Genomic DNA, 69,785 nt, shown 5'->3' on the forward strand with positions numbered 1-69,785 from the left:
CAGAGATCACGTCCCGTGGTCAGGAGACTCCCCTCACAATCTCACCACATCGGTGACAGCTTCCCCTCACATGTCCCACAAACGGTGATCTTGTCAGTAGGACTTGGCCACATCACCCCCTTCCTCTCCTCCTGCCGTCCTCCAGCTTTGTCCCACCATGAGAAGGGTTTCTGGCTTTCGTTGTGTGTACCTGGTGGTCCAAGATGTTCCCCTGCTCTCCCTGGGGGCACTTTACCCCCATACAGAGGCTTCACCATAATGTGTGGCAAAACCTGGAACGTACTGCAAGTAACTCAGCTGTAGCCCCAAAACCATAGGAGAGAACCCCCTCAGAGCCAAGGGCAAGCAAGACCTTCTGCTTGGAGGTGAAGGAGGAGAGAGGAGCATCATACCAATACAGGATGATGCTGGCTGGACAGTTCATGTACAAAGTGGGAGGTGTGTGAAGGGCGTATTGTCCCAGACCAGGAAGATTTGGGGCCAGTTTTGCAGAGTAACGTGGTCTCCTGTTACTTTCCAGCAGCGCCGCTTGACTGCATGGGGAAAGCTCCATCTGTCAATGCAGGAGGGTACCTAGATCATTCCCAGGGATGGAGGATGGCAGAAAGGTGAGAGTGAGAGAGACAAGCCAGGGACCCTCAACAGTTGGAAATCACTGATGTGCAGAAGTGCAACAGCATGAGGGCTTTGCTCAGTGCCTCTAATGACATGTAACCCGGTGCTCAAAGACTTCTCCCAGCTTTCTTCTGGGAGACATTGCCATCAGGCAGAGGCTTTGCTTTAATCTGTCAAAGCATGGAACATAATACTTGTGAGAAATTTGATGCTACAAAGCCATAGACAAAATCAATAAAGGGAAATGTTTTTCACAGTGGAGGTGAAGAAAGGAAAACACACACTGTTATTGTAGGACGATGATGAGCTGATTTTTATAGGCCCAAAACTGTGGGAAAGGGGAATAAAGGGACTTAATCTCATGAAGCGTGACTGAACGACATAGCACGCTAAACTGTCTGTGTGAAGCACTCTGATTCTCTCTTCCAGGGTCCTGAAGGCAACAACAGGACTCATTTGCCCTGATCCCACCCATTCATCCCCTGCCCACGGGACCAGGGGTTCCAGTTAGGGTCAGGCCTGAGCAACCAGGCTTTGCCTGAGCTATGCAGGAGTTGCACCTGTCTGAAGACCTGTCTCCATCCCCCTCCCATGGATGGACCTTAGGCCTATGCTCTAGCCTTGTTTGAAGTCTATCTCTGGCCCCAGCTCCTGCAGCTCCAGGCTGGACCCCCTGGAGACACTGCGGACCTTGTTCATTACTGTGCGTTCCCCACATGAAATCAAAGGACATCCTTGGAGGACATCAGTCTTGGGGATGACAAACATAGTCAATAACTCCCAAGAAGAGGTATTGAAAAGATGGAAAACACATGAAGGAGGGAGAGAAAATAAGCAATGAAAATGCCAGCCCCTGTGATGCTAAAGGACAAGATTGTGCAACAGGAACCACTTGTAGATAAAAGCACATTTGAAGCACTATGTACCCTACAAAATGTAATCTCAGAGGAGACACATGCATGTCAGGGGTGTGATTAGAGGCAGAGGGCAAAGCTCTCATGCTGTTCTGTATCTGAATACTGGTGATTTCTCACGGCAAGTTGAGACAACGCCAGTGCTCTGCCTCATTGGCTGCTGTTGAGGGCCCTCTGTTGGCATCCCAGGTGCAAGGAATGGGTGTATGATGAGGCCTGGAGGGGCAGAGGAAGGGATGGGCATGACCAGGAGTGGTTCTGCACCCGAGGAATGATGGGAAGAAGAAGGAGAATTAAGGCCATGGGACTGTCAAGGACTTCTGAGGAGTTTCTGCTGGTTCATCCCCGTTGTTGATGGTCCCTGGCTCATCTCACTCATTCTCATCTTTCTGCCCCTCTCTTGCCCTGCCAGATCTCTTCCGCACCACCCCCTTGGCGATGCACACTGTAAGGATAGTGAAGGAACAGAAGAGAGCTAGAGGAAGTCTTCCACCACCAGCTTTGCACAGCAAAACCCAGGAGACTCCGGCATGGCAAGCTGAAGCTGGAGGATGGGGGTGTAGAGATCCTGACCAGAAGACCATTATACATCATGGAGTTAGCGAGCCACAAAACACTCAGCCTGAGTAGTCCCAGCTCTGTGCTGTGCCGTGCTGTGCCGTGCTGCACTGTGCCGTGCTGTGCATCTCCCTTGGCCATGGGATAAACCTGGTCGGTTGACGATAAGGGAGGAGCCTGCAGGCAGCTCCCACTGGGTGCTGGTGGTTACACCTTGCCTTTATCTAAGACTGCTGCAATGGTTCACATGTGAACATCCTTCTGTTTGTCAGGAGAATGAGTTGTTTTCTTTTTTAAGAAAATCCTATAAAAGCTCCAGCAACATAGTGGGGTAACCTTTCCATGGACAGGATCTGCCCTGATCAGAGGCCTGTTTGATGCTGCAAGACCTGAGGTTCCCAGCACCTGAAGGGACATCAGATTATTTGTGCTATCCTCTCCGTCCTCATAGTTTTAGATCTAGTAAATGGCATTTAAAATTATACTCTACGGAGTCTGAGTGCCTTTCTTAATGGAATCATAACAGATCAGCACCTCCTGGTAAAAAACTGGGGGGAGGAGAGGAAGAGGGTGATGTGGCCAAGTCCTACTGACAAGATCACTGTTCGTGGGACATGTGAGGGGAAGCTGTCACCGATGTGGTGAGATTGTGAGGGGAGTCTCCTGACCACGGGATGTGATCTCTGGGCAAAGGTCTGCTCCTCAGGCACGAGGGACGAGGCCAAAGCAGAGCGGGGCGGCCACAGCAGCCATCACCAGACCCTTTCTCCTGGTGAGCCTGGAAGCCTCGTGTGCTGGAGCTCCTGCGGCAGCACTGTTCCCAGGAGCACCAAGAGGTAGGAGGCCGGGGACGGGCAGGTGGGAGATGCCTCCTGGCCAGGGACAGGGCTGGAGGGGTGGGAGCCTGTGCTGGGCACAGCAGAGGATGGGGTCCTTCCTGGCGCAGCCCGGGGCTGGTGTGGGGATGTGGGGAAAGATGGCGAGTGCTGGGAGCTCCGATGCCCCTCATTGCCTTCTCCTTCCTCATCTTTCCTAGGAGGTGGTGGGAGAGGGAGAAGGTGAACAGCCAGAGCAGGGTCATTCACCATGGAGAAGACCACCACAACAGACCTCTCTCTGAACTACATGACTTCTGGATATGCAGACTATAGGGAAAATATTGAATATGAATGCTCAAGAGTGCCTTACAAATTGGTGGTCTTTGCAGGTGTCTGTGTAGTGATTTCTCTCTGTGGACTTGTGGGGAATGGGATAGTCATGTGGTTCCTGGGCTTCCACATGAAGCAGAATCCTTTCACTGTCTACATCCTAAATCTAGCTGTTGCTGACTTCTCTCTGCTCCTCCTGTTTTTTCTGCTCACACTGGCATTTTTGAGCTTAACAGCAATGTGTTCTTATTTGCATTATTTTCTTTCTTTCTACACAGATTTTGTATCTGTAGTTGAATTTCTGTGCCACTTCTTTGATCTTAGCAGCCTGGGTCTCCTGACAGCAATCAGCGTGGAGCGGTGTATCTCTGTCCTCTTCCCAATCTGGTATCGCTGCCACCGCCCAAAGCACTTATCAGGTGTCGTGAGTGGGGTGCTCTGGGCTTGCGCTGGATTTTTTGTTTCCTCAATGTATCTTAGCTTTAACTTTGCTAAAAGGTATACGACAGTATTTGGAGGTCTGGCCATTGCAATTTCCATGATTTTGTCATCAATGATGTTGGTTTCCAACTTGTCCCTGTTTATCAAACTCCGATGTGGCTCACAGAGACGACACCTGGGGAAACTCTATGTTGCTGTCCTTCTCAACATGATCTTCTTCTTTGGCCTTGGTATTCCTTTCACTGTAGAGGTTTTCTTCAACCTTCCAAGTTCATCTGAATTGCTTCCTGGCAAAGCATCCTTCCTGCTGGCATTGCTGAATTGCAGCAGCAATCCAGTCATTTACTTTCTGGTGGGGTGCTGCCGGCAGCGCCGGTTCCAAGGCTCCGTGAAAGTCGCCTTCTGCCGAGTGTTCGAAGAGAAAGCGACGAGCGAGGAGAGCCGCGTGCCCGGGGACACTGCGGTGGAGACCACTCTATAAGGCACCGCTGGCGAGGAGGCCTGGAGATGTGGAGCCTTGGATGCAGCCTGAGGGATGGAGGCATGGGGGCTCGTAGCACAGACCCAAGCGGGCTCAGTCCCCATGCCTGGCTGTATTCCCCATTGCAATGACCCTCGTTGCTCTGGTCCCAGTGAATAAACTCTGGCTCTCTTTGCTCAGCAGATGAGTTTCGCCGTGTTTCGGGGGTTCTCTTGCCTGGGGAAAGTCTGACACGTTAGGCTGTGGGAGAGCTTTGGCCATCTCTGTTGTCCAAGCAAGGCATGGGTCTGCCAAAAGGATTGCAAAAATGGGCAAGCCAATGGGTCTTGGTGGGTGATGCAGGGATTAGTGGTGTAGAGAATATGACATAGGGTAAAATTACAATTTGGAGAATAAGAAGAAAGAGAAAGAGAGAAAGAGAGAAAGAAGGAAAGAAGGAAAGAGAGAAAGAGAGAAAGAAAGAAAGAAAGAAAGAAAGAAAGAAAGAAAGAAAGAAAGAAAGCAAGAAACAGAGAAAGAAAGAAGAAACAGAAGGAAAGAGAGAAAGAAAGAAAAGAGAGAAAGAAAGAAAGGGAAAGAAAGAAGGAAAGAAGGAAAGAGAGAAAGAGAGAAAGAAAGAAAGAAAGAAAGAAAGAAAGAAAGAAAGAAAGAAAGAAAAGAATTGGAAAACAAAAGAAATACAGAGAAAAGTGAGCTGTCTCTATGGTGCTGATGGATGAGGTTTGGAGAGACAAGAATCTTGCAGATAAAATCCCATTTGCAGCCCTATGTAACCCACAGATGCAATCTCTAAGGCGACAAACCTGGGGAGTTTCATCACAGGCAGCGGCTGAAGCCCTTATGCTGTTGCATGTCCACACACTGGTGATTTCCCAATGTGGAGGGTCTCCTGGTCCAGCACCAGGTACACACAGAGAAAGCCAGAAGCCCCTCGCATGGTGGGATGACACTGGAAGGCGGTGGGAGGAGAGGAAGAGGGTGATGTGGCCAACTCCTACTGACAAGATTGCCATCCATGGGACTTGTGCCCAGCTCCTGTGGGGCAGAGCAGAGGGGCAAGTGGATGGGGTGGTGATGCGCCTCCTCTGCCTGGGACTGAGGTGGGGAAAGCCACCAAAGCAGCATCCTCCTCGAAGCTGGTGCCTCTCCTCATTCCTGGTATGAGGCGACACTGCACAAGGGGCACAGGCGAGGTAGAGCAGGGGAGGAAGAGCGACCCTGGATGTTGGCCAGGTCTGGACCCTGCATGCCAGCTTCTCCCTTGCTTTGACCTGAGGCCAAGCCTGGAGGCCTCCCGTGCCACGTGGCAGCCCATGGGGAGGCTGCTCCCAGCAGAGATGGATTTTGTTGCAGCTACTCCAGGTACATACAGAGACATCCACTGGTGCAAACGCCATGTGCTGGTGGGATTGGGGAGTGCTCAGGCTGGGGAACGTGGGGGTCAGCAGCAGCTGAAGATGCTGAGCCCCACAGGCAGCCCAGGGGGAAAGAGGGCCCCCATGCCCTGGACCCATCATAATAAACTCTTGCTCCTTTGGTTAGTGAATGAGTCTTTGTGGTCTTTTGGAGGAATCTAAATCTGCTTTTTGGAAGCTCAGTCTAAATCAGAGAAAGAAGGGAAAATGTTCTGATCAGAACATTCAAAGAAATAACAGGGGGTCATAGCCTTTTCTTTTTGGTTTTCATTTTACAGGGCAGCACTTTCTCTGAAGCCATTTCATGTTAGTTAACAAGGTTTGGAGAACTTTTGATAATTGATGACAATATTGTTTTAGCAGAGATTTCACTAGAAACCGTGAAGCCTCCCTACTGTCTTCTCCCCTTACCTCGTTATGCTCTCAGCTCCACTGATTGTGTTTAGGGGATCTCTGTGTTTATAGTGGGGTCACCTGGCACATCTGTGACTCCTGCAGTGCAAGAACCCAAAATCCAGTGACTTAAATCCTACTTTTAGAAGGCTAAAGACAAATCCCTCCCACCCCAAATACTTAATTTTATTTCAAACTGAAGTTTTCTTCAACAATAAAAAAGAAAATCACTGTAACAATGGAAGTATTGCTGTTTCTTATGATAGTCTTGGGACATAACCAAGGGAGGATTTGTAGGTACAGGCAGTATCTCTGGACCTTGCTGGAGCTGACTCTCACATAAATGCAGTTCTCATGAAAGCTTTGCTCTTTCATGGGCCAGAAGCGGCCTGAAGAAGCTCTGAAAAACAGCCAAGGTGTTTACACAAGTGTAAATGTCTGATGCAAGTGGCATAGGTGGAGTGCCTGAGCCCTGGAGCTTTCTAAGCACAGGATGCTGGTACCGTAAAGATGGCACATGAACACCTCCCATGGGTTGCAGATCAGAGGTGCCGGGATGGCTAGAGGTACAGGTGGAATTGGGGAACAGGGATAGTATAAAGTGTTTGCATGACAAAGGATTTGCTTGGACAGGACAGATGAAGAAGAATATCCCCAGAGTGCTAAATCTTCATGCATAGTTGGGTCAGTCACACAGGGGCTGGTCCTGCTCCCTCTGGAATCACTGGAGAAAGAGTTTTTCATCTGCCAAAGAGCAAGCGCAGCTGTGAAATACCAGACTAACAGCTGGAATTATCTGTTCTAAAATAAACTTGGCTTTTCCGTCCTTTTTCAGCCCACGCTGACTTGAAGGCTCTTCCTGTGTCTTAATTAAAAAATTATTTACCTGGTCCAGTCCCTATTTTCTGTCTTCATTTTCCATCTTCATTTTCCCCTTTATTTTCCTTATGATTTGCCTTATACTCAGTGCTGTCTTTGACAGTAATTCAAGTGTTATTTCCTCTACCACACATTGTACAATGAGTATTCCTGGTTTTTCTCAGATCCCTCCTTTTTGTCAGGAACTTCCCATAAAACCTTGATGCATATATTGCTGCTCTAATGCAAAGCACAGCTATAATGGAAACATATGCTAAGGAAGCTCTGGAATAGGTATGACGAACTGAGATAACAAGATGTATTTTAAGATGGAGAAAATCATATTGCCAAATATCCATTAAATTCATCAATTAAAAACAGAGAACAATAAAACCAAAACAATTAAGTAGGTGCTAATAGTCATATAATTACCAGGACAGAAACAATCTATATAAAAAAGGAGTATCTGTCAGCAAAAAAGGATGTTTTCTATACTGTTTATCTTCTGAAGTTTCTTTGAATTAGTCATTTCCTCTACTCAGAGAAGATTAGAAGTCATGAGCATTGCTGAGTGCCCTAAAACTCAGTCCGTTTTCAGAACAAATTGGATTTCATGAGCTCATTCCTCTTTTGGTTTGAGGTGATGCAAAGACAGCCTCTTTGTGAAAGGTCCCAAGAGATCCCAAGGGAACAACTTCCACCCATGGTGCAGCTGGGAAATATTAGACTTCCAAGTGACTGGTTGTAAATCAGAAAACATTCACATGGAAATTGTGGGGAAAATCAGCTGAGGTTGTGGAGTCGATCTGCTTCAACCCCACGTCAGATTCCCTACAGTACCTGGTTCAGGCCCAGGCACTGAGAGGAAGGTTTGTTTTTTTTTTTTTTTTTACTACAAATAACACCTTAGCTTATTGTTTTTAACCAGACAGATCTGGTTCCCCTCCATTCTGTTTCCGTATCTTTGACCAGAAGGCCCCTTGGTCATGGTCAATCTCTGTTTTTCCCACACCCATTGGGATGTGGCAGCTCCAAGATGGGACCTGGATAGGGACACACATTACCAGAAAAGTACAGACCTGGGCATAGGAAAGTTCCTATTTCCTTTTGCCTCTTAAAGGATGGGAGAGAACGAGGAGAAACAGGGAGAGAAACACCAGCAAGGAAAGCTTTCTAATGAGTCCTTTCCTCTGACAGAGGCGGGTTTGAGGTACAGGGGTTGATGTATCATGGCGGACCCTCAGAACATGACAGAAGTCCTCAGTTCTCTTTAAAACTGGTGGAGAAATGTGTCCCTAGTTCCCCTCTGCACAGGAGATCCCTTACCAATTACCGTCACTGGCAAAACAGACTTGACTTGGGGAAAATTAATGTATTGCCAATTGAAATAGATTTGGGTAGTGAGAGACAATTAAAATACGACCTTCCCCCCCCAGCCCCAGCTCAGCTTCACTCCTTCCCTCCAGACTCCTCTACCCCCCAAGAAGCACAGGGGTGCTCGAGGGAGTTACAGTCCGTACATAGCGGTTTCTCTCCCGCTCCTTCCCTCTCCCACTTTTCCCCTGCTCCCGCATGGATCCTGCTCAGGCGACAATTCCTGTCAGGTACCCCCCATCTCCTCTGGCGCAGGGTGCTCCCCAGCTGCAGAGCGCTGCTTCCCCTTCTCTGTCCTCGCTGTTCTTCCCGCCATTTCTCGCTCTTTTTCCCTCCCTCTCTGCCTCTCTGGTGTTTTCTGTCCGTTCTCAAATAATGTTTTCACATCGGTGCCACAGGATCCCGTGAAGGGCTCAGCTGTGGCCTGCAGTGCAGCCGCCATGGAACTGCCTGGAACCAGCTGGAACCGGCTGCAACCGGCTGTGCCCAGCGCAGGGCAGCCCCTCACTCCCCTCACAGAGGACCCTGCAGCCCGCGCTGCCAGCAGCTGGCCACAGACACCCAGGACACACATATACACACATTATTTTTTGTACTTAAGACTTTGGGTTTTCCCTGCTCTGGTCCCTCTCCCGTGGGACACACACACGGGATCTGCCGTCTCCACAGCCACTTCTGCCGCAGCCTGCATTCGCCTGGAAACTCTGACAGGAGAGACTGGAGGAGATGAGAGGCTGAATTTGAGAAACTTCTGAGGTACCGGTCTGGAAGGAAGGGCAGCCAGTTTCTTGAGCTGATTTTCACACATTGTAATTGATATGTTGTTGTTAATTCTTTCACTCCTCCGTTCTTCTCTCCACTTCTCCATCCCGCACCCTCTTTACCTAAGGTCAGCCAGATCCCTGTATGTTCCCTCCCCGTTCATGGCCAAGAACCCAGTTGGGCTGCATCCCTGTTGTTAGGTACCATTGCCATTTTTCTGTTTGGACTGATTTCCATCCTCTCATTCCACTTTTTTTTTTTGTCATCTTTGAAAGGATGAGGTTTCCATCCTCACCCTCCCACCTTGTTGGGTGCTGTTTGCACTTCTGTGCACCTGTGTCCTCCTGCTGGTTAGCGCAATCGGCGGCTTCTCGTCTTGTTTCAAAACTGAAATCCACAGTGCGACAAAGGTATGTGCCACAGCAGTCACCCATCAGCTCTGAGAGGAATTGGCATTTTGGCATCAATAATTCCCCTTTTTGGTCCAGTGTTGAGTCCACCAACCCAAGAGCCTATTGTCTAAAGTTGTGTGGAACAATCTGTTTTAACAATGAAGATGCATTTAAGCCCATCTTCATATCAGTTTTTGTGATGTGTTTATTTTTGCTCCTGATTTTTCTCCCTCTTCCCCTCCTCGTTAGCATCTAAAACATACACAGAGCAATATTAGCGAGGGGAGATCTACATTCTTATTGCTACCTTCCTGCCTGATGTTCTTCAGGGTACGCATCAAACCCATCAAATGTTTAGCTGGTCAACACATGTTGCACACAGACATTTTCTCCTTGCAAACAGCAGCAGCATTTTTTTTTTATCTACTACCCTATAAGGAATAACCCAATAGGGTCAAGGGTTTTGTTTGGAGGACTCACCTCACTGAACAGTGTCATCAAGTTGAGCTCAGAGGAACTATTCTCAGAATATATTTAACCTGAAGTTTGCTTAGTTAGTTCAATAGAACAAAAAATCACCTCTCCCTACCACGACTGCATCACTTCTGCCCTTAGCTTATCTTCTTGACAAAGGTACATTTTCTGTTTGGATACCATAAAAATTTCTGCCTTGTTTTCTAAACCTTCCAAATCCCTGTCCAGTTCATTGCCAGGGGAGATGTAGTAGCACTTTACTAACCTGAATAGAAAAAGCAGAATAATAGTATCTGTACTTTGAAGTTTTGGGTGATTTTGACATTTTAAATAGTATTAGCGTTTTAATTCTAGTCTCAGGTGACATCTGTTCTCTTAGGGAAAAAACAAGGTGAATGGCATATTGAGGATTAAGTCTGACAGGACAGATGCTGTGTAAAGTGTCCAAGAGCCCATGCAACAACCTTGGCCCAGCTGTGACCTTGGCTGAATTAGCTGAATTAACCCCACTCGAATTTCTGCGACTAGTCGGCTTTACTGCAGGGATGCATCACAGTATTTGAGATGTACTCACTCAGGGAGAATCCCCAGTTGCCGGAGCTGGGGGTGAAGGAGGGAGAAAAGGCCCCTTTGTTGCTATGCAAGTGAGTTTTGAAGGTGCATGAAAGGAGTAAAAATGAGGATAAGTGAATTCTGCCATAAAGGTACATTCAGGAAAGAGAATGACCTGGACCAGAACTAATCCTGTCTGGTTCTCCAACACCTTGTGACCACCCCTTTGATCCCCCAAAAGATGTTCTAGATTTCTTCCAGCCAGGGCTTCATGGGACCCCCACAGGCATTTGAAGCCGATGCTAGGAGAGAGGGTCTGAAAAGTCTAATCCGTGCCTGCAGCCAGGTAACAGCTTTTGCTGCCAAGCCTTGCAGAGACTCCTCTACTGTGCAGGACTGTGCAGTGTGTCTTCCTCAGCTGATTCTGAAGCTCCTCTGCACCGCCTGCCCTAGAAGCTGCGTCCCTCCCCTTTTTTACCCACCCCTTTTTTAAGAGAAGGCTTTCAGTGTGTGGCCAAGGTGGTTTTGGTGGGCTCCTTCTCGTGAGCCCCTAGGGACAGTATCCAGGCAGACACCTGGGGAGGAGCACACAAGCACAGCTCCCACATAGATCTCTGGGCCTCCAACACATTGTGGGCATGCTTGCTTCCACGTTTCTTTTTGAACAACTGATTTCTGTCTTTTTTTTAAAGAATAAATGTTGGGAGGTGAAGGGAGATCGCTTTTATGCTTTATTGCCAAAAATAATTGGTTTTGAAATTAGTTTTGGGAAGGTGTTTTTGACAATATGTGAGCTATGCAATGGCTTTAGAAGTGAGAGAGTTGATGGAAAAGGAGCTCAAATGTTGGCTCAAGAGTGATAGCTGAGAGAAAAAAGCAAAGACCAGGCAGAGCCATTTTTAAATGCTGTTTATTAAACTTGGCACTCACAGAGAGCGACAGTAAGCTAGCCACAAAGACAGTACTCATGCTTTACCATGGGGGAGTCTAAATAAACAAAAGTGCATTTGAATTTGGGGTTAACATACGGGGTTAGCAACATGGCTTGGTATAGCCCTAACTTGGGCTCATATATTCACTTTTCCCCCCACACCTGGGATCTAGGGCCCACTGGTTCAAAGGAATCTATGTTCTACCTCTCTTTTTCCTTCTCTCTCCATTTCAAAAGGTGATTGAGCAAAAAAAAGGAGAAATTTAAGAGGACATAGTTATCGTGCCATGGGTATCCCGTTCATCTTTGTCATCTGCTGAATCTTCAAAGGCCCTCTGGAATGCCAGCCTGAGGGTGCACTTGATTCTCCGATCCCTGTAGCTCCCCACAAGGAAGTAAATGATGGGGTTGAGACTGCTGTTCACACAGGACAGCACAAAGCCAATCTCCGGGGAGTAGAGGAATTTGTAGCCCAAGAAGTCAAAGAGGATCAGGACACTCAGAGGCACAGCGAAAATGAGGAAGAAGAGGACGGTGAGCATGATGACGGTGAAGAGCCTGCCTGTTCGGAGGTGTTGGGAGCTGCACTTGACCCGAAGGAAGAGGGTCAGGCTGAAGAGCAGCATGAGGGGCGTGCAGAAGAGGAAGTCCAAGGCTCCGATGCTGATGAGCAGGAGGCGGCAGCTCCTGGCAGAGGGGCGGACGGTACACAAAATGTACCCGAGGGTGTTCAGCAGCAGGGAGAGACCCCAGAGCAGGCCGGAGATGATGGCGGACAAGTGCTTTGGGCGGTGGCTTCGGCACCAGATTGGAGAAAGGACAGAGAGGCACCTCTCAATGCTGACGGTGGTCAGGAGATACAAGCCCGTCCCATACGTGAAAAGGTCCAGGAAGAGGAATATCCCAAACTGCACCCCCACGTTGAACTGCATCAGGTACTGAACGGTCTCAATGGCGATGCAGAGGAGATACCCAAAGTCGGCAGCGGCCAAGTTCAGGATGTAGACGGTGAAGTGGTTTCTCCGGATGCGGAAGCCAAGGTACCATAGGACCATGCCATTTCCCACCATCCCACAGGCAGCGCTGATGAGGCAGAAGCTCTCCATGAACTTGAGGACAGCATATGATGGCTCTGTCTTTCCCACAGCCCCGCTCTGATTAGTCCCATGAGCCTGGCTTGCATTGCTTTGGGAAAAGAGTGTTCTGAGCTCCTCAGTCATGATGAAATCCCCCAAATCAAATACGTCTCTTCTTTCTGTCTCTCTTGGGATCAGAGAAGAGGCAGAGGGCACTTAGTGACTGACACATTGCTTTTATTCTTACAGCTTTGTGGCTTGGCACAGATAGCTTTCAAGGAGCATGCATGGTTACTATCTATGTAGGTAACAGCTATCAAGATGCAAAATGTTGAGAAGAGGGCAAAATCATGCAGGAATTTGGAGAGGTGGAGATTGGCTAAGTGCAGCATCCCTGCAGAAGAAGAAAGAATGAGACCATTCAACACAGTAAAGAAAAAGAAGCAGAAGAAAACATTGCTAATTACAGACAGTGCAGTGAATTACAGACAGAGCAGTAGGAGATGGGAAGGGTGTGACTACGTAGTGACTCTGTGTGCGTGTGTGCCTGTGAGAGAGGACCAGAAGTGGCACAGCAGAGACAAGGAACACCGCAAAACGTGTGGATGGTGAGGCATTCCTGAACCCAGTCCTCAAATCTTACCTTCTGCCCCTGTGCAGCTGAATTGAGCGCTCAGAGAAGCTAGGATCTGGCAGCAGCTCTGGTGTCTTTCTCTTGGTTTGTAATTTATCCCATTGGATCTTCTGGGAAACACTTTCTGTGGAAAAGACAGGAAAGGTGTTTCAGTCTGCAGATTCGGTTTGTGTCTTCTGTCATGTCACGAAGCAGGTGCTGTCAGGAAGGAGCGTTCTCACTGTGCAGAGGGAGAGGATGGGATGAAGTCAGCAGCAGATGAGAATGGGTTTCTTTTACGTTGTGAGGCAACTGCACATTTCTGCTCCACTTCTCTGGTTGCTCCTACAGTAGGTGGGGAGAAAATTACCTGCCAGGGATTCCATTGCCAGCGATGCTCTGGGATATTGCTTGCATCTGTGAAAGGCTCTTTGTGCATTTGTACTGGGGCCAAATGCTGTTATGCTAGGGATGTACAAATGAGTGGTTAGTAGAGATTGTGGGAAGTTCTCAGAGGAACGGTATTCTGTTTTGTTTTGTCTTTCTTGGAAAATCAGACTTGGTTTAGATTGGATTAGTCTGAGGGACAGTATCCCTTTTCCCAATGTTTCCTTCAGAAATCATTTCCTGTGCAATGCCTTATCCCAAATCCTGCCAAGACCCCAAGAAGAAAAATGGCTTGTCCAGCGTGCCTGGGGTGAGGGAGACAGATCAGACAATGAGGCCTTCATCCCTTCATCCCCTGAGTGCTAAGCATCAGTAACCCTTCCTGGACATGATCAGCCCTCACTTTCCACCCCAGCACGCTTCTGAGCCTTTCTTTCCCAGAATGTGTAAAAAGGTGCCTATTTCTTTCTCCTCCGGACAGGCGGAGCCTCTCTAAACTGCACAGGGCTCTTACAGCGCTTGGATGACTCATTACTCACTTCTGACCCCAGAGAAATAAAGTATTTTAAAAGGCTGAACTGAAAGGGACTTTAGAAGGATAGTAAACAGAGCAATTATTTATTCATAGCAATTAAGAGAAATACTGCAGACAGGAAATAACCTTGCTGTGTGCCACTAATAAAACGGAGAGGAAGAAAGGACTTTTAACAATGTGGCTGTGCAAGTTTTGAAATGGGTTGGTGTCGGCTCCAAGGGGACACATGTCCCTCAGTCTTCAGGTGTCACACTGTGAAGAAGCAAGGTTCTTTCTCTGCCTCTGCAGTCAGGAGTTGCCTTTGAGCAGACCCGATCCAAATTTTGTGATGTTGTGATTACCTGACTTTTTGTCACCTCTCTTACTTCAAATTAAACAGAGCTTAGGATTGGATTAAGTCCTTTATCTATGGCTTCTTGCCTATGGACACTTGCTTTGATGTACTGCCTTTTCCTGGCCGGGGTAGGAACGGGTGACTACCTTTCTGACAGTTAAGCTTTTAAAGCACACAACCTGTAGGGCCTAAAGTGGGGTTTCCATGCCGTACCTCAGGTCTCACCAGCAAGGCCTGCCAAAGCCTGTTTGCACTGTTGTACCTCCTCTGCTCTTCTTTGTGCCTGATCCCAAGTTGCTCTGAGGGTTGTAAGACGCCACTTGGCTACAAGCTGGTGCAACACTTAAATAGTGCAAAAGGTAGCTGTGTAGAGGTGCTTGCCCCTCGTTCTGTCCCCAGTTAGCTGACCCTGACTCTCCTCTTTCAAAGAGGACGTAGCCTTCTCTTACTAGCTGCTGCCCCGTCCTTCCTGCGGCACAAAGCCACATTTCCATGAAAGGTGCAAGAGAAGGAATTTGGCAGCTGATGTGGGGGACGGCTGCAAGGGGAAGGCTGCTCCTTTGAGGTGTGTGTGAGGTAGGCTGGGGTGAGGGAGGGAAGCGGGCTGGTTGTTGTAGAAGCTCTTGGAATGGAGAATGGGGTAGCAGCTTGAAGGGGAGGGTGGGGATAACTATGGGGGGACAGAGGCTTGGGAAAGGGAACCAAATCAAGGCACCGGAGAGTCTTTCACTCTCCTGCATGTGGTGAAAGCTGTACTGTTCTGAAGCGTCCACATGCCCATACACATCCCTTCCTCCAGGTCTTAATTGCACCGCAGAAAAATACCAACAGTAACGTGTGTGCCTTCTGCTGAAATCAATGAGAAAATAAAGATTATTTCAGACTCTGGTGTCTAGGGACTCCTCAGAGGAGTGGAGTTAGATTTGTTGTCCTTGGGGAACAAGTGACACCATCCCTCGCAGGCACCGCATGCTGCTGGCACACGGACCGTGTGGAGGAGCACACTCAACACTTACGGCCTGGGCTGCCTGTCTTCTTTCAGCTGCCCCCAGGGAAGCAGAAATGCGGGCTTTTTTCATGGTGCTGGTGGCCCCTGAGGAATGTTCCCTTCTTATGCATGACCACTGATCTTCTGGATGCCGTGGCATCCTTCCAGAGAGATACCGAGTAATTCAGAGGACAAACTTCGTTCAGATGCTGAGGACATTCTCCCTGGCAGGCTGGGCTGACAATCTTGGTGTTAGTTCAGGGTGGAAAAGCCTGCAAATGATCCCCATCTCCTTGCAGATCCTATCACTGATTTCTTTTGGACCCCAGGAGTTACATTGTAAATATCTGGCAGATGCCACCCCTGAGAACGCTTGTCTTTTACCATGGATGATTGAAGGTGTCTACGACGGTGGTTTATATGCAGGTGTCACCTTTTAAATGGCCCAGGCTGGATGTAAAGTGTTCACATTAATGTGATGTGTAAAATGTGTTCACATTAAAAGCCACATGTCTTCATGATAGTTATGTTTAAGGACAAACTGTCAGGATGGAAAGTTTTTCACAGTTTATATTCTGTATGATTTTATCAGTTGATGGCTCCTTCTGAGGACAATAATGTTTTTAAATACAATTTATTTTCCTTTTAAAAAGAAAGCTTTTGACATTTTTACTAATAATGGAAATGTTTCAGTTCTCCCAATGATAAAATCATTATAGATATTAAAAGGAAAACATTTTTAACATGTTTTCTGATAAATGGATGCTCTCTTCCCTTCAGCGGTAGAAGAAAAAACAAACCTTAGTAGAAGGAAAAAAAACCTTACTAAAAATAATTGATGACATAGACCTAATCTGGATCAACTATATGTATATTGCAGAAGAATAGCATTAAAAATTAAAGAATAGTAGAAATGGAACACAAATTTCAGCTTTCAGGAACTGTAAACAGGAAGCAAAAAGCAACTGCAGGCACTAGGGTGCACCACTAGTTTTTTAAGTGGTGCATTTCAAAATCAATAAAAAGACAAATGAACAGAAAAAACATAATAGACAATAGAAGAATGCAGCTTCCCTTTAGGAAAATATTTGCAGATGAAGGCACAAAGAGGAAATCTGTAAGGTTTCTCGAAGAAAATTATGTGTGTTGCCCTTTTCTATCAATTTAGGTTAAAAGAACAAATGGTGTGTAGTCTGATAGTACCACATTTCAAATAATCACATCTTGCATCTCAAGGGATTGGGTCTAGAGGATAATTTGTTGCAAATTGTGGTATTTATTTGCCTTTCTTCCCTTTCTTATTTTTTCCTTATCCTTGAATTTATTTCTGTTGGTAGAGGAGATGTTAGAAGCCATGGGTTCTCATCATCTGTCCTTCTTAAAGGAAGAAATAATAACCCAATGCATGCTGTAGTTAGATGCAGATACGCTGTCCTGGACTGGGGGAAGCTAAAATAATATGCAACTCCAGCCCCGTATTGCTTTGAAACACAAGAAAAGGGAACATGCAACTCAGTGCATAAAGTTGTAAGGCAAATTGGTAGGGATTGGAGCCCTTTTCTACTACATCACAACTCCATGGTATGGAAACCTCCCTAGTTAATAGTAGAAAGGAAATTCTAGGGCATGAATCATTTCACTGTTTGAAATCCTTACATTAGGAAGCCAAGAATCATGCACTCTGTGAGCCGCAGAAGGTTGTGTGTGTTGCTGAGATACAGGTATTTAAAATTAAGTGAGGTAGGTAGACTCTTCTTCCAGGAATTTCATGGCTGCTTTCAACAGGAGGAGGATTGGTTCCCATCTCATCTTCAGAGGCCTGAGTAAAAAGTGACCAGGAATTTATGAACTTGATATTGTTGTGCTCTGAAAGACTGAGATTTATTGAGTGAGCTGCAAATTCTGAGTGGGATTCCTTTGATGAAATGTAGACACCAAGACCTTTCCCCTTATAAAATATAAATCATTTAATGGCAACTGAAAACAAATAGGCAATTTCAATGTGGTCCTAATAAAGATCAGATAAATTCTGTGCTGCAGGTGCTTATATGTTTTCACAGACTGTGGATGGAGCTGAAAATAACTAGCTAAAGGGTAGAGATCTACAAGGAAGATACCGAAGGTCAGGTGAGACAAACCATCCCCAATACCTCAGAGTTCTTCAATTCTGTAAACTATCAACCCTCGGCTCCAGACCAGTGTTACTGTGTTAGGCACAACAGGGTATTAGGAGGACATAGTTATCGTGTCACGGGTATCCCGTTCATCTTTGTCATCTGCTGAATCTTCAAAGGCCCTCTGGAATGCCAGCCTGAGGGTGCACTTGATTCTCCGATCCCTGTAGCTCCCCACAAGGAAGTAAATGATGGGGTTGAGACTGCTGTTCACACAGGACAGCACAAAGCCAATCTCCGGGGAGTAGAGGAATTTGTAGCCCAAGAAGTCAAAGAGGATCAGGACACTCAGAGGCACAGCGAAAATGAGGAAGAAGAGGACGGTGAGCATGATGACGGTGAAGAGCCTGCCTGTTCGGAGGTGTTGGGAGCTGCACTTGACCCGAAGGAAGAGGGTCAGGCTGAAGAGCAGCATGAGGGGCGTGCAGAAGAGGAAGTCCAAGGCTCCGATGCTGATGAGCAGGAGGCGGCAGCTCCTGGCAGAGGGGCGGACGGTACACAAAATGTACCCGAGGGTGTTCAGCAGCAGGGAGAGACCCCAGAGCAGGCCGGAGATGATGGCGGACAAGTGCTTTGGGCGGTGGCTTCGGCACCAGATTGGAGAAAGGACAGAGAGGCACCTCTCAATGCTGATGGTGGTCAGGAGATACAAGCCCGTCCCATACGTGAAAAGGTCCAGGAAGAGGAATATCCCAAACTGCACCCCCACGTTGAACTGCATCAGGTACTGAACGGTCTCAATGGCGATGCAGAGGAGATACCCAAAGTCGGCAGCGGCCAGGTTCAGGATGTAGACGGTGAAGTGGTTTCTCCGGATGCGGAAGCCAAGGTACCATAGGACCATGCCATTTCCCACCATCCCACAGGCAGCGCTGATGAGGCAGAAGCTCTCCATGAACTTGAGGACAGCATACGATGGCTCTGTCTTTCCCACAGCCCCGCTCTGATTAGTCCCATGAGCCTGGCTGGTTGCAGTTGGAAGGAACATTGATGTAGCTGAAGTACTCATTATAAGTGATTTCAGACAGACCTGTAAGCAGAAAGGAGAGAGGTGTTAACTCCAGTGTGACTTTCCCTCATGGTGACCTGGTGGTGTGTCTGGATTTGTTCCAGCTCTTTGTAGCCTTTGATTTAGGGAGGGATTGCTGTGTTTGGACTTAGAGCACCGAGCGTTGTTCAAAGTACTCTATCTAAGTCAAATTCTACATGACATGTACAAAAAGTTAGATTGCAGTGTATTTCTCCCTTTCTAAAATTCATTTCTTTAGGGTCCTGTTTTCAGTCAGTGTTGGGAAACAAATATCTTAAAAAAGCAATAATAGCTCAGATTAATCATGTCTGACAAGTACCTCTTTTTCTTGTCTGAATAAAAAAAGAACCCCGTGTTAACAACTCTGGTATAATTGTCTTTGCTTCATGTGGCTAGGATTAGATGAGACAAATCTTGTGAAAAGTGTGTGAAAGTTCGAGTTGATTGGCATACAAGTTCAATCAGCATGAAAGCTGATCAAGTTTTGTTCTACGCATATGCCTAGAAAACATGGTCGAGAGTACTCAAAATAGCTGCTAGCTTTTTATGTTGACGACTGATTTCTATTTTAATAAAGTGTGGTTTAATGTGGTTGGTTTGTTCTCAAGCCCTATGTACAGACAATAAACAATTCAGTCTGTCAGAGTCAGCCCTTAATAACTTCCTTCGCAGAGAGAAACCGTAAGAACCATATGTTGGAAAAAATGTCTGACCCTCACAGGACATTGGAATTATGGCTCAAATAATTATGTCACCCCATTCCCTGAGGCAGTTCATGCTTTTTCCCCCACGATACTGGGATCTGAATGAGAATCTTGAGAAAAAAAAAGCCAAAAAATAGATTTCATACCTTTTTTTTTGTCTGATGAGGTCAAACAGCGTGACTCTCTTCCTCTCTCCCCACCAGCTATTAATTTTGATGTGGGAAGGTAGAGAAGTGTCTTGAAAGACATCAGGACATAGTTAAAAAGAAGAGAGGAACAAGTCAAAAGGGGGAGAGCTAGGAAGTTGTGAATCATTGAACACTCTAACCAGCATGAATACTCTGTTCTCTCTTTGTAAAATGCTGCAGCATACATGGAGACAGACTTCCATAAACAAGCAAAATGTGACAGATGATTGAATCATTATTGTTTCGTCTCAGCACCCCAGACACACTGTCTTCAGCGCTGCACGGATAGAGGCAAGACAAACGCGTGATGCAGGTAGATTCTTCGCCCAGCTGCTGGCCTGAAGCAGTGGAGACAATCTTGCTCTGTTAGTCCGTGGAAGGCATGTACACCAGCAGTGCTTGGTTGGAAATCCAGCTGGGACTGTTAAACCTGGCTTTCACCATTAAAAATGCAAACATCTCATTTAACGTTGCCTTTAAGGCTGCCATTTGAATTAATGGAGGTTTATGAGCACCTCCAACGGTAATGCATTTTATCCTAAGATGGGTGTCTTAGGTAGGTGTGCAGTCACCTGTCTGTCTTTGCTGACTGCAGATACAGTGCAGAGTGCCAGCTTCAGCGAGAGGATTAGCGTATGGACAGCTGAAGTGAGCTGAGGTGAATTCCACCCTTAACTTCACCAGGGCTTGCTGGATGTGAAACCTTTAGGGTTGACTGGAACCAGGGAACTTCTGGGGCTGCACCATACTCATATGTAGGAAGCTGGATGATTCCATCCTCAGTTGTTACAGGACCTTGAGTGCTTCTAACATGAAGACTTTAGAGACCAGTGGTCTTTGAAGAAAGAATTTTAGTACATACTGAAAGGGACTGCAGAAAGCAAAACCCATCATCTCCCTCAGAATGCACAGAATCTCTGTTGTAGCACAGTTTCACAACAGGAACATCCCTGAGTTCAAACTCACCTTCTCTTTCCTTATCTGGGGAGAGCAGCATACTGCCTGACCAACCTCACTAGCAGGGCTACCTCTTCCCTGATCATCCATAGCAAGCAAATTGAAAAGATCCAGCTTTATGACTGTTCACTTCCTCACTATCTGCTTTTGGCGTGGCAGCAAATTATCAGACCTTGATTCACAGTAGAAAGCAGCTGGAGCAGCCTCTAATTCTGTGAACCAAGTCTGCTATGAGGAGAAAGGAAGACCCGGTGGCTAAGCAGTTTCCTAGCCTTTAGAAGACCCAATGCAGCACTGTCTCTGCCACAAGCTATCTGTGTAACCTGAAGCAAATTTCCAATTGAAGAGGACACGAACATTTGAGTGTCACTTAAGCTCTGTCTAAGCCCACTCCAGCCTTCTGACTTGGTGCCCATTTTAGGAAAGTGGCTATTCTACCTCCCTGCTACAGTCATCTCCAGAAGGCAATTGACCCCATCCTCCAGAACTGCGTCTCTCTCCACCAGGCATCCAGGGAATGGCAGGTGATTAGTTGTCTAACTTAAGCTTGTCAGGCACATTTCCTAATGTTAAATGACATGGCCCTGTGCCATTGGTCATATATGCATAAAGACTGCCAGGTACAGGCATGGCTGTAATGGACGCCCTGTGGATAAATGACAAAACATCAATAATTTTGCCTTCCACTGTAATGGAAGTGAAGGAATCCTTCTCTGACTTCTGTAGACCGTGGAAAAGAATAGCGAAAAAGTCACTCACAGTTCTCATATATTTATTGTATGGACTTGAAAAGACTGATTTCTTCTTGTCTCCAAGACACATTCATGTCTCCAAGGTACATTCAAGATGTAAGCCTACTTCCTTAACGAAACTAATTAATGAAAGCTTGCATCAAACAGCAGCAGACTGAGTCTAGGTGATCTTTTTCTCTCTTGAGATTAAACATTTGCATGCTGATTACCATGTAGTTCCTGTGGCAGATGTCAGACTGAACAACCTTGGGACCACAAAGACATTTTAGACTATGGACACAAAGTTATGATGTTGTGTTTTCTTGGATAATCTTAAGTGATCATTTAAGACCAAAACTGCCAATACTAGGTCTCTGAATAATGCCATCTTATATTACAGAGGTATATTTAGAGAAATTCAATAGCACTTGTTAATGGAAAAGGGTCCCCAGAATGAAGCTCTCCTTCTCCTGAAAATGATCAAGACAATTGCTTACCTATAGCCAATTTCTAACCAGCAGGAGAAGAAAACGTTTGACCTCCTTTCCTCCATTTTTTTTCCTCCTCCCTTCCCCTCACCATCTCTCCAGAAGCACAACAGAAAGCATTAGACAGACTGCAATAGCAAAGATATCGTCTAGGAATTTCTCACCTTTTTGTGGCTTCCCTGGAATTTCAGTGACTGATTTGCAGCAGCTGCCTGGTATGGATCTGCTGGGTAAAATTGTCACCTGAATTCTCTGATATATGGTCCAGATGAAATCCTTGTGCCATACTGTAGTGCTGGGCTAGTCAGACACTCTTTAAAAAGCCATGGTCTTTTCAACGTGACATCCGACAGCCAGCCAATCACTCTCTTGGGCAAATATCTGGTTTGTTGTGTGTGGTCACTTAGATTTGAACCACTTCCCCCTTCCCTCTTTGTAAAGAACCTGCCACTGTCATGGCTCTGGAAATGTTTTTTTACTACTTCTCCCTTCTTCAGCCAGTCTCACAATACAGAGAAAGCAAGAACTGTGTGTACAAAACTATACTTTGCCTCTTGCACTGATGCTTTGTCTCCTACTTGTGTCCCTGAGATTCTCTAGTTTCACAGTCCTTGAAGAGGATGCCTTACTGCCGCTCAGGGTCACATAGATTGAGAAATTGCCAGTGCTCTTCCATAATGCCTACTGTTGATTTCACAACCTCCCTCAGCACAACTTCTCATTCCCCAAGGGCCTATTGTCCCTGCCAAGCTGGCCGTAACACAGTCATCACCACGGAGTGTCCTCTTCTGACCCACAGCCTCTCCCAACACAAGTTACCTCCGTACTTAGTCCCTACTGATTTACCTTTCCTGGAGGAGGGTCCACCCAAACTCCATAGCCCTACCACACCTCAGCGGCTACAATTGCACAGCCTCTGCTTGTGCTGCCTTCAATACACAGTGCCCTCTTCTGATGTCACCACCTCTTTCAACGCAGCTTCACACCCCACAGTACTACCTGCCACTTCATACTGTCTTTCAGAACAGTCCTTCACCACACCTCAGGCACTTCCGATTTCACAAAATCCCTCAAGACAGCCTCCAGCCTCATGCTTTCCATTTCCAGTTTCACAATTTCCCCTCAAACAGTGCCTCAGCCCCATCCTGCCCACCATCAAATTCACCCCTCTTCACCACTTCATGTCTCTATCAAGACAGCCTCTTGCCAGCATTCACTGCCCACCCACACCACCTCACTCATCTTCTCACCCTGCACAGTCCCTCCATGTGCATGAGCTACCACCACCGTGGTGTCCAGATCCACGTGCCAAAGAAAGCAGAGTGAAAACGGAGAAAACACCTTTCTCCTTTCCTGGCAGTAAGCACATCCTCATAGGGAACTATTTTGCAACAGGAGATACCAGCAACTCTTGATTTGGGCTTGTGCGTTAAGTCACTTCTGCTACTCCATTTGGCTAGGGAAACAAAAGGAGATGAGTATGATGCTAGCCAAATTGCTGCCGTGTGTGTCAGTGGGTACAGAAATTTGCAGATTTGGCCCAAATTAGCTTAGCAGGCCAGATACCCGATGGTTCATCTTTAGCTTCGTCTGTCATTTGTTGTTCCTCTTCCTTTCCCAAAGATTGTAAGACTGTTTTTACTTTCTTACCCAATACTCTGTTTGCTATAGTGACTACTGTTAACCCTTATTAACCTGGACAGGACTCCAGGCTACAGTGTAAGATGATATTTCAGTGTAAGATGATATTTAAGTTAGAGGACTATTTTCATCTAGAGCTGTATTTAGCCTCTTCATTAATTTGAGGATTTCCATTTTCACTGCATGGATCGCTGGCATTCTATGTTGGGACATGGTTACATTACCTCGGTTGTTATAGGGCCATTCTAAATTTCAAGAAATGTCAGTAATGGGCAGTGGATGAAACTATTGACACCCATAAGTCAGAAGCTAAAAACACACAGTAGACTCCAGAGCAGTGATGGGTTTGAGTTGAACTGATGCACGAATTGGCATATCCATTTGCTTTATTGTGTTTCATTTCCTAGATTCACCTTTGGCTGCAGAAGTTTTAAGTTAAGAAAGATGAGGCTCTTCGTGCCAGCAAGATTGCATAGAATCATAGGATGGTTTGGGTTGGAAGGGACCTTTAAAGATCATCTAGTGTCCTGTCCCCCTGCCCATGGTCAGGGACATCTTTCACTAGACCAGGTTGCTCAAAGCCCCATCCAACCCGACCTTGAACACTTCCAATGATGGGGCATCCACAGCTTCTCTGGGCGACCTGTTCCAGTGTCACACCACCCTCATCATGAAAAATTTCTTCCTTGTGTCCAATCTAAATCTACTCTTTTTCAGTTTGAAACTGTTGCCCCTTGTCCTGTTGCTACAGGCCTTGTTGAAAAGCCTTTCTCTGCCTTTCTTATGAGCCCCCTTTATATATTGAAAGGCCACAAGAAGGTCTTGAGGAGCCTTCTCTTCTTCAGGCTGAAGTCTCTCAGTCTTTCTTCATATGAGAAGTGTTCCAGCCCTCGGATTGTTTTCATGGCCCTCCTCTGGACCCACTCTAATAGGTCCATGACTGTCTTGTTCTGAGGACCCCAGAGCTGAACGCAGTACTCTAGGTGGGGTCTCACCAGAGCGGAGTAGAGGGGCAGAATCACCTCCCTCGACCTGCTGGTCATGCTTCTTTTTATGAAGCCCAGGATATGATTGGCTTTCTGGGCTGCAAGCGCACATTGCCAGCTTATGTTCAATTTTTCATCCACCAGTATCCCCAAGTCCTTGTCTGCAGGGGTCCTCTCAATCCCTTCGTCCTCTAGTCTGTACTGGTAGTGGGGATTGCCCAACCCAGGTACCTTGTACTTGGCCTTGCTAAACTGCATGAGGTTCTCATGGGCCCACTCCTCAAGCCTGTCAAGGTCCCTCTGGATGGCATCCCTTCCCTCAAGCGTATCAACTGCACCACTGAGCTTGGTGTCATCTGAAAACTTGCTGAGAGTACACTTGATCCCACTGTCTATATCAATGATGAAGATTATATTAAATAGTATTGGTGCCAGTACGGACCCTTGAGGGACACAGCTTGTTGCTGGTTTCTACTTGGACATTGAGCCATTGACTGTAACTCTTTGGACATGGCCTTTGTCTGCCCTCAGTAATTTTGTTCAAAATCTAGAGTCTATTTCAGACCTAATCCCATCCTAAAATCAGGTCTGAGGTAGATCAGGTGAACCAGTTTCTGGAGAGATGTTTTTCTTTCCATAGGAAAGCCTAGAGTGATGAAGACTCAACTCAGCTGACTTCCATAGGCATAAAAGAGCTGACTTCCTCCCTCGGTTTCCCAATTTGTAAAAGAAGGATTTTTTGCACTTGCTGTGCAATTTGCTGACCTTGGCTAAACCATGCAAGTTCTTGCAAAAGGCTCTATCCACTGCATTGCCAGTGATGAAATTTCATGCAAAAATAGGACTTGAAGTGTCATCAAGAGGTAACCCAGGCCATCTTCTACCTCTGTGAAAACTTAACTTAATCGTAACCACTACTGAGAGAAGTGTGCCTAACTGCCCTTTAAAAGACTCCCGTGACAGGTAACTCTTTACCACCCCCAGAGCATGGTGCCTCTCTCCTTACTACTAGAAATCTCTCTGATTTTTTTTTTTTTAACCAAGATTTGTGTTTCATGTGTTTTCTTTTTGGAATGCACAAAGATTTAGAAGTCTTGTTTTATTACTCACCATGCTATAAAGACAAAGCAGTGGATCTAATGGGCCTCTACACTTGGGAAAACCATAAAGCATGGCTTAATGGAGGACTCTGGAAAGGGTTAAATGGACTAGATCACTGCACATGCTTGTCCAGTTTAATATTCAGCTAATCCATTGGCTGTTATTTCTGCTGGAGAAATCCTGAAATGCCTTCATAATATCGTTATCATTGATGGACGGCTATTTCTTTAAAATGTGTTTGCTTAAACTTTTCAGTCAGGACAGAATTAATTTCTCCTCCTTTGCCCCTTCCTTTCATGCCTTCCCTGAGCCTCCACACCTCCCTCCTCCAGCCCCAAGAGCCCTTCAGGTGCAAGATTTCCTCGGAGACAGTTAAAGAGCTCTACTTAAGCAGTGTTCTTCTCAGCCTCCTTTCTGCTGCTGGGTCGTGAATACACAGGCCAGGCCACGCTACCCAGACAGCCCATCAAAGCAGCTCTCACATAGACAGAGAATGCCAAGATAACACTTGTGATACAGAAAAGGAAGAAATTAAATTGGATGGGATTATACAGTAAAAGGCACTTCCTAAGCAAAGGTTGGAAGCTTTCCAGAAGCCGTTCTATGTTCTTTAAAGACTGTGCTCTAACACATTCCCATCAGGGAAGGCAGGTGTTGAGGAGATAAAATCATACAGCCCTTACACAAAAAAATTAGATCTCCAAACACAGAGGAGGTAAGTTTTCCAGGTTCTCTGGATTCTTTTTTTTTCTTTTTTTATTTCATTTCTTCTTTTCTTTGCCTGATTTCCTTTGCTCTTTTGTTTCCCTTCTTCTTGAACAAATGTGAAAATACAAAAAGAATTTTTCACTAAAGTTATCAACTGTCTATGGCTATCTTTGGCTGAAACCATGCACAGAGGTAGTTCTGGAGTCCCAGATTAGGTTATTTTGTTATTTTGTTTCCCATTAACCACCTGACATTTTAGGGAAGAATGCTTGCAATAAGGAGAGGGTGCAATTTCTCATTGTTTTTGAAATGTTAGCAGTCCACATTGTATTTATTTTATTTTGCAATTGATTGCATTATATCATATACCTCTAGTCTCTCCCTGAAAAGATACTTTTAGAGGTAAGACATAACTTGTGGGAATCCTCTACTGAATTAGTCATTCTAGTCATCCTCTCAGAGTCAACAGAAAGAAATAGGCACCTCCAGCATGTAATTCATCACATCTTTAAGCAGACACCTTAGGCTGGTCATGAATTGCCCTGCAAAGGCCGAAAAAAGAGTGCATATGACTGGCTCAGATATTTAAGTAATGTAATGCTATGTAATGTAAGATATGTAAGCTATGTAATGTAAGTTAGTGAGATGGAATGAGGCAGATGAATAAATATCTTGTAAAATGCAGTTTAGTGGTGGTGACAGGAGCCTTTACCAAGAGGGACACACAGCAAAGCTGGCTGTTGTGAATGGGTCGTATCGTTACAATCCTTTCAAAAATATACACCTTGTTTTAGCTTAGGAATTTTCCATCTCCCGCTATTCAGGAATATAGTTTTCCTTGATCATTTATCTCTTGGTCACTCCTTTCTGAACCACCGATTGCCTAAAGATGACACCAAGTCTGGTGGGGTTTGCTTCCAGTTCTGCTCTGGTCTAGATGGAGCCCAGCTGTTTCTCTTCCACTGGCCACTGCACACCCATAAAAACGTACCCATTTTGTCCTTTTGCTTTGTGTAGAAAACTATGTCAGTGCTAAGTGAAAAGAGGAAGGATGGAAAGGATCACAACTTACAGAATCATAGAATCATAGAATCGTTCAGGTTGGAAAGGACCCTTAAGATCATCGAGTCCAACCGTTAACCCAGCATGGCCAAGTCCACCACTAAACCATGTCCTCGAGCACCACGTCTACCCTTCTTTTAAATACCTCCAGGGATGGGGACTCAACCACTTCCCTGGGCAGCCTGTTCCAGTGCCTGACAGATCTTTCGGTGAAGAAGTTTTTCCTACTATCCAACCTAAACCTGCCCTGGTGCAGCTTGAGGCCGTTTCCTCTCATCCTATCACTTGTTACTAGGGAGAAGAGACCGACCCCCACCTCGCTACAGCCTCCTTTCAGGCAGTTGTAGAGAGCAATAAGGTCTCCCCTCAGCCTCCTCGTCTCCAGACTAAACCACCCCAGCTCCCTCAGCCACTCCTCACAAGACTTGTGCTCCAGATCCTTCACCAGTTTTGTTGCCCTTCTTTGGACATGCTCCAGCACCTCGATGTCCTTCTTGGAGTGAGGGGCCCAACACTGAACACAGCACTCGAGGTGCGGCCTCACCAGTGCCCAGTACAGGAGCACTATCACCTCCCTGGTCCTGCTGGCCACACCATTCCTGATACAGGCCAGGATGCCATTGGCCCTCTTCGTCACCTGGGCACACTGCTGGCTCATGTTCAGGCGGCTGTCAACCAACACCCCCAGGTCCTTTTCTGCCAGGACTAGGTAGAAATCAATATCACATTGTTCTTACTGATCTTTGTTTCTTGGAGATATATCAGAAAAGGAATTATCCATGTAAATTTTACCTCCCTTCTTGAATATCTTTTACCTACTGTTAGTACAGCTGTAAGCACAGGAAAAGTCCCTAACTTTCCCAACTTCCTCTCTAGGCTTTACTTTGTGGGTTTGAGAGCAATTTTGGGTTTTCTCCATTTCAGTGTTTCCTGTGGATGCTTGATCAGTTTTTGCCTGCACAAGAGTTTCTGATTTTGCTGTAATTTTAAATAGGTGCTAGATAATTTGTATTAACTGAATCATTCCACAGAGCTGCTCAGATCTCCTGCACAGAGAGGGAGAACTGCTTGTGTTTTCATTGGGCAGGACTTGCAGTGGCGATTTTTAACAGCAGTTGACTGGGAATGTTTTGATACCAGGATGAATCCCATACAACTGATAATTTGTTTCCAAGAGGTGCCTGTTTTTGGTTAAATTCTGTAAAGAGTTTAGTCTAGTGGTTTCCAGGCTTCTTTGACCAAAGAAACTTTGATATCTGGGTGCATAATGGCAAGTTGGTAATGTTAAGGACGAAGTCTTTTTAAGGATGTAGATTATTTATTTACCCGTGACATGTACTGCTCCGGGGGCTATAGCTGGAACAGCCCAAACCAAAGAAACCCCACATGCACACTGGAATGTGACCATGTCTGAAAAGAGAAACTGTAGAGGTGTAGAAATGCCTAGAGATAAGGAGTTCAGCCATAGCACAAAAAAAAAGGGGGGGCGGGTGGCATTATGGAAAGCCCTGAGCTACTTTCAGGGGACAAAGAGGATAATTCTCTGAAGTTAACTTTACCCTGGTGATGTTAATTTACTTAGGCTCCTCCTAGTCAATGGAAAAAGAAAGTTCTGTAAAGGACATTAGTGTAGCTGTTCTGCCTATAGAGACACTTTGACCACCAGCTAGTTTGGCTTCACTAAACAGAAATTAATCCTTGAGAATATCCCCCAGAGTATATCACAGATCAGTATAGAGTAAAATTCATACAATGCTGGGACAGAAGATCTGAAAAGATCCTTTCATTCTTCCTTCCTCTCAAAGCAACATTGCTGAGATTTAGAGCAAGCTAAATGCTAGAGCAAGTCATATGTGAAATTGGCTGCTGTTTTCACCGTGACAGATAACTTCCCCAGAACTCATTGTTCAGCCCATGAAGCTGCAAATTTATGTTTAAAAATGTATATACACAAGAGGTGGTTTTTTCTCTGTGCGTGGTTTCATTTCCCCTCTGAACAACAATTCAAAGATCATTTTTACTTATAGAATAAGTCAGCATTCCAAGGAATATTTCCAGGTGTTCTTAAAGGCACCGTTTTTACAAAGATTGTTTTCATGGACTTGGTCTACACTGAGGGCAAACATGCTATTAAACATCGGTAGTGCTCGAGGTGAACACTCTGTCCTTGTCCTTCGCACACCAGCCATGGATCCGGTCCTTCAAAATCCTGGAGGACCAGGAAGGAGGAACATATCACAAAGTGCACCTCTCTCAGTGCGGTAACAGCCATGGCTGAAGTCTCACGCAAGGAGAATTAAATACCTAGGGGGGGAAGAAGAAAAAACAACAAAACCCCCACTTCATAAACTTAATGCTAATCCTACGTATTTCTCAGTCTGTATGCACTTCTTATAAAGAATTCACTATTAATACTGAAAGAACCTGACGAATCATTTGTCTTTATTTTTCCATGTGCCTAGGCTGTACATTGCATATCACCGCCCAACTGATTAACAAGGATAATGCAAGCAGTGTGAAGGAATTCATTCTTCTGGGTCTCTCAGAGAATCAAAGGGTGCAAAAAATATATTTTGTGATGTTTCTGTTCTTCTATATGCTTATTGTAGCAGGAAATCTGCTCATTGTTATCACTGTAATTAGCAGTCAACGTCTGAACTCTCCCATGTATTTCTTCCTCTGCTACCTGTCCTTTGTAGATGTCTGTTACTCTTCTGTCACAGCTCCCAAAATGATTGCTGACTTCCTTGTTGAAGATAAAACCATCTCCTTTGTGGGTTGCATAGCACAGCTGTTTGGGGTGCATTTCTTTGGCTGCACAGAGATCTTCATCCTCACAGTGATGGCCTACGATCGCTACATTGCCATCTGCAGACCTCTCCACTGCACCACCCTCATGACCAGGGGTGTGTGTGGCCGGATGGTGATCGGCTCGTGGGTGGGAGGCTTCATCCACTCCGTAGTGCAGACTCTTCTAACCACTCAGCTCCCCTTCTGTGGCCCTAACAAAATTGACCACTACTTCTGCGATGTCCACCCCCTACTACAACTGGCCTGTACCGACACCTACGCTGTGGGCATCATTGTCGTTGCCAACAGCGGAATGATAAGTCTGAGCTGTTTCTTCATCCTGGTCATGTCCGACGTTGCCATCCTGGTTTCCTTGAGAAGTCAAACATCCGAAGGGCGGCACAAGGCCCTCTCCACCTGTGGGTCCCACATCACCATGGTGATTCTGTTCTTCGGGCCATGCACATTCATCTACATACGTCCGTCCAGCAATCTGTCGGAGGACAAGAGCGTGGCGGTGTTTTACACTGTCATCACACCCATGCTGAACCCGCTCATCTACACGCTAAGGAATGAGGAGATGAAGAATGCCATGAGAAAACTGTGGAGTAGAAAAGTGGAAAGTTAACTGCCTTTCAAAGAAAAGCTTGCTGTTAGCTCCTGTTGTAATTAGGAAGACACTGAAAGTTCATCTTTCCATTTGAAAGACGTTGTGAACTCTGTGACAAGCAGGCATTCCCTTTCTATTCTCTTGTCCACTAGTGCAGGCCCAGGCCGGGGGCTCCTGAGCACTAACTGAAACACCAGTGTTTAAATAAATACTACCAAAAATACTCAAAATGTTGTCCAGGTAGAGCATCCCGTTAGTCAGGTATAAACTTTCAGACAAACTCCATCTGCTCTGTAATTCATTCAGCTGGGAAAGAGAGCATTATGGTCACCTGCTGCTGGAAATGGTCATACCAAGGCTCCTTTCTGCTTGCAGTAAATGCCTTTTTATGAGAAACACATTGTGGTATCTTGAATCCATGGGTTAACAATTAAAAACCTGATATTAGGTGCTAGTTGGGTTGTTTGCTGATACAGGTAACGGGAGGGGAAGCTTCTCCACTTCCCCTGCCAGTGCAACAAATCCTTTCTGCAGTGTTTGAAGTCAGGTTGGACGGGGCTTTGAGCAACCTGATCTAGTGAAAGACGTCCCTGCCCGTGGCAGGGGGGGTTTGGATTAGATGATCTTCAAAGGCTCCTTCCAACCCAAATTGCTCTATAATTTTATCTACTTCACCTATCACTGATGCCATCCTTCCAACCATCCCCTCTATCCTTCAGCTCTGACTCAGGTTTTTTATGTTAATGTTTAGACTAACACAGAATCATAGATCTAATGAAAGACACCTTGCTGACTGTAAGAAATGAAGGAGTCACCAAAGAAGGCATTTGGAGGCACAATTTCATGTGTCAATGCTAAAAAATAGAATTGTTTAGGAACTATTCCAGTGTGCGAGACAACTCCTAGCCCAACAGAGCGCATTTACACACCCACACAAGGGAAGCGGCATGTTTTCCATGGGAACAGCCGGTACACCTACTATTGCAGGAGGGAAGCGAAGAAACACGAGGACGAAAGACCAAACCAGTTCAGTGCCAGTCAAAGCTGTCACATAAGCTATAGCAGCTCAGGGTCTCCACCTGAGGAGCCAGAATGAGACAAGAGACCCTAGCCCCTACTTTGCCAGCAGAAAACCACCAAATCAGCTGACTCAGGAAGGAAAAGACCTGACTGGTGCCATCCAAAAGTAATTAAAGCACTTTTATTTCTTCATTTACATTCCCTATAAACACCTGTACCTGTGTTACACCTTAATGTGACTTAAGTAGGATTCAAGGTTATAAGGTGTTCCCAGCCCAAGCTAGGGCTTATAACTTCATATATATATATATATATATAAAATAGATTTTGTTTAATGCTTTGGGGGTAGACAACAGTTTTTTTTCTGGAGGTCTCACTTCTGGGTACTGCTGGGCAAATATTCAACCATAGCTTACGGAAGGTGTCACTGAAAACAACATTAGGCTCCTCTACGCTCCGGTAAGAATTCTTATAAGAACTTAATACTTGGGCTAAAGAGTTGCTTCTGTGTTTTGCATTGTCTCAGTAAAAATACCTGGTAAGCAGTGAAGACTAACCACAAACCTTTCTAAATTTTGAAGTAATTTCCTCGTTTACTTCTTGTTTCAAATTTGTACAGCAGCTGTATAAGCAATAATAATCTATAGCACAGTTGTGATATTTTTTTTTGTGCTGTCAGCATGCAATGGTAAGAACAAGTTAATAAGAAATAAGAACACATATGAGAAATATTAGCTTAGGACAGAAAGCAGAATTTATATAAATGTACTGCGTAAGAGACACCTTTACTTCAAGAATGTTTGATTGCAAAGGTAAGGTGAATATAAATCTTGCAAATGGCCAGGTGTAATGTTTATTTGAACCAGAAATGCTTCCTGAAGAAATACATGTCCAATAGTAAATAAAGTCTATTTATCTGGACAGCGTTAAAAAGCCAGCCACCCCACAAACAAGCAAGCAAGCAAACCCATGCACACGTAACAGTCTAGGTGACCACACTCCAGTATCTCTCTCCAGAAACTACCCTAATAGCTGCCCAATTTTTAGCTCCTTGTCCACTGATGATTTCTGACAGAACTTCATATGCCTCTGAGATCTCATTACTCCTGATAGTCTTGTGCTTCTGCTGTGTGCTTCACTTTAAATATTTCTGCTACAATTCCTCCCTCTTGTGAGAGATAATTGTTCTTGTAGATGCTCTTGGAAGTTGTTTTTTGCAGAACGAGAAATGCAGATAAGAGAGTCAGGCTGTTCTTTTCAGAATTGGCAAAGAAATGGACTGCTTTCACAATGTCTAGGCGGCAACTTGCAGCTGAGACATTCTGATGAAACCACCTGAAGGGGTTGGAGGAGGTCATCAAAGGAGAAATAGCAAAGAGACAGGCAAATACGAACTGTGTAAGTTTTCTGATATTGTTCCTTTGTTTTGTTCAAGCATGACTCAAATCCTGCCTTTGAAAATAGGCACTTCTGGTGGGCGACTTTTGTGAGGTCCATTTTATGAATTAGAAAAAAATTACAGATTTTTCAGCCTTTGTTTTAGTTGGTGCCTTATTTGCTTTTTTCCCCCAGTTATATGCTGTTTCCCGAAAGACCTGTTAAAAGGATGTTGTCAGTGTTAGAGAGGACTCAGGAGCTGATGACAGCACTTCTTATGTGTTCAGTCTTACATTGTCCGAGCTGGACATGTCAGGCAACGGTGGTCACGACACACACTCTTTGGTCTTCCCCACAGTGCTTTCCCTTGGCTCATGGAGGGGTGTGGAGATAGGGATGGAGACGCTGAAGAGCCTTTCCTCTGCTGCCCTAGTTGGGGAGTAGCCAGGAGGTGAGGCAGAGAGCTCAGGAGAAAGAACTGAGTGTCCTGTGGTCGTCAAATAGAATTCAGGCCCCAAAGGTCTTGCTGAGATCACAGACAAGGCTATTACACATTGCCACCTCCGTCTTCATGTATAAATTGAACACTAGTGATACCTGTGCACTGCATGGGAATGCCGCAAAGGTGAATTCATGGGTGTTTGTGAGCAAAGGAGGGTCACCAGCAGTGCATTCATTCCCCCGGTGTCACTACAGGTGTATTTATGAGGTGTTCCACACTAAGTTCGGGACCTGGGTGAGGCATACAAACCCCTGCTGATGCACCATTAATGCAAATTAGCTCCAGATTAGTTCATTCATGTACTGTAAGAAAGGCGGTCCAAGAAAACACTGGCCAGATCATTCTGTGACTGAACTTGTTCAGATCTATCACAGTCAGAGAGATAATAAGGAGTGGTTCTGTTGCAATCCTTTAGAGGACTGAAAAGGAAAGTACAATCGGTGCTTGCACAAGGACCTTCCTCAGGCCATGATCAAAGTATTGAGTCTTGAATTACAGCCGCACTGTCTCTTTTGGTCAACTTTTCTTTCCAAATCAACATTATAGGGTAAAAGTGGGTCTTGAGGGGACCTGGTCTTTTTTAAAAGAGGCAAAGGTGAGAACTAGGATTCTTGAGAGTATTATTTCTACCACCCTCCTCAAATAAATAATCTGAGCTTGTTATTATGTACGTCAATAATACATTCTGATTTGGGTATCTGCTGTTATTCCTTGAGGGAAGCATTGACTTTAAATGGAAACTGTCCCAAAAAGACAGCAAATGAAATATGCTTAATATTTAACATACCAGTGGTCAGTAAGTATGTGTGCTGGTAATGCTGTATCTTGGGTATTTGTCTAGGCTTCTCCCAGCATTAGGAGAAACAACCAAGTATTTTGAGAGGTCGTTCTTTCCTACTAACTCCTAAAAGCTTTGGAGAGTAGCATCTTCTTACATTTCTGCACAAAGAAGTGATGGTGGAACCCAGTTTCCAAGAGTAAACAAACCTTTCAGTAGGGCACAGCATTGGCAGCATTTATCTAACATATTTTGATGTGCTAACGTGAGGTGTCTACAACTGAGCAAGCAGCTGAGGAAAGGCAGCAGCCTTTGGGCGGACGGGACTCATTTCATGGTAAAATAGGACCATGAGAGAAGCAGGAGGTTATATTAGGTCTCCGCATGACAGGGAGAGACGGCAGATTGTACTGAAACACCAGCAAATAAATAAACAAACAGAAATACGTAAATATTAAAAATGTTTTCCAGGCTGAGCATCCTATTAGCTAGAGTGTGAGCTTTCAGTCAGACAACCTGCAGCTCCTCTGTAGCCTGTTCAGCTGGGAAATTGTGGCCCAAGGTGTTCGCAAAATTGATCGTTGCCTGCTGCTGGAAGCTGTCATACCACTGGTGTTCCCTTTCTGCTTGGCATAAATGCCTTGTTATGAATACTACACCGTCATATGCTGAATCCATCAGTTAGCTATTAAAAAGCTGGTACTAGGTGCGAGTTTGGTCATTTGTTGATGATGATAACAGGAGGGAAATCTTCTCTCCTTCCCCTGCCAGTGCAATTTCCAGTATTAATAATTACCATTATTGCACCTCAATGTCAGTACCATGATTCAAAAGCTCACCAGGCTAAGAGCTAAAAGCTTTCCTATAATGGTAAGTCTGACTGTTCCCATTTCCATGTATTTGGTACTTTCTGGTGAACGTGCTATCTATCTACTTCAGTTTTGTTCTCCCTCCTCCTCCTGATTCCTCAAACATTCACAATCGAAGCTGTCCAGTGACAGCAAATGTAAAACACACAAATTAATGCCCAGGTCCAAAAAACCCTCCCGTACTATCAACCTAAAATGATGGCAATTCTTGCTTGGATCAATTTCATTTAAAGGAGCCTGGCTCTCTAACACCTTTCCGAGACCTTGAGCTTATCTCATAGGTGACCTTCATAATCTATCAGGGCAGCAATCCAAGCACAGTTAAAGACCACAGACACTGACTGATCCACAGCCCAGTGGAATTGCCAGGATAGTTTTCATAGCTTTAGTTAGACACTGGATGAAGTTTCATGTTTTAGCCAGTACTCTGGAGCTATTACACTAGTATTATCTAAGGGATAGGTATCTCAGTAGAAATAGGAGGATTAAATATTTCTCCATGCTGAAATACAACCAAGTTCCTAGCTGAACACAGAAAACATTCCTCATCTTCTTAATAAGAACGTTATTGTTTGACTGACATTTTCCTCAGTCATTTCCAGCATGGAAATGTAGAAATGCCCTTGGAATCTCATGACTCTGGGCAATGCTCTGCTACTGCAAATTGACTGACTGTAGTCAAGACATGGATTTTCTAAAAACTTCTATTGGCACTAATATTTTGGGAAGGCAAGCAGAGGAACGGGATGTCCTTAAAATAGTTGACAACTCATTCATTTGCCTCAAGGTAATTGGTGACACAGGGAGATGAAATACAGCAAAAAGTTCCTGTTACTCTACAATGGTAGTAAAATTAGAAGTAAAACATCACTACTCAGACAAAGAATTTTTATAATTTCTCCATATTTCCAGACACAATAGGAAGAGAAAGAGGCAGCAATGACTGACAGAAGAGGAAGGTTTACCTTCCCTGCTGTTAGGGCGTTAAAACAGGTGTGTAATCACCAAGATTTGCTTTCTAGATGTCCAGGTTCTTCCTCACTGGAAGAGGCTGCTCCTTTCACCTCCTGAAGATGTAGCAGAAACGGCCATAAAATTCAGTAATCACATTTCTTCTTTTTCTATATTGTATGCTTTCAGAGACCAATTTCCAGTCTTTAAAGTTCATGCCATGTGTTTGGTTTACCTTGGCCAGCTGCTGGACACTCACCCACCACCTCTCTCACTCACCCTCCTTAACAGGCCAGGAGGAGAAAATGAGATAAAAAAGCTTCTGGGTTGAGATAAAGACAGGGGAATCTCTTATCAGTTAACATCATGGGCAGAACAATCAGTTCAAGCTGATTTGAACTTGAGCCATAGCTCTCAGTGGCATATCACTGCTGATATCTTTGGTCTGCCCAGACCTTCCTTTGTCTTGGGGCATGAACATTCGCATTAGTTTATCTTTGTATCTCATTCTGATGAGACACTGATCCAGTCTATCCTTGGGTGACTGCAGTTTCCCACCAATGCTACCTGTCCTAGCTCTGCAGCTTCTCTGATCTCTAGCAACGTTTCCTGGTGCCCGACACTGTCTCAATGTGGGGATTGGTAGGACAACCCTACATTCATGTTTTTATTACTAGAGACTTTCTTTTTTCACACAAAGGGCTTCTGAGTGCTTAGAAGTGCGTGGTATCCTATCCTCTCTTTATCAGCCTTCAGGGCTCCACGCACAGAGGTCATTGAGCAAATTGGCGTGCTGTTGCACACCAAGGGACCCAGCCATCAAAACTGTTTAATAAGGCCCTTGGGTAGCTGCTTGGAATTTGATAATGACACAGTTCTCACAGGTCCAACTCCGCTAGCGGAAAACTCTCTTTTGCCTGAGTTTCATACCCAGTATGTTACAGGAGTATTTATACATTGTGCTGGGATGGGATGACTTTAGGGAGAAGGCAGATGTGGGAAACACAGAGGTAAGTTCAGAAAGCTGTGGAGGTGTTGCCTCATTGGATCTTTCTGTCAAAATGGTAGACGGAAAATGGGACATTGATACCATCACAGTAAAATTTGCCTGTAACCTGCCAAGAAAAGAAAAATCCCTTGAAAACCTGCTGAAACAAATTTCTATGCAACAAGAAACTTAAACAAGAGCAAGGATAAGGCAATTACAAGCAGGAGAAAGAAGAGTGGAACAACGCCCTGACCTGTTGGATGAATAACTTGAAACACATTTGGAGTGAATGATTTAAAATGTTTTCAGACAACAAGTGCTGTGGAGTTCAGACTTGAAAGTTCATGTTGTATCAACATTCAGTAACTGGGTACAGTAGTAACCATTTTTTCCTCTCCTTTGCTTATGTTCTTCGTAACAGCTATGACATATTAAAGTACACGTGTGTGGTTGTGTTTATGTGAAAGGCAGAAAGAAATGCTTGGTAATTCGTTGAAAATATACAGAAAAATTTAATTATTACTGTGACATTTTGGTCATTTGGATCCTTCAAGGCAGCTTCATTTAATATTGATTGCATCGTAGACATCTAGCATGGGGCAGGTATCTGCTCTCCGCTTATACTCGAGGACAGATGTATCTCTTCTATGGTATAAGTCATCTCACTGTAGTGTAATGATCTAAACAAGGTAAACCGAGTCATGCCTTTAAGGCGTTTATTCCTCTTCATTGACTATGTTATGCTCAAACTGTGATGCCTGTTGTGTCGGTCTCTGTCTAGTGCAATATCAGGGATGGCTATCAACAGTTCACCCTCTCTGCAGCTCTGCTGGCTCTGGAAGACTACTGAGCCCTTGGGAGAGGCAGAGAGGAACAAGTGGGATCATTTCTAAACTAGGGCTGTGATTTGCAGATATATATTCTGAATTATGCATGAAGCAAGCCTGTTTGATGGGAAAGAAAAACAGTTTTTGAGAACTACCAGAAAGTGGTAGAGAATAGAGCAGGACCTGAGGGAAGTGCTCAGGTATTAGCAAAAGGCAAGAGGCATATAGGAAAAACAGACACTGCTTTCTTAGTAGTAATCTCCTGCTTGCTGACTTAGAAACTCGTAGGCAGAAATGAGCAGCTGAAGAATTTCCTGGTGTGATTGTAAATGAAAATAAGCATTCCTCTGCTGGTCACATTTTAACCTCCACAAGGTAGTGAGTGTATTTGTCTACTTTAAAAATTACTCTGGGCAACAAAGAGGTAGAGAAACTGTGCAGGGTTTTGCAGCTTCTGCTACGTTAGAAAACACAATTTCTTCAGGAGAGCATGTTCTGTTAACAGCAGGCCTAAGAGAGCACTCAAGCTACTGAACAGCTGCTAGCTCAATGGAAAGGAATATCAGTGAAGAACCTCCCAGACCCGGTTTCTGTGCATGTATTTCTAGTTTCAGAGCGGACAAGCTAACTGGAGAGCCCTTTCGTCAATTTAGAGGAATGCAATTAGGAGTAGAATATGGACCAGCTCGTGGCTGAGCCATATATCGTAGACACGATGCTTGAGCACGGCTAGCATTCTCTTCCATCATGGCACTTTAAAATCCCAGGAGGTAAAAAGACAGCGTAGCATTTTTCCAGCATTTGTGGCTCTTGTCCTGTGAGAGTAGGATGTGATTCCTCCCTGACAGAATGGGAGCACAGACTTTGTCACACCAACTACAAGGCAGAAAAATAGTGGTCGGAGTGAGTTCAGGGGTGAGGGTCAGTGTGGAGGGGCCAGAAACCTGAAAAGGGAGTGCGAAGGCAGGAGAAGGGAGGCAGACAGTGCTCTTTGCAAACACTGCTCACCATAATTTATGATGTGACACTGTGCTTTCTGTAGCAGGCAGACGAACAGCAGTAAATGCATCCTGCTCTCATCATCCATGAACCTTGGAGCTGTAGCACATCCCCTTCTCCTGGTCAGCCGATGACTTCACCCCCACACCTGTGCTTTGGGAGCCTGAGCTGAAGCGATGGCACTCAGAAACTTCTCCCGGGTGACTGAATTCATCCTCCTGGGGCTTTCTGATACAAGGGAGCTGCAAGTCGTCTTCTTCACCTTCTTCTTCCTGGCCTATGCCATGGTTCTGCTGGGCAACCTTCTCATCATCGTGACATTCAGGACTGACCCCAAGCTGTCCTCACCCATGTACTTTCTCCTCTGCAATTTGTCCTTCATAGATATCTGCTTCACTTGTGTCACCTCTCCCAGGATGCTGGTGGACCTGCTCGCCCAGAGGAAGGCCATTGCATTTGAAGACTGTATAGCCCAGCTGTTTTTTCTGCACTTTGTTGGGGCATCAGAGATGTTCCTCCTGACTGTGATGGCTTATGACCGCTACGCTGCCATCTGCAAGCCCCTGCACTACACAGCCATCATGAGCCGGCCGGTGTGTTGGGTCCTGGTGTCTGCCTGTTGGGCAGGGGGCTTCCTCCACTCCATTGTCCAGATGCTGCTCACAGTCCAGCTCCCCTTCTGTGGCCCTAACACAATCGACAGCTATTTCTGTGACGTGCCTACTGTCATTCGGCTTGCCTGCACAGACACCTATGTCACCGAGTGGCTCGTGGTTTCCAACAGCGGCTTAATATCCCTGGTTTGCTTCCTGATGCTGGTCACATCTTACACGTTCATCCTGGTCACCATCAGGGTCCGCTTCACTGAGGAGCACTGGAAGGCGCTCTCTACCTGTGCCTCCCATGTGATGGTCGTCACCCTCTTCTTTGTACCCTGCATCTTCGTCTACCTCCGGCCCTTTTCTAACTTCCCCTTCAACAAGCACATCTGTGTGATCAACACCGTCTTCTCCCCGGTGATGAACCCCCTCATCTATACCCTGAGGAATAACGAGGTGAAGGCGTCCATGTGGAAATTGTGGAAGCGCTGCAGAGTCTTCTGAGACAAGCTGGGTTTGCAGCAAACCTGGAGTTACTTTCCTACAGACCAATGGAAGACTGGGGCATGGGAACAGGGTTGGAATCCAACAGGTAGGGCAATATCTGAAATCCAAAGGATGTTCAGTTCCAGTTAAGGAATTTACCTAACCTTGGTTTCTTCAGAGCCATAGATGTCATTGGTAGTCTTACCTGTTTTGTGTGCTTTAGGTGCCCTTAGTCCACCTATGGATTTTTCACAGCTGCAGGACAGATGAGACATTTTTAAGGTTTTTACTATTCACATAGCTTTGCAATTATCATTGCAGTTTCTGCAACATCCTTCTCTGCACCCTCAAAGAGAAGTCAGGAGGACCAGACTCGAGTACAGAGCGACAGCGTTACGCAGTGAGCTTTGTGATGCAGCAAGGGAATTGGAAGTCTTGCTCAGGCAGAGCTCAGAGGTTTGGGATGAAATTCTAAGGGAAAAGGAATTATGCTGCGGAATATAGTAGCGTCTAAATAACAACCATTTGAGCACTGGATCTGCACGAGCAGGAAACATTGAGCAGCCTCTGAACATTGCTTGGAAAGAGTAAACTACCGTTACACAACAGAACTCGCACGAACATTGTTATTGTTTATTAAGAAACATGGAGAAATTTTTAAGGCGTGGATAATTCTTTTCCCTGAACTACAAATCAGAAAGATCTGAACAACTGTGGCCTTTGTCAGTGTCTTTTTTCCCCCTGTTGTCTTCTCTTTGCTCGTCTGTGTTTGTTTCCATGATGTTCCTCCGTTTCTCATAAAAATGGATGGTCTCTTCCCATCACCACAGCCATTTCTCTGCCATGGCAAGTGATTACAACCTATTCAAAAACGTTTCAGATCCCTTCTTAAGATATTAACTATTGCTACCACAAAAATCTGGTTAGAAAGACGTTCTGGAGCCTGAGTGACTCCTCTTTCCACATCATTGGTGGAAGAAAATAATTTCCTCTACTTCAGTTCCGAAACCATTAGGTGTGTGGGAAAAAAAGCACAGCGACTGGCTTTAGGCGTCGTAGTTTTTAGACTGCTTCTTGGTTTTTGGACTGCTTCTTACAGGCATTTTCTGAATTATCTGAAATAACAGAGACAAAATCAGTTTATATTTAAAACTGGGCTTAAAATTAGAAAACAGCATTTCAGGGCAAATGTGGAACTAGAATATTACAGTCTAGGAATCCCAGAATAGTCTTATTCCAGTTTTGGTAACTCCCAGCACTGTAAAAATAAAAAGCAGCTCCAAAAAAGCTTGCATCAGGTTAACAATGGAACTTTTATGTGTACGTATAGACATCGGGAGATCAAAGGTCTATAGGGAAATCTGGCAAGTAACCCAGTCCTTACCAGAGAGACTTAAAAGCAGTTACACAGCAGCTTCTGCTTGGGTCATACAAGAACTGCTGAAACGCACACCGAGGTTATTTCCCAATTCGGAAAGTAAGCAACTCTGCCGGTGTTGAAATCCGCTGTTCTAGGAGAATGGAACAGCAGCTATGACAGAGTGATGGGCCTTCTGTCGTGAAGAAACTGGAAATGGGAAACAGGTCTTTCACCACCGAGACCTGAAGAACACAAAGTTCATACTAACCAGCGTAACTGCTGAATTCCCTCCCACGAGAAGCAAGAATTAGTCTTTTTCTTTTTATTTACCTTAATATGTATTATGTGTCAAAGACCTTTCGTACCTTAGCCCGCCAGGGTAGCATGGCTATACCTGACACGATCAATATTTCAGGATACACGAGAGAGTAACGGGGTTATGTTTACATTCGGTCAATTGGATCCCCCAATTTGAAGGACAAAGCGCGAGTTTTCGCTTTCTACACTTTAGCTGTCCGTGATGTAAGGTATGTGATCTCAGAAGTCATCAGCTTCACTTGTTTGTCTGATCTTTATAGTTAACAAAGAAGATTTGTGGATCCTAGGGTATGAACATGTCTCTTCTAAGAGAAGATCAACAGTGCCCGAGAAGTGTTTTTGGTTTCGACCACAAAGGAAGCTCAGACTGATGAGATCAGATGGCCTCACTTCTGGTGCAGATTTGGGTGAGATAAATCAATGTGCTTATCCGTATTTGGAATAACTTGGGACAGCCCGTTGCTGAAGCTCATAGCTAGAATCACGCTCAGCTATTTGAACAGAGTATGTCTTATATCTTGCTGTCACCACATTAATATATAATGCAATGGTATAGCATTCAATACAATATAGCAGCAGTAAACAAATATCACAAAGTCAAGTACCTACAAAATATAAGCTCTTCAAATTATGGATATATATATATAACTGATAATATTAAAAATAAACGTTGAAAACCCGAAACTTTCTAAACAGTTTCACTCGTGCAGGATCATAATTTTCAAAGAAATAAATCCAGTACAGGAATTTTCTCCCTCTCTGACATGCTGTTACTGTGCTTTGCCACCAGACGGCACAGGCACACATGCTAACTGTACCTAAATGCATACAGCAATACCGACATTGACAGGTAAGTTAACGACGGTGGAGATTTTGTCTGTAGGATTTTCTTTAGACATATAAAGATGCGATTTTTTTTTTAACTTTTCAGAAAAATAGTCATAATTCTCTCACACAAGCGAATTATTAAAATCATACAAGGGACAATATGTAAAGGAAGAAGTGACGCAACCCAGTGTTATATCTGGGGAGACGGCAACGGTGTCTGGGGAAGAAGACTAAAGAAAAGACAATAGGATTTTGCTCTGCAAAGTGTTTTTAATAACGGAAATTTCCACCTTGCAGTAATTACGTTTCTGTACTCCTTCAGCAAACTTTATCCTTTCTGAGGGTAGCAATTATATCACCAAATCCGTCAGAAGTTCAATGTCTGCCAACAGGAGAACACAGTAAGTTTCTTTGTGCTGGAATGATTTAGGATTGGATGCATAGCACCTAAATCTGGGCATCCCTCTGACGCATCTCGTTCTGGAGCCTACGCAGTTCAAGGCCTCTCAATAGAGAAAAAGATACCTTTAAAGGGAAAAAAAATAGAGAGGATTGAGTATGAAAAAGTTGGTGCCATCCACCAGTCAGCATGTACAAATGTTGTCTGAGCCTGATCTAGTCATCCAAGCTCCCTCTGCACTCAGTGGAGAGAGGCAGTTCCTGGAAATGATTTATCCCTTCCTCAGGAAGACTCACTCTGAAAAAGCTACTTTTTTTCTCTCTGATGAATACAGAGGAAGCCTGATTAAACAGGTCGCTTACAGACAACTAAAGTCCAGCGAGGAAACCTTCCTGTATGTTTATCCCAAGTATTTGACACGACCAAGTATTTGAAACAGTTCATCATGGAGCCTTACCTCACATATTGTACTTTTACGCATGTATTTGCCATTTCAAACACGCTGGTCCGTGTCCGTTAAGCGCAGCGCATCCCAAATACAGCTGGTTTACTGTGCACGTGAAGATGGTCAGAGCACACGTGGTGCTGCTCAGTTCGATATTTCAGGGCATAGCTGTGCAGTGGATCTGGAAACATCAGGCTTATTGTGCGTATCCTACGTGTCTATACAACAAGTAGGATTCATCTCTCTGAAGTTAAGCTATTTAAATGTTAGGTGACTTGATCTAATCTAGTTGTCTAGGCTCCCTTTATAATAGAGGAAAGAAACAGGCCATCTCAGAAAATAAATAATCATATCCCTCTTACAAACTCATCTTAGGTGTCATAAATTGTCCTCTGGGTCTGCTTATACATAACCTTTCACTATGGAGAGAGCTGATAACCTAGCTACTGTTAGGTGAGATTTTTTGCATCCCACATCTCCTCCATCTTAGTTGCATCAAAACTCTTTTCTTGTGCTGCAGCGGTGATCTGAGATATTTTATCTGCCCAGGGCACAGGGAAAGCCCTGGAAACACTGTACGGAAAGAGCTGAGTGGCCACAGCACCAGCTATGTGTCTTCCGTAGCCGTCACTGCAGTATCTAATTCCAATTTAAGACTTGGACAACGACAACACAGAAGCCTATAACAGTTTTCCTTTGCGGATTGTCCAGACTTTCAGCGCTGTCGCTCCAGAGCACACAGATACCGGTCCATTTGTTATGTCCCTGGGATAGATACGTGGAGGAGACCAGATTGAGAATAAACTTATGCCTTGATCCCAACCTTGTTTTCTGAGGAGGTGAATTGCTGCAAGGAAGTGGGAGGCTTTCCACTTTCTTCTCTGGTCTTAAACTAGCCCTCACTCCCACACCAGGAGAAAGAGGAGGAAGATCAGAAGCATTGATGAGTCATTGACCCTCCTGGGCAAGACAGATTTCCAAATATCGCCCATCTTCGTGCAAATGATTCTCCTTTTTAATGGGGAATTCCTACTTCTGTAATCTTCCTTTGTATTAGAGAGAAATGTTGAAATATTAAAATGTCCTCTGGGTCAATTAGGGTAAATTTCAATTGAGAAAAATAACAATATATAATTTTGAATCATTTCAGTAAAGTTTTTATTAGACATTTCAGAATGTATATCATACACATCATATAATATTTAATAACACTCTATTTTAAATTAGATAAAACTAGACAGGAAAATAGGCATGCACCATGTTTTATTTTACTGAGGCAAATGCTTCAGTGTTATAAGATACCAAGTCCCCAGACTCATCTGGCATTTTGAAACTTTTTGATCTAAAATGTAATAACGGATCAAAGTCAAACTTAAAAGAAGTAAAAATCGTTTAAAATATTCATAGCTCAGGCTCACTTAAGTCATTGGGAGAAACGTCTCATCTGGTGCAAAATGCTGTATCGAAACCGAGCACAACCGACCAGATCTCCAGCTGACAGGAGTGAGCGTAGCTCCTGCAAAGACCAGGTAGCCAAGGGGTAGGGCAGGGGAAATCACCCCATAACGTGTAATGTGCTGTGTTCCACTGACATTTCCCAGCTCTGGTGAATCACCACCACCTCTAATAAAATCCCTGGGCTAAATAGTACGGAATTTTCCAGAACTTCTTGTGTTGTAGAGTATTAACACCTCCACTGGAGATACTGGCTAAAAACTTTTGTGGTAAAAATAACTTTTGCACCACTGAAGCCTATAAACCAAATCCTCAAAACAGTGTAAGCAGAGTTATGGGAAGCAGGTGGAAAAGTCTTCAGCTGTTGTAAATCAATGCAAGTCTAATCAGAGCCCTGGTCCCGTTATTCAGCTGATGTTAATTTGTTTTGCTTCATTTGTTCGGCAGGTATAAATGAGGGGCATCAACAGGTCAGAGCTGATAGAAGCTGGAGTAATTTTCTGTCTGAGATGATCAGGAGCTGTCTCCAGAAAAAGGTCAGAGCTTCTCCTAGCAGAGGATTGTAGTCAGAGCGTAAGTAAGCGATGTCACAGTGATGGCCCTTGGCCAAGTGTCTCAAAGCTTGGGGGGCCCCTCTGTACCCTAGGAATGCTGCTGCGTGCATGCGGCTAGTGCAAACTGGCAGCGGCTCTTCTGTCAGCTAAGGGACTTCTCTTCCCATTTGCAATGAGTCTGTAACTAAAAAACCACATCACTCCTATTGTCATTCAGTCTCTCAAGAAGCCTGTGGGTTTTAGCAGCTTGTGTTAAGTTAAGACTGTTGCTTTGGGATCAGTAGGTTTTAGATTGGGCTGAATGGCCCTGTGTGGTTTTCGAGGTGAAGGTAAGGAAACTTAACAGATTGGGCAGCAGGGTCAGAGGAGACTGGGGTGGGAGACCTCCTGCTCAGAGAGGCAGAAGGGCTGTAACCAGCCATCTTTGCTGTTTCTGTTACTTACTGTTATTCATGAACCTATTCACAAATCCAGGTTTAGATATTTATGGGATATTTAATTAGTTTTAAGCTCTTCTGTTGTATAGTGTCAGCCCCTATTACCTGTATCCTCGCAGTGAAATTGGCCTCTCCAGACACAGAAACTTGGCATATCCACTCTAGATCGTCTCTCAGTGCTAGTATTGCTTTGTGCTGAACTTGCTGCTGGATGCTACAGTAGAAGTAGTAAATCCAGGAATGTTTTTTTAAAAGAGGAAGAACCATAGCAAATGCAAAAGGGGAAAAAAAGTGAAATTTAAGTGGTTGATCTATAAATAATTCTGCGTTCATGTCTGTCATGCCAGTCTTCAAGCATGCAAGACTTTACAACTGGAAATAATTGGGAATGTAATTATCTCCCAGGAATGGCTTATGGGAAAGATGTTCCCCCCCCCCCCATCTGCACAGGGGTGAGGGCAGGCTGAAATAACAGAGGTGGCTGTGCTGTAAAACTGAAGTTGCTCAGCTTGACTTTGGAGAGGAGTCACAGGACTGCAATGGCTGTGAGTCTAGGAGCAGAACTGTCCCTCTGCAAACCAAGAACATGTAGATGAGTTTATCTTGGCAGTTTCTGATCACCTCACTGTTTGTTATTGCATTTGGGTCTGTGGGTTGGTACATATGGGGAGATGGGATGGAGATGCCCTTGGTTGTTGATACAGTAGGGAAAATGGCAGAGGAAATGAGGATTTGGGAGGCTTGATTGAACTATGGGGTGCTTGTGGGGCAGGGTTTGAGATATGAGCCACACCGGCAGAGCTGGAGGGGTTGGCTGACAGGCTTCTCAGCAGTTACCTTTGGCTGCCAACCCTGAAAGAGTGTTGTGCAGGAGCAACTTGAAGGTGGTCAAATACTGGAAGAGGTTGCCCAAAGAGGCTGTGGAGTCTCCATCCTTGAAGATATTCAAAACCTGGCTGGACACAGTCCTGGACAGCCTGCTCTAGCTGATCCTACTTGAGCAGAGGTGTTGCACTGGATGATCTCACGAGGTCCCTTCCAACCTCAATGATTTAATAATTCTGTAACTTGTGTTAAGAGACAGCCCTGAAGAGCTGGAACTTACTGCTCACTACTAAGGAGATGGGGAAAAAAGGGACACCATTGCCAGTTTTGGGAGGGGGCTCTTCCTTCCCTTCCCCACCCTTCAGTAACAACCTTCCTCTGCCACCCGCTGTGTTTACCAGGATCCTGCCATGCTGGGGTCATGGCTGTTTTGGTGCTGTTGGTAATCTGTTGCACGAGGCAACCTGTCTGCTCTAACGCCCCAGAAGAGGTGGCGAAGAGAGACCAAAGTGGGCAGGATTAACATGCTGGGCACCATGAGAGACCCTTTGGGTGGATTTTTGCAAAGTGCGTGTCCAAGTTGAGTGACTTTTCTTCTTGACAGTGTTTCAGTCTTTGTTTTAGTTTGGATCTCTGAGACCACTGAGAAAATTCACGACTTGGTCTTGTCTCTCCGTCACACTCCACGACACGAGGCTGTGGAGCAAAACCTGTGGATCTTAAAACTAGAAAAGACCTTGCTGTTTGTCTGTGGAAGCTGTGGACCTCCTGTGGGATGCGTACTGTCACGCTTCAATTATTTTACTGTGAAAACTTTCTTCGCATGAGGCAATCTGTTTCATAGTCTGTGTCAGTGATGGACACTTTTGTTCAACGCAGGATTTCTCAATTGCCATTTTTTTCTCTCAGTGTTACAATATGTCCCATTAAGAAGAACTGTTTGTGCTGGGGAGGCAGAAGGGAAAGACTAGGCAAAACAGGCATGCCAGGCTGATAACTTAGTAGATAACAAACAATTTTTGTCTGATGATAAAGTCCCCATCAGAACCAGTGGTGAATTTCAGCTGTTCCTTCACGTAAGGGCCTGCTATTTCCTTTGCTTTTCTACGAGGAAACACTGTGCAGATCATTGCATGTATTGATTTGAAATAATCGCTCTGATTTTGAGAAGGAAGCCAAATGCAAATTCCATATGGTTTTTGGGAGCCTGTGTCTCAAGACAAGCAATTTAATACAAGTGATTTGTCTCTCCAGGAAACAGCTTGGGATGATTTTAATAAGGCCTCAGTAGATGCTGTTAAAAAGTTGGTGCCTGACAAATTGCAATGGTGCAACTTGGCAGGTGAGTTTATAAGTATGTGTAAAGTGGCTCCACTGTGCATCATTAAAATCTCAAGTTTTCTCTCCTGGAAATTAGCAGCTCTCTGAGTTTATGCTCAGGTTTGATTATTGCCCTAATCTAGAGGACAGTGAAAGACTGCCTCAAAGGGGAAAAAAAATCTCCTTTGAAAAGTAGAAGGATCTCTCTTTTGTTAAATCCCAAGAAAAATGAAGAGATCCTGGTCTAATCAATTTTATTTAAAGACTATGGGTCAAGCAGAGCTATCTGCATCGCACTGTTGGGGGGCGCAGCTTTAAAACTGCTTGGATTGGGCTAGTTTCCAGTCTCTCTTTTGTGGGGTGACACACTGCAGGCTAATGAATCACAGCAAAAACTAAGCTCGGAAATGGTTCTTGGCAAAGATAAGGCTACTCCAGAGCTGTCCTAGGGCTCCTGCTCTGCAGACCTCTTCTGGCTGCTCCTTCTTGCCAGAACCTGGCAAACAGGGGATAAAGTTTTGAATAAAACCCCAAATTTAATTTTAGAAGAGAGGACATTGTCAGGGAATCTGTCAGTGAGTACAGAGCCCATCTGCAATGTGAGTTTCAGTGTGGGATTACTCCCTTGTTAAGCATGAAGACAGCAGAATTACCTCAAATGAGCTTATCCCTGTGTCTGAAACACAAATGGATTAGAGAAAAAGGAGCATTTTCAGCAGCCAAGTCTGTAATCGGTCTGGCCTCATGATAAGCATTCCTAGCTGGAGAGCTCAAGACTTGACAAAGCTCGGTAATCCCACAGTTGGTCAAAATCAAATCACTTTGGTTGTGTTACGCTGGGGACGGCAGGAGGGGTGGGCAACAAAGCTCCTCCAGCAGCTGCCCCTGGGCTGTCTCTCTGAATTCAGAGATGTGACCAACACTTTTGGTTTAAACTGTCGGGGGCTGGCAGGCCTGGGAGAGCTCTCATCCAGCATATCATCAGCTGGTGCAGGTCAGTAGTTTGCAAATAGATTGCTGACATTTTTTGTTGTTTTGGGTTTTTTGCTTTTTGGGGGGCGGGTGGGGGAAATGACTGTTTTATTATAAAATATAATGCAAGAACTGTAACTTTAAAGTGTGCATCCTCACTAGGGATTTCTTGTGGAGGCCCCAGCAAAATGAGCAAATTGAGTTGTAGCAAGTGACTTTGGATGACCGAGCTATTTGGGGAAGTAAGATACACAACGAGTTTCCACTGTACTACATAAACCAGCAGCCTGGGGGTATGGGATAGCAACATTTGAGGGATTTATGCCATCCAAGTATCTCCAGACTGCTTTGAGGTATTACAAGATGAGGAATACTACCTGGGAAACTTTAATTTTTTTTTAACTTATTTTTTCCCCTTGAGGGAAGCAATATGTCATGTCTGCAGGCATTTGGGCTTAAGGCCTCAATTTTTTTTTTTCCTGAGCAGTGTTTCAGAGCTGTTGCAATTGCTGCACATGAACCGAATATTTCATATCCAGTGTATGGAGAGGCTAGTAAGGCTGTTCTTATGAAGTGTTTGTTTATGTAAAATTCACTAGGCCTTGGCAAGCATATGGTAAATAAAACTGATTAAAATAACAGCACAACAGGCACAGCTGAGGAAGCTTTTAGTAACTGTTGATGATTGACATGAGAGCTTAAAGACTGTTTGCATGTGGCATATACTAGTGGCCTGTATAGTTCACAGGCATTATAATCCTGCGGGTTAGGCTTTTGTAGCGTTGGGCTAACAACGTCACAAATAACCCTGTTAAATGGAAAGCCTGATTAGATTAGGCTAAAAGCATCTCTCGTACTGTCCTGTGTCTCTGCTTCTAATAACCCAAAGACTATCCCTGCAAATACACACGGAGCACTAGATGTAGCGTTGAGAGCCCCGCAGCCCAAAGCACTCTCCGCAGTCCTGGGTGGCTGCCACCTTGATGGGGCCAATGCATCCCACCCCAAAACAAGCAGATAAGATTTATGATGCGAACCTCCCCTTGAATGTGTTTATATTCGCACACGTTACCACACCACCACTTTTTAGAAGTTTGCATTTTGGTGAGGTAGCTAGCTACCACATGTACATCACGTTGGTGGCTAGCAATGAATAGTTTAGCAGGACGTCGGGCGTTATGTTGTGCTAAGGTTGGGCTATCAGCACTGGGCTTTAGACATAAAGTCTCAGATTAAAAATACCGAAAGCAAATAGTAGGAGGCCCCTTTTTGTGGCCAGTATCAGCACATCATCTCTTAACTATCGGTACAGCAGTGTACTTTGAAGCCTTGGATCATGTAGAGATCTTTGCATGAGGTATTGCCCTCTTGTGGCTGTTCAATGAAAAGATGGGTAACTGTCAGTAGAAGTGGCATGAAGCCAGTTTAGGAAGATGGAAGGGCACATGCCTAGTTCTTCTCACAGCTATGGATGAGATTGATCCTTTATTATATCTCTTCCTGGCATCTGGGTTTATTACAATATATCATAGAATACCAGGTTGGAAGGGACCTCAAGGGTCATCTGGTCCAGCCTTTGATGGATTAGCTCCGTTCTTTGTTGTAAAACATCATGGGAAGTATGATGTCCGATGGCCCTAGAGCTAACTGCAGTACACAGAGAAAGATCTGGACCACATGGATTTATTCCAGCCACAGGTCTGCACAACCATGGCAGGACAGGCCTGTGCTTTGTAACCTCTGGAGAACTCCAACCGATCTTCTGACGTATACGCGGAAGTCTTAATTTTGTAAGAGTCACACACTGCAAACATAGCAAACAGGGTTTGAGAATGATTGACAAAGAGTATCATTCATGTTAACAGTGCAGAAGTTATGGGCAGGTAATGCTGGATGGAATATATCAGATGGAAGGTGGTGCTCCCATAAATGAATGTATAATGCACAGATGCTTTCTGGAACCAGAATGGAAATTTTGTTAGCTGTTCAAAGTAGTGCTGGTAATTTATGTTCCTTCTTATGCCAGGGTGCACATCTGCTTCAAGTAGTGCACACATTTCACAGGTGGTTTATCTTCTGTCATTTCTGTAGGAGCTATACAAAATTAAAAGGTTGCTCCTGCAGAAGAATTAAAGATTGCCCATAAAACCAACACGGAAGGGATTTACACTGGCACATGATGCTGTGCTAGCTGCCCTTGCAACACCAGTACAACTGCTCCACAGCACTCACTCAGGTTCTGCTCTTTACCCTGCAAAGACACTTAACCACTGCCCTGGTCTGAGGCATGCTCTTTTGCAGAGTAGCTGTTGCCAAATTTATTTTGACCCAATATGTGTAAGCAATAGGCTTCAGGCTCCAGAGCAAGACAAATCGGTTTGAAAACAATTTGTGATCGAGTGATTTTAAGGCTTTAGTTTAACTTAAAGAAATTGGAACACTGGACTCTTGTGAGATGTAAAACTCTTAATCTGGAATGGCACCTGAGGTGGGCTGGCAGAACAAGACCATCTGTTTCTTTTTCCTGGGAGTAGACTCAAGTATCAAACCACAGCCCTTTAAAAAGGTCCTACAACATGAAAGTCATAGGAATCAAAGGATTCAGGGTGGAGAAAGTTTATCACATTTCTAGCCCCCTCTGACAATATTCTGAAAAAGCCTCATACATGCAATGAAGGTAGCATCCAAAAAAGCTTCGGAGACACTCCTCCCCAGATACATCTTCGCGTGTTTATAAAACCTCATTAAAGAGAAGAGGCGCTTACCTGTACAGTCAAGCTAGCATTTTTGTCAGTGCTTGTGGATGTCTGTATGAATATTCCTATACTGCTAAATCTGGATCCATCACTTAATAGATTGATGCTCCTGAGTCTACAGTGAAATATTTTTTCCTGTCATCTGTAGATATTCTAATCAGATATAGAAAGAAGAAAAAGAATAGTAATGTTTCCTGGAGATACAGATGACTATAAATTACCAGTAATTAATTCTCTGTAGCAGTGAGTATTTCTGTGTTAAGTTTCTGTTGTTTCACCTGAATAATTCCTCATTTTTAGAACAAGTGATGCTGTGATTTAAAGCACCATGTGCGTTTTATTTCTGCTGACTAAAAATTTCTTAGAGCAGTTTAAGCTCTGACTTTGGTCGCTTTCAAACTGGAAGGAAGCTTCTGTGAGCACACGAGACACTAGATGAACCTGTCTCAGATGGGGTATCGTAGCCACCTATTTAATTTGTTCTCTATATCTTTTACAGATGAGAATGTTACAATATTCACACGGCCTCATCATGCTTTAATCTGCAAACAAGGAGGCACTTGGGCCAAACTTTGCTTTATTTTTCTATAGGGCTACTGTGCAAATTGTTACTGGAAGTACCGAGTTGCATTCCATGTAGCAGTGCAGGGTAGATGGAAAGATCCTTTGATGCCAAGTCTTCCCAGACTTCTTTGAATTGGGAAAAGGAGGGGGGAAGTCCAGCTAGATCCTAAAAGTAGTAATACTGTTATGAAAGTCTATAGGGTAAAATTTATAGAAAGGAGGGAGGTCTTTAATTGGATACTAGATTATCTCTCTTCTTATATCCCACCGGATGAAGCTGAAAAACTGGGGGTATACTACCTGCCTGTTGGTCACCAGGCATTTAATTCTTCTGTGATAGCATTACTTGCTTAAAAAGTTAGGTCTTTAACTTCAGCTAGTAATCTAGACCCCTTTGGTGATATTATTATTATCACTAAATAACTTATGCTGAAAGGATTTCTAGAGATCTGTACTCCACCTTCCTTGCTCAGACTACAGCTACCTTCAAAGCCCGGTCAGGTTGCTCGGGGCTGTGTCCAACCAAGCTGGCTACCACAGAGGAGGTACCAAAGTCTTCAACTTTCAGCTCTTCAGTCTGAGAAGATGGCTTGCAAGAATTAAACTTTTTTGATTAATCACTGTTAAGCTTAATACTTATATTTTGCCTTTTACATTGAGTATATGTGAGTAAAATCTAGATTTTGAGTGTGGCAATGCAAACTTGCAAATGTTTTTGAACTGCTAAATAGACCCCAAAAAATCATCCTTCTTAGAAGGGAGATGCGATTTTGATTGTTATAACTTCTTTCTTCCAGGTAAACCTCTGCAATCATTTCCACAATGAAAGATAAGATGCAGAGGGTCAACCTATCAACGGTATCTGAATTTGTTCTTGTAGGCCTTTCTGATACTCCGGAAGTCCGTTTTCTTCTCTTTGTGCTGTTTTTGATCATTTATTTGGCCACCATGGCAGGCAACATCACAATCCTTGTTGCCATTAGCACAGACACTCGTCTGCACAACCCCATGTACTTCTTCCTTGGCAACTTATCCTTACTGGATATCCTATGTCCCACTATCACTGTGCCGAAGATGCTGGAGGCCTTGTTGCTTGAGAACAAGGTGACTTCATTCACTGGCTGCATGTTCCAGCTGTTCTTTCTCATTGACGTTGTAGGCACAGATATTTTTCTCTTGGCTGTGATGGCGTATGACCGGTACGTTGCAATATGTCATCCGCTGCGCTACATGAATATCATGAGTATGAAACTGTGTGCTCACCTCGCCATTGGCACCTGGGTAGTAGGACTTTTTAATTCTCTGTTGCACACATCTTTGATTTTTACACTCTTTTTTTGTGATTCTAATGAAGTTGACCAGTATTACTGTGATATTCCTCCTATGCTGGCCCTCTCCTGCTCGCCTACTTACAGTAGGGAACTGGTAATTCTCACAGTTGCTGGGGTCCTTGGAAGCGGTGCCTTTGTGGTCACTCTGATCTCATATATCTACATCCTCTTGGCTATCCTGTGCATGAACTCTTCTGAGAGCAGGCACAAAGCTTTCTCCACCTGTGGTTCTCACTTGACAGTAGTATGCCTTTTCTACGGGACCACCATTTGCACATATGTACGGCCTTCCTCCACCTACTCACCTAATCAGGATAGGATAGTTTCTATGTTCTATGGAATCCTCACTCCCCTGCTAAACCCCATAATCTACAGTCTGAGGAACAAAGAGATTAAATGTGCCCTAAGAAGAGCGATCAGCCAGGTAAGAACTGCTTTAACAAGACAAGAACATCTCTCTCGGTCTCTGGTGTCCTCTGGAGCCCTAGTGATTGGATCGGCACTGCAGTTTGACTGATCTTCTCTAACTTTAACCATCTAAAAGTTAGATGCTGGAATCAAAAGTCCTTCTCTGGGCTCCCTTTACAGTTAAAAGGGAGAGGTGTGCACCTCTGGGAGGCCAACTGGATGGCACAGCTTTAGGCCATTATCACAGGAGGAGAGGACTTCAGCTGGTAATGTTGTTTCTCCACTGAGCACAGAGGAAGGTTAGATGAGAGCCTCAGCCTTAGACACAGGTGTTAGATGCATGTCTTGGAGCATGAGTGCTGGGAACCGGTGCTGTAGGCACCCTTAGATATACGTTCTTCTGTACAAAAGCAGCTTATAGGACTGGTGCCTCTTATTGACCACATTGCTCCTGCAGAAAATGTAAGCATGTCCTCTGTGGGAGATTGACTGGAAGGAAGGCTCCTTTGCCATCATTTAAGGTCACCAGTTTGGGTATGTTTTCAAGCAGCATGCCAAGAATCCAACTGCAACACCTGCAGTGCCATGAGGCACAATCTGGCCATAGCTTGCACCATGTATCTCAATCAGTCTGCCAGGGTGCAGATCAACTGTAAACTACAGGTGTCACCTATGCTGGTGTCCATACATGAGATAGGTTTCTATGGCCAGTCGGGGGAAAGGAGGCTTTGCGGTCATGGGCTTTGTGACCATTGCACAGGCATGTCCTGGCTTTTCTCAGTGTTGGCAGACTGAAGGAAGGCTTACAGAGCGTGCTTTAGGTCTGTGTGAGTCCATAACTAGGAACAGTGCTTCATTCCAGGCAAAAAGTGAAGGCGTGGCTGATGAAAAGGTGAAAATGGATGTGCGGAGACAGGGAGTGCTGTGCAGTCTCCTCTGTGTGTTGTGGCTATAAATCTGTGTATATCTTAGCTACGAGGCTCTGTGCTGGGATAATAAACTCTTACAGCCCGAGATGGACCTCGGGCTGTGTTAAAGTGCTGTGGCATGTCATTCCAGCTGTTGCGCCTGGTGTTAAATAACTGATGTGACTTTGTTGTTTGCACACTACTCCTTACTAAAACCAAATGTCAAGGATGTCCGTCTTAGTGGCCTTTTTTTTTTGTAGTTGTGTCTTGGTGTAATGGATAAGCTAATGACTTTCCTGCAGGAATTTGTACCTTAGTGGTAACAAATGCATATTCTTCATATTAAACCAGTGGAAATAATTTAAGCTTCATCCATTCTCAGCTGTCAGTCATGTTGACAATGGGTTCAAAAGTCAACTGTAATGACCAAAGAGCTTTTCTTTAGGGTAATACATCCTGAATTCTCTGGGATTTTCTTTTGTTTTAAGTATATTTCACCAACTTAAGACAATGCATGTAAGTCCATCCAAGACCACTTAAATTTCAAAGTCAAGCATTAGAAGTTGGTAAGGCTACCCATGTAGCTACAGAGCTTCACACAGAGTCCAATGTCCTGACCTACAGTAAGGCTGGGATTCAGTTTTTTAAACACCTTGGTTCATCTGGCATGCCATTAAAACTTGTGTCTTTCCTGGTCCATAGTTCCTGCTCCATAAAAAACACAGACTACTTAGAGTCACATTTCGTTTCCACCAACTGGGTGGGAAGATCAGAAGCCCTCTACTGCCAATAGGGGATATCTACCTATTGTGAGCAGATCAGCAGATGTTTACACAGGGATTCTTGAACTATGACAGTGGAAACCATTTAAAAAAAAAAAAGCCATATATTCTAAAGCCATCTGACAAATCACAAGACTTGCATCAATGTGGACAAAGTGACAGTCTGCACTTCAAAAAAAAAAAAGTGCATGGAAAACTCAGTATGGGCTGGAGCACCATTCTGCTTCTGGGGTCAGTTAACTGCTCTGCAGGGTCCCAGAAATTACCGTAGACATACGGGGATGGGGAAGGAGCAGCCGCGCTTGGTTTCCTTGTAAATCTAAAGATTCTGGCTGTTAAAGCTGGGATTATGAGATCAGACTTGCTCAGGAAGCATTTCCCTCTTACACCTCATTAGCTTTTTGAATGATTGGCATGGTATCTGTTGGATAGGAGAGTAGCAATCGGCTGCGAGTACCAGTCTGAGGGCTGATGTGCACCGAGTGGGCTAGCGTTAATGTGGCCCATGTAGATGCCTGGATGGAACAGGGGACAGACTGGTTCAGTGAAGATGACTTCAGAAGTGTAGATGTGAGAGTGACTAGTCATATTATAAAAGGAGACTTTCCTAGCTTCGTAGCTGAGGAAGACCCTAGCCTGCATGGGTTTGGCCATGAGCAGTGGTGGGGCAGAGGGGGTGGTCATGGTCATGGCCATGTTCTTCATGCCACAGCTGTGCTGCCCAGAAGCCTATCTCCTTGCATGGAGTCCTCTGCCTGGCGGCTGCCTGACTTCTACCAGACACCCACAGCCCTGTGGGTTTTTCAGCCTCTCAGCGGTGGTGGCTGGAGGTGCAGACAGATGATACCGGCATCCAGGGGTAGGCAGTGAAATGCCAAGAGCTGTATGGCAGCTCCTAGGGGATGCTGGTGAAATAGGTGTCCCTAGGTGATCTGAGAGCACCAGGTTGGGATGAGCTGTCTCAGGGTCCAGAGTCACTTCTAGGACAGAGCAGGGACAATGGGGAAGCAAGGAAAGCCAAGGAGGGGAGACGTAGGTTCATGTGGAAGAAAGATGATGGTGACCCCCTGCCCCAGCGCTGTTTCTGCTTTGCCACCTATGCACACAGACTTTTCATTGAATTCCATGCATCCGAACTAGATAGGCAGAGCAGGAGAAAGGTGAGGGGCCACTTTCCTACACTGCCCTTCTAACCCAGTCTTGGACGCTTTGTCAGACCTCTCTCTCACCCTGGAACAGAGCACTAGCTGCAGATGTGGGAGTCAGGGCAGCCTTCTGGTGTCTATTCCTTTTGGATTTGAGGAAAGACCTGCTGTGACCTGTGTTCCTGCTCTGAATTGAATCTTAATTCCCTCATATCGGAGCAGCTGAGGGGGGGAAAAACAATCCTGGTGTTCTTATATAGCATTTTCAACCAGAGGGTGCTTCCCTAGTGAAGAATTGTAGAAGTTTCAAGGTAGTAAGTTATATTTGTTCCTGTGACATCATAAAATGGCATCTCTAATGTCATTCTTGTTGCTAGAGACTGGCTTCTACGTTGGTACCCTGAACTTTATCCTTAAGCTAAGCTGCGTGACTAATTCCTTTTCAACAACCATACCTCCACTTAGCTCGGGGAGTTCATGGTTTAATTTCAGTGCTCCCTGAAATGCACTCATAGTTGAGCTCTTCTAGTGCTGAATGACTTTATGGTCCAAGTAACACCTTGTCCTACCCCGCAATGGTAACAAGATGTCTCTATCCTGCTAGATCCTACAGAGGTAGTGATGTGCTTCCACACATCAGATGGCAGAAACAGACAGGGCTCCACTTTGCCTGAGGTGGAAATTGGACATAAAAATCCTTGATCCTTTTTAAAATGAAACCCCAAACACATTAAATTGTTTTAGGGATTAGTCATGAAATCTCTCCCCTCTCTCTCTCTGCTTGTTGGGTGCATGTTTGGGATGCTGCTGGAATCCTCAGTTTCCTGCAGAGTGACCCCTCTCTGATACTAGGAGAAACACCGAGGGTTTCCTTGGCTGCAGAAGCAAGTTTGATGTGTGTGGTATGGTCAGAAATACAAGTGTATCGTCCGACTCCAGGCTGTGTCGATTGGACTCGGGGCTCGTCATCAGGCAGCCACTGGGTGGGTCTACGTGTGAGCCTGGCATCCATTAAGGTGGTACTCTGGACCGCTGGAGCCTCTGGCTGTGTTTGCCACTACGGTTTTGCTTTTTTCCCATTTTTGCTGTTTGCTGCATAAAATCCTAATGGATAGAGAGATGAAGTGAGTTTATGCTGTTTCCTGCTGTTCGTCCCTCTTTCATCACCATTTTGGCTGGTACCTGGGTAGCTGAAATACAGGAGTTGCTGTAGTATATCTAGAAATTGGGAGCACGTTACCATCACGAAAGCAATCCTCCTTGAAGGTGTGGTATCTAACAGGCAAGCCTGGAGGAGCTGCCTGCTAAAACTTGGGCTCAACTGGCATAAAAGAACCAGAAAACCTAGTCCTGTTTGAGAGCTCTATAAAGTCTTACATTTGATATTTATCCTGTTACATTTGTCTTCCAAATAGAAAAAAATCTTGAACGAAAATGCCTACGAATATTCTCAACGGGCTTGTCTGACGCTGCCTGTAGTTGCGGAGGTTGCAATGTGAGATCGCATGTGAGGCACTACTATGTTATGGAGCTGTTGCAAGAGTGATTGTCACCCTATGAAATTAGTTCCTTGGGACTGCTCAGTGACATATCCCTCTTTTGGGTGTGAGCAAAAATAGGGAGCCCTGCAATAGGAAGGGGCCTGCCTGCTCTCTTTTGCCACAGACAGGTGTGCCAACAAGCAGCCTTAGATATTGCTCCCTTTTCCTCTCTCTTTGGCAGGGACAGCCAACCTACTTGCACATTTAATTATTCTCTTTTGACAGTTCTCAGGTTCTTTTAGACCTGTTTGGACTCCTGAACCTCTGCAGTACTCACAGAGAAATACAGCCTTGTACTGTCCTTTGCAGGGCTTATTTGACCTCCTCGTTCCTCAGGCTGTAAATCATAGGATTCAGCATGGGAATCACCAGAGCATAAAACACAGTGATGATCTTGTGCTCCGTGGAGAATTTTGAACGGGGTGGTACTTGAAGGAGCCTGTCCTGTAAACATGGTGGCAGGAGTCAGGTGGGAAGCAGAGGTGGAGAAGCCTTTTTGTCTGCCTTTGGTGGACTTAAATCTTGTGGATGGCAACTCCGATGCAGAGGTAGGAGATGAGAATGAGGAGGATGGTTGAGGTGATGAGCACAGTAGCACAGGTGAAAGGAACCAGGTCAGTGATGTATGTGTCAGAGGAGGAGAGCTTCGGGATGGGGGGCACAGCACAGAAATGATTGATGTTGGAATTGCAGAAGGACAGGTAGAATATAAATAATATCTGAATAGTTGCATTCAGACACTTCATGAAGTAGAAGCCACACCCAAAGAGCATGCAGAGCCTCTTGGACATAATGACAAGGGTAGAGTTAAGGGCTTACAGGTGGCTATAAACCAGCCATATGCCATCACGGCCAAGAGGTAGCACTCTCCTGTCACTGCGATGCAGAACAGGAAGATCTGAGCTGTGTATGATGTGACTTTGGTCTTGGCCATAAAGGTCATCATTACACTGGGTCTAAGTAGCTAACATCTAAGAAGGAAAGGCTGCTGATGAAGTAGTATGTGGAGGTGTGGAGCCTGGAGTTGATCTGGATGAGTAATTTGCTTGTTTTCCCTCCTCATAAGAACAGCCTTTATCTTGAGTGCCATCTTTTGGTTTGTGTATTTATTTGTGAACAAATTCATGAAGGTCCCTTGAGCTGCGGCCTTCCTCTTGGAAGTCCCTCTGTGTCCAGCTGCTGCGCTGGTGCCCAGCGGCCTCTCTGCCAGCCGTGTCCCCAGTCCTGCCCTGCAGGCTCTCGAGACTGAGCTGGGAGAGGTCAAGGGCAGAGGCAGTTTGGTGCAAGGGGAGACAGGGACCATCCTCTACCTCGGGTTCCCCATGGCTTGGCCAGGGAGCACAGTGGGGCTGGCTGTCCAGCTCTGCACTGTGCTCTTCGGGAGCTGAGCCTGTTGACTTCCCAGGCAAGCCCCAGTCATGGCTTAGCTTCTTTGCCCCAGGGTGGAGCTCCCGGGTCTCCTCCATCAGGAACAAGGCCTCTGGCGTCCAGGAGTAGATGGGGGCAGAGCTGGAGTGCTGTGACATGAGGGGCACCGTCCTGTGGGCTGATGACTTGTAGGACCGTCGCACCAAGGCGGGGAATGTTCCCAGGTGGATCTGCCTGTACTTCCTCTGCATGTGCGCCTGCAGTCTCCTCCTGAAATCCTCTCCCAGCTCCAGCCTCAAGATGGGATGAGGATCTGCAACATCGAGTGGGTGGCCACCACTCCTGTCAGTTGTGTGAGAGTCCAGGGTGGTGGGTGAGCCAGCTTGGTGGCTGACATCTGCCTCCAGCACCGAGGGCACTGGACCTGTGAGCTTGTCCGCCTGGCTACCAAGGTGGAGGCTGGGGTGGGCTGTGGCTGGACTGAGTGGCCCCAGGGCCTCTGCCCTCTTGTGGGGCTGTCTCCGGTGCCGAGGAAGGACTATCCTCTGCATGCTGTGCCCCTGCCAGCACCTGCACCCAGGCGAGGAAGGAGAGTTCCACCGTCGGGCGGTCCAGGGGCTTCGTTCTGCTGCACGTCGCTGCCGCCGCCTCTCCCGGGTGGCCTCTCTGCACTGCACGCAGCCAAGGTCGTAGCACAGGAACCGGCCCAGGGACCTGCCGCGGGCATCGAGGACCTCGGCCCCGCAGACGCATGCTTGTGTCTTCTTTCCTGCAACGCAGCCGGGGGGTGCAGCGCCCTGAGCAGAGGCCTCATGGCTGAGCCCAGTTTTTGTCAGGCATAGGCACAGCCCAGCCCTGAGCAGCAGCCTGCGCACCGGGAATCCCAGCAGCTGGAGCGATCCCAGGACTGTCCCGGCACCATGCAGAGGGTGAGCATGCTGCGCTGTGGAGAGCGGAGCCGTGCTGGGGTTGGGGAGCAGGGCAATCCTCACCCCTGGGAGTGGGAGGGATGCATCAGCCCCACAGACATCCCCTCCTTGTTCCTCTTCCCAGCAGGGCCCATGGGAGAGGAAGAGGGACACAGCTGGTCATAAGGGAGGGACAGGATTCCCCAGGGCCCCGGGATGGTGCTTCTTCTATAGCAAATCCCAGGAAAACCACATCTCTCATGGATGTGGGGCTGTGACAGCAGCTCAGCTGCGGGGGCCATGAGTAGGGCCAGCTGGGGACACTGTCCCTGGCACGGGGGAAGAGCATGGCCTCACCTGGGTCCTGGGCTTCTGCCAGCCTCCACCACCGCCCTCGGCTGCAGGGAGGGACCTGTGGGCACAGCTGGCTCAGTCACCTCGGCCGAGCCCTGACCCGCACTGCGTGTGGGTCCTGGCCAGCCCCGCTTCCCATGAGGCCAGGGACCCTCCTGCGGAGCAGGGGCCCTGTTGCTGGCCAGCCTCCCTCCCACCTGGTGCCATTTGCCAGAGGTGCTGCGCCGGCAGTGCTGGGCGGCCCAGACCGTCAGGAGCAGGAGGCAGCCGCTGGCCCAGAGCAGGGGGAGCCAGCTGTGCCGAGCCAGCCCCATGGCATCCAGCGTGGTGGGGCTGGGGTCAGGGCCATGGAAGCACATGCAGCCCTTTGCAGCCCTCCTGTCCCCTGGGGACAGGATGGGGACAGTGAGGTCACGGCCACTGTGAGGCTATTGAGCGCATCAGAAGTGCTGCAGGTGATGACGGCAGGGGATGGGTGACTGGCCTGGGAGAGGGATGGTGGAGCAGGGCAGAGCCAAAGCCCCCAAAGCAGTGCAGGGCGGAGGGTGGGCAGGGGTTAAGGCAGCCAGGATGGACCCAGAGAGCAGGGCAGGGAGCTTGCCTATCACTACTATTTTCTCTCTGCATCCCGCTGTCCTGCTTCCTTGTCACGCTTTCTTGCTCTGTCCCGCTCCCCATCAGTATGTTTTCTTCTCCCTGTCCCTCTTTCTCCCTATCCCACCATTGTTTTCCTTGTCCCTCTTTTTGTCTTTCTGTCCCAGTCCCCATCTCCGTTTTTTCTTTTGCCATCTCTTTTTTTTTGTTCTGCCCTTCACTGTCTTTTCTTTCTTCACCTCTGTCCCTCTGTCATTCTGCCTCTCTCCCCTTCTCTCTCCCTCTATCCTGCTCTCCATTGCTGTCTTTTATTTCTCCAACTCTGTCCTCCTCCCTATTGCTCTCTATCCCAATGTCCTTCTCCCTTTTTCCTGTATCCCATTTTCCAGCTCCCTGTCCCTCAACTTCTTTATCCCTCTGTCCTTTTTCCTGCCTTTTTCTCTGTCCCTAATGCTTCTTTCTCTATCCTTGTCCCTTTTTTCTCTTATTGTCCCTCTGTCCTTTTTCTTGTCCTTACCTTTTCTGTCTTTCTCTGTCCCATTCCATGTCCCATCCTTTCTTGCTATATGCCCCTGTCCAACCCCTGTCCCTTTTCCCCTTCTTTCTCTTCTTTGTGTTCTGCTCCCTCTGCCTTATTTTGGCTATCTTCCTCTCTGCCCGGCAGCCCAACGCTTCAGGAGCCGATGGTTCCCTGCCAGACTGGTGAGCACTGCTCCAGTAACGACTGCCGAGGTGTCCCAGGTGAAGAGGGAGCGGATGGGCACCGAGCCCCACAGCAGACCCACTCCCAGGACTTCTTGTGTACATGAAGGAGTAAACACTTGCTGTTTCCTTACAGCTGTGTTGGCGGTCCCTTTGCACTGGGTGAGTGGCTCTGACAGAGCCCAGGGGAGGAGGTGATGTGCTGTGGGGGTCTGGCAATGCCCCCCCCCCTTCCTGATGTGCTCCAGCCGTGGGCCAGGGCCAGAGGAGCCCCAGGCATGGCCAGTGAGGCTGATGGTGAACCCCGCATTTCCCACCACACGGCTTCTCCCAAGCCCTAGCACAGCTCCCTGCTCTTCCAAGGTAGCTGGAAGCACTTTGGGTGAAGCGGTTTCTTCCACAGAGGCAAATCATGTGCAACCAAATCTTCTCAACTTGCAGTGCCCTGAGCGGTCCCTGGGCAAAGCGCTGGACAGCTTCAGTTGCACATCTCCAGCATGTCCCATGGGACACCTCCATGGTCCTTACCTCGTAACAGGTCTTATATGAAAACCCACATATGCTTCCAAAGCTGCTTCCTTTACTGGTGGTTGTTGTTCTTCACTTGCAATAGAGACCCTTAAATTACAAAAAAATCTGACCGAGATCCCCAATAGGACTTATTTTGTGACCTTGCTTTGTAGAAAGGTGCTCACTCTGGTGCGCCAGGATGACCCCACTATTTCTATGGCATTTTATAGAGGAGAGATGAACTTTATGTGACTTTTGTTTAGCATTATGAATTCATACTTGATGCAGAATACACCCTCTAACTTTATGGCCAAACAGCAGTGGCAAAATAATTTGACACTTCAAATTCCTTTACTGTCTGATGCAATAATTATCAGCTTGGCTTCTTTGGGACACAGTGCTGTGCGTTATGCTGTATGTGCACATATCTGTGCATGTATTTTTGTGTTCTCCTAACAGTAAAACCTAGCAGCCTGTTTCAGCCCAGCTTGGTGTGGGATAAGGTCTCACAGGTACATGGCTTCTTGAAGGGCTCATGCCTAACTCTTGATTGTCCAAGAGTGCTCCAACCCTGGAGAATGCAGCCAGAAAACATTGGAAATTACTCTGGCTTTGATACCGCAGGTGGGGATCATCTCACTTAACTTCACATGTCCACTCCTTAGCTAGCACCCTCTACTTTAGGATGAGGTGGCTTCTGGGGACGCTTTAGATATCAACATGCAGGTGAGACAAATCCCTCTTGTTTTGCTCAAGAGCAGAATTTCCTTCATTTGCATTATGGCTGGATTATTTTTTCCCCAATAGTTGCCGCACTTAATTTGGGTCATTTTATATGACAGTACACTGGAGTGTAATTAACTTTCCTCTGGAGAAAAAGAGAGGAAGAAAAAAAAGAAGCAAAACAAAACAGCAGAGTAGTTGGTAATTGCTTCTTCTGGGTGTAAGATATCTCTGGAGACTCATGGAACGCCAGGGACAGTTTTCAAGGGCAGAAATTGTCCATTATAGATCCTCCAGATGGCAAAAACTGCTGGGCAAACTGGAGTGTGTCTTGCTTTCATAGGACCTGAATAAATCCCAGTGCTCTCTTATGCCTGCAGCATGGCTCTTGTGTTGGCATAATACCTCAAACTAACGTGAACTGGATTTCCCGAGGCTGAGTTTACCCAAGATTCACATCCGTACACCCAGCATAACGTGCCTCCTGCACTCCTTCTCCACAATGGGTTTGTACCAACCTCCCAAGTGACAGATATAGATGAGCTTAACGGCTGGATTACTTGGGAATCCATATAACTTGCCGAGGGTGTTCTTTTTTCCTTCAAGTATTTGGACAAAGAGCGGTAGCCAGTTTTATCCTTCCTTGATGTTGCTGGTTGTGGGGTCACCTAAAGGCTCCCCACTTGGATGGCACAAGAAAACCCCTACAGCTGTTTGTAAGGAGCTACTTAAAAATGGCTTGATTTTTTTTTAAAGTGGTTCCTTGATGCTGTGAATGAGTAAAAATCACAAGAGAATACCCCAAAATCATGAAAGCAGGTTAAAAAAAAAAATCACTAAAAATAAAATATTTCAAGAATTAAAAATAATTGGTAATAAAAGGTTATTCCTGTTCACTTTGTGAGCCTAGAGTTAGCTCAGTAGTCATGCCCTGATAGTCCTAGGAGATAATCTTGTAGGGCTGGAGATTGCTTTTCTATAGAAATGGGATGTAGGACTGGAATTTCTCTGAATCATCTTGTGGGCAGCTCTACCAAATTGTTCTTTTCAGGAGCTAATCTAGGACTTTGTTCCTTGCCACCTACTTTCTTACTGCACAGCTTGAGCCAGCTATGCTGTACTAGATGGTCAATTTTCTTCCTTGTCAGATGGCCTCCAAACACTATGTATGAAGTTAAAAAAAGTCATACAGTGGGGGAGAGGTGCCCGCCTGCCCAGAGCTGGAAGATGGCTGGCTCCTGGGAGGCTGGTTGGGGTGGCAGGGAAGCAGACCTGAAGCTCTGGTGGACAGAGGGAGACTTTGTTAAGGCTTCTTAGGTTGCCCAGAGAGATTGTAGATGCCCCATCCCTGGAAACGTTCAAGGTCAGGTTGGATGGGACTTTGAGCAACCTGATCTAGTTGAAGATGTCCCTGCTCATTGTAGGGGCGTTGGACTAAAGAGGATCTTTAAGGGTCCCTTCCAACCCAAGCCATTCTATAATTCTGCAGAGCCCGAGGGATCTGTGAAATCCAAAAGATGTGAAATCTACCTGGAGCGGAGACTCCAGGTAGAAGGGATTGGCTCTGTAAGACAAAAGGACAGTCAGAAACTGAAAGAGGGGCCCAGCCTCCATTCTTGGAGGTCTGCAAGACCTGACTGGAGAAAGTCCTAAGCAACATGATGTGAACTCCATGTTGAAACTGTATTAAGCAGGAGTTTGGAGGCGGAGGCATCCCAAGGTCTTTCCAACCTGAGTATGTGAGCAGCCTGATTTTGTGGTCACATCTGACCGTGCCAAAGAGCCAGGACCTTTGCACAGAGCTCCGTGCATACTATGTGATGTGGAAACAGTAATGCTAAATCAGCCAACATGTTGAATGAGATGTACTGGTACATCCATGCATCCAGGCAGGATGCTTTGCCGTTCCACCAATCCTCTCTGCTGGCACGAGTATGGCAGAGCAGCTCCTGGACGTGTCGTCTTTACAGCCATTGGAGTGTTTTCTGCTTACCATGCCTCTTTGCTTTAATTTACTGTACCTCTTTGCTTTAACAGATGCTCTCAGGAGACTCCTGTGCATTCCTTCTCCTGCTGTTTGCAGCAATTGTATCGCTGCTGCCAGGGAGCCGAAGCGTGCAGCAGACCCAGGAGCCCTTCCCAGTGGAGCTGAGGACCAGACAACTGCTCCCCTTTCCATGCCATGGCCCCAGGCAGGCAGAAAAGGAAGGAAGAAATGCTACAAAAGAGAAGCCCTGGCTGAATTGCCACTTGCTCTCCGGCCAACTCTATGTTGGTGTAAGCTGGTGCCTACCAAAAGGCTGCGCAAGCCAGTGATGTCCTCCATGAAAAGAAAATGGTCCTCCCTCGATGACAGCATCCTGGAGGGAGCTGACCTGCAGGACGAGAAGGGCTTGGTGCTAGTCGCAGCCTTTTCCCCAGCTAGTGTGATGCCATGGGGCTCTGGTGTGGGGCTTCAATGTCAGAGAGGCAAGCCTGCAGCTGCCAAAGCTGCTGCTTATGCTGCAGGGGCCTGGCAGGAGCTGAAGCCACCAACGCTTTCCCTGGGGACATATGGCTGTGAGTTGTGTGGACACCAGAGCTAACGGACGGCCCTTCCGGTCCCACCAAGAGAGCTGAGGAACAGGGCTGGCTCTGCAGCTCCTCCAGCAACCTCAGGCCAGTCTATGGCCAAGTGTGTTCTCACAGGCAGATATTGGGGCTCATCCCACTTAGGTTTGGACATCTAACTCTAGGATCCCAAATGTTTCAGCCAGCCCTGTTACGATGGGATGAATCGCCTCCAAGAAGTGGCTTCTACCACTTCTTGCCTTCCACCGCTTCCACCGTTTGCCCTCAGAAGCACTAAAGAGGATGTGTTGATTTTAAAAGTGCTAAGGGAGATATAATGCGTCATCTGCATTGCCAGAAGAGCTTATTTCCTGAGTGTGCATCTGCCTTTAGTTTCCATCACCCTCAAGAAGTAGCCTCCCACTGGAGTCAGCTAGGAAAACAGCTGGCTCCCCTGGCTGGAACTGATGGGTCCCCAAACTGAGCTGGTCTTGGCTGAGGAGACTTGAGTTACCATCACAGAACTGGATAAAATGTGGAGAGCAGGATGCTGTGGTGAAAGCAGAGCTTGATCCTCATACAAATGAGCGCAGCTGTGAGAAAAGAGCATCAAGTAAGCCCATCACAAGCCCACCTGCACAAGCCAGAGGAGCACAGTGATACACAGCGGCAGGCGGGAACTTGAATCAAGGACTTGCAAGGAACGACCATCCTGTCTGGGCCCTCCCAGAGCTGTCCCAGCAGAGCCATCGGCTCCAGTGTCCAGCTGTGAAACCCATCACCATCGGGAGCAGCTCTCCAGATCAGGTGGGTCAGCTGTTGGGACCTAGAAAGTCCTGGCCAGTGTGATGGTCTGTACCAGCAACTGGAGCAGGGCTGCAGCCTCGGGAGCCTGTACGTCCAGGTGTCAGCAACTGGGGAGACTGGGATGCAGGGGCAGCTACCGGGCAGACTGTGTGTCTGAGTCCAGCTGCTGGAGGATCCACCTTTTGCGTGTGTATGTATATATATATATATTCTCACTAGCAGACTTCCACCCTGCTCTGCCAGAGAGGGGAGCAGGATGAGGCCGTTGGTGCTGTCTGTGTTCATGTGGGAGCTCTGAGTGTCTGTGATCTGTGTGGCCAGCCATATATATATGTACACATACATGTATCTGTACACACGTATACATGCAGCGTGTATGCGTGCTCTGTGTGCACGTGTCTGCTGGGAATACATCTTCAGCCTCTCCACAGGTGGGACCTGGGACGTGCAGCGGCAGCAGCCTCACCTCTCTCGGGCTGTTGGACCACACGTGATCTATTTCTCTCTAACAGTCGCAAACCCACAAAAGCGAGACTATAATAGCAAATTGATTTCTGTATTTTGATTTGCTTTTCCTTTAATATATATACATCCACTTTAACCAAAGAATGCAGTACAAACAAAAGTATGCTTAACCTAACCAGCCACTGCAAAGATAAACGCTGATTTCCCTAAATTGACCCACTAACCAACAGTTACTGTAGTTTATTCTCCAGAAACGCAGGAAGAAAAAGTTCTTCCCATTCAAATCCTTCTCCAAAACATACAGTTTTGTGCTTATATCTTTCTTGCAAAGTTAAGTACATAAGTAGAATTACTTATCCTCCGTACGTATTATTTCTGGTGTTTTGACAAATTCCCAAAACATAAACTTCAGAACGAAATCCCTGCAGGATGCCCTTGGGGAAATCTCACTCTGTTTTCCAGCTGCCCTAGAGAGGCTATGATGATTTATGCCATGAGCATGGGATCAATGGGACATCACTCTGGTTTCATAAAGACCGATGGAGACTGGTTTTTGACTTCAGCATAATAATTGCTGAGTGTGGGTCTGCAAATAACATGGGAGACCTTTGAAAGGAGAGAGGGTGGGTGAACTGCTGATACGAAGTCATGCTGTATGGTAAGGTGTTGACTGTCCTCGCGAGTTTCTGTTAACAATTAAATAATTTTGTGTGTGGACAAAATCTTCCATCAACACCTGCTTGACGATCCTACCTGCCTGTAGTTTTACTGGAATGGAGGAGAACTATGAAAAACTGCACAAGCTCTGATGTAAGGTAGGAAAATTAAGGATCTTATTAAGAACCTAGTGATAAAGAATGTGGCAAAGATGCAAAAGAAGAGGAAAATGACAGTGCACATTGAATAACCCTTTTACACACGAATTCATGAGGAATTTGAGTATCACACTAGATAATAAACACAACAAATAAGGATTCTTAGTTTAGCACTGTGTTTAAAACATATGGCTAAAATTAGCTTTTCCTGAGTTTGTCATTTTGTCTTGTCTGTGGCACCGTCTTCAAAACAAAAGGTGGCAAAATTGCTCACCATTATTATTCAGTTTCAAAAGTTTGTCTGAATCACTGGTATCCAGATAAATGGCATAAGAGCCTGAAGTTTCAAGGCTGGCTGAAGACTGTAGAGGGCTCTAATGTATATTAACAGGATGAGGACCTGAGGGAAGTTTTAAATCATAATTGTTGGAAATACTTATGCAGGTGTTGATATCTGGCACTGATCTGCATTCTCAGAATAACGGAGATCTCAAAAAGAGAAGATGGACTGACAAAAGGCAGTCCGCAGACGTACTCCTCGGGTGTATGTCACTGCACCACCCCCAGGAGCTGCAGGAGAAGAGATGTGAATGAATGAGAGAATAGACAGGACTACTGTAATCTGTAAGGAGTTTTAGTGACTGGTGAGACTGAACACCCCAAACCTAGCATGCCACCCTTGCCTCATCCAAAGGCACAACCGTCCCTGGGTTCATCACACCAAGTTTCAATCAGAGGATGTATGGAGAAATGAGGCTTTGTAGGTACCTGTAGGTAGCAGGACATGACCATTGCTCCTGTAGATGCTGGAGGCAATATTTGACACCAACATAAAATTGCACAAGAGTGTAACTTTCTCTCATTGGCATGGCTGCTCCATCCTCTTGTCTCATTCCCCCCAGTTAAGTTGTCCTTACTTACTCTGGACCTTCACTTGAGGGTCACATAATACACAAAGGCCACTGGCTCTCACTAGGTATTCTTCATCAGTATTGTTGTTTCAGTGGTTGTATGCACTTGGTTGTACCTTAGATCATTCATTCCTTTGCCATATGTGCAGACCTTTCTCCTCTTAGGAATCTTAACATAAATTTAGACACTCAAACTTCATAAGCGTAGCTCTACGCTGTCTGTCTACCCTCTTGTTAAATGCAAGAAGTAAGCAACTACAAGTGATAATTCACCTCAAATATCTGAGAGCTTTTCCAGTGTCTGACTCCAATTTTAGCAAGCATATTTTCTGGTAACGATATTGAGAGCTTCTCAATAAAGACTGTTCAATATCTTCATTGATGATCTGGATGAGGGGATCGAGTGCACCCTCAGTAAGCTTGCAGATGACACCAAGTTGTGTGGGAGTGTTGATCTGCCGGAGGGTAGGAAGGCCCTGCAGAGGGACCTGGACAGGCTGGGTCGTTGGGCTGGGGCCAGCTGTATGAGATTCAACAAGGCTCAGTGCTGGGTCCTGCACTTGGGTCACAACAACCCCAGGCACCACTGCAGGCATGGGGAGGAGCGGCTGGAGAGCTGCCTGGCAGAAAAGGACCTGGGGGTGCTGGTCAACAGCCGCCTGAACATGAGCCAGAAGTGTGCCCAGGTGGCCAAGAGGGCCAATGGCATCCTGGCCTGTATCAGGAATAGTGTGGCCAGCAGGACCAGGGAGGTGATGGTGCCCCTGTACTCGGCACTGGTGAGGCCGCACCTCGAGTACTGTGTTCAGTGTTGGGCCCCTCACTACAAGAAGGACATCGAGGTGCTGGAGCGTGGCCAGAGGAGGGCAACGAAGCTGGTGAAGGGTCTGGAGCACAAGTCTTATGAGGAGCGGCTGAGGGA

At 45.8% G+C, this 69,785-nt stretch overlaps 7 protein-coding genes across 8 annotated transcripts; 4 read left to right on the forward strand and 3 right to left on the reverse strand.

Annotated features, from left to right (window-relative positions):
* Positions 1 to 3,158: 3,158 nt before the first annotated feature.
* On the forward strand, positions 3,159 to 4,157 carry LOC104009472 (proto-oncogene Mas). The gene has a single exon (XM_009461477.2). The coding sequence runs from the start codon at positions 3,174 to 3,176 to the stop codon at positions 4,155 to 4,157; it is 984 nt and encodes a 327-aa protein (XP_009459752.2). The 5' UTR covers positions 3,159 to 3,173.
* Positions 4,158 to 11,571: 7,414 nt separating this feature from the next.
* On the reverse strand, positions 11,572 to 12,528 carry LOC104009473 (proto-oncogene Mas). Its single transcript, XM_009461478.2, has one exon. It carries the CDS (start codon positions 12,526 to 12,528, stop codon positions 11,572 to 11,574), a length of 957 nt encoding a protein of 318 aa, XP_009459753.2.
* Positions 12,529 to 16,090: 3,562 nt separating this feature from the next.
* LOC104009389 (proto-oncogene Mas) lies at positions 16,091 to 21,801 on the reverse strand. 2 transcript variants are annotated; one of them, XM_087741993.1, is made up of 3 exons: positions 21,678 to 21,793; positions 19,296 to 19,386; positions 16,091 to 18,445 (listed from the first exon to the last, which is right to left on the reverse strand). In XM_087741993.1, exon 3 carries the CDS (start codon positions 18,422 to 18,424, stop codon positions 17,468 to 17,470), a length of 957 nt encoding a protein of 318 aa, XP_087598119.1. In that variant the 5' UTR covers positions 18,425 to 18,445; positions 19,296 to 19,386; positions 21,678 to 21,793; the 3' UTR covers positions 16,091 to 17,467. The 2 variants fall into 2 exon arrangements, with proteins under 2 accessions (XP_087598119.1, XP_087598125.1); XM_087741999.1 differs by lacking the exon at positions 19,296 to 19,386 and having other exon boundaries at positions 21,678 to 21,801.
* A 6,491-nt stretch (positions 21,802 to 28,292) lies between these two features.
* Positions 28,293 to 30,429, forward strand: LOC104009474 (olfactory receptor 4S2). The gene is made up of 2 exons (XM_009461479.2): positions 28,293 to 28,306; positions 29,523 to 30,429. Exons 1-2 carry the CDS (start codon positions 28,293 to 28,295, stop codon positions 30,427 to 30,429), a joined length of 921 nt encoding a protein of 306 aa, XP_009459754.2.
* Positions 30,430 to 38,898: 8,469 nt separating this feature from the next.
* On the forward strand, positions 38,899 to 39,825 carry LOC104009390 (olfactory receptor 4E2). Its single transcript, XM_009461373.2, has one exon. The coding sequence runs from the start codon at positions 38,899 to 38,901 to the stop codon at positions 39,823 to 39,825; it is 927 nt and encodes a 308-aa protein (XP_009459648.1).
* A 13,038-nt stretch (positions 39,826 to 52,863) lies between these two features.
* LOC104009476 (olfactory receptor 5F1) lies at positions 52,864 to 53,889 on the forward strand. Its single transcript, XM_009461480.2, has one exon. It carries the CDS (start codon positions 52,864 to 52,866, stop codon positions 53,887 to 53,889), a length of 1,026 nt encoding a protein of 341 aa, XP_009459755.2.
* A 5,373-nt stretch (positions 53,890 to 59,262) lies between these two features.
* On the reverse strand, positions 59,263 to 61,145 carry LOC104009477 (uncharacterized). The gene is made up of 2 exons (XM_087746651.1): positions 60,998 to 61,145; positions 59,263 to 60,293 (listed from the first exon to the last, which is right to left on the reverse strand). Exons 1-2 carry the CDS (start codon positions 61,143 to 61,145, stop codon positions 59,263 to 59,265), a joined length of 1,179 nt encoding a protein of 392 aa, XP_087602777.1.
* Positions 61,146 to 69,785: the final 8,640 nt, after the last annotated feature.

The sequence above is a fragment of the Nipponia nippon genome, unplaced genomic scaffold (genome assembly GCF_047370975.1).
Source record: "Nipponia nippon isolate SJK-2023a ecotype South Korea unplaced genomic scaffold, ASM4737097v1 scaffold_10, whole genome shotgun sequence".
NCBI classification, from domain to species: Eukaryota; Metazoa; Chordata; class Aves; order Pelecaniformes; family Threskiornithidae; genus Nipponia; species Nipponia nippon.

Bases quoted from the DNA above. Each gene is read 5' to 3' on its own strand.
- LOC104009472 (XM_009461477.2), top strand. From the start codon at position 3,174: ATGGAGAAGACCACCACAACAGACCTCTCTCTGAACTACATGACTTCT.
- LOC104009473 (XM_009461478.2), bottom strand. From the start codon at position 12,528: ATGACTGAGGAGCTCAGAACACTCTTTTCCCAAAGCAATGCAAGCCAG.
- LOC104009389 (XM_087741999.1), bottom strand. From the start codon at position 18,424: ATGAGTACTTCAGCTACATCAATGTTCCTTCCAACTGCAACCAGCCAG.
- LOC104009390 (XM_009461373.2), top strand. From the start codon at position 38,899: ATGGCACTCAGAAACTTCTCCCGGGTGACTGAATTCATCCTCCTGGGG.
- LOC104009476 (XM_009461480.2), top strand. From the start codon at position 52,864: ATGAAAGATAAGATGCAGAGGGTCAACCTATCAACGGTATCTGAATTT.
- LOC104009477 (XM_087746651.1), bottom strand. From the start codon at position 61,145: ATGTGCTTCCATGGCCCTGACCCCAGCCCCACCACGCTGGATGCCATG. The intron at 60,294-60,997 runs GCAAATGGCACC...GCTGCGTTGCAG, and splicing joins CTGCCGGCGCAGCACCTCTG to GAAAGAAGACACAAGCATGC.